The sequence below is a fragment of the Nicotiana tabacum genome, chromosome 19 (genome assembly GCF_000715075.1).
Source record: "Nicotiana tabacum cultivar K326 chromosome 19, ASM71507v2, whole genome shotgun sequence".
Taxonomy (NCBI): domain Eukaryota; kingdom Viridiplantae; phylum Streptophyta; class Magnoliopsida; order Solanales; family Solanaceae; genus Nicotiana; species Nicotiana tabacum.
Genome location: NC_134098.1, coordinates 49,434,452 through 49,506,540, shown reverse-complemented (window position 1 = coordinate 49,506,540; position 72,089 = coordinate 49,434,452). Strand labels below are relative to the sequence as shown.

Genomic DNA, 72,089 nt, shown 5'->3' with positions numbered 1-72,089 from the left:
AAGGCACCATTCTCTTCTCGAGTCATTGATGTAGAATGAGGAAAAGAGGACAAAAAACTTTTTACAGAAACATATGTTGCTTCATGTGTTGCCAGCATTGGCTTCATCGGTGCCAAAATTGTTTCTTGGAGACAATTATTTTGTTTCGAATATGTAAATATCGGTTCATATAATGGAGGAATTAGTAAATTGGTTGTTAAAAGTCCTTTGGACAAGTTCTCCTTCAGGGAAGTAAGACTTAAAATTAGGCTTACTTGAAAATATTCTTGAGACCATGAATATATATGTACAAATGTACATATACTTGTTTGATTAGAGTAAGAGATCCAACTGTTTAACTGTTATAATGGTTTAGTTGGAAAGCCATTTGAAAAGAAAAGTTAAAACCCTAGTGATTTTCTACTCCCGTTTTAGAGATTAAATTTTTCGTGATTTTCTACCCTACTTCGAGATTAAAATTTGCGTGATTTTCTACTCGATCTTTGAGATTAAAGTCCTCGTGATTTTCTACTCCGATTTATTACTCGGTTTGAAGATTAAAAGTTTCACTGTTTATTAAATCTGGTTGTGTCAAATATTACTCGTTTTGAAGATTAAAAACTTCACCGTTTATTAATTCTGGTTGTGTCAGATATTACTCGTTTTGAAGATTAAAAACTTCACCGTTTATTAATTCTGACTATGTCGTGACACAAACAATAGTTCTTGTGGTTGACTCTACAAAGTAAAAGGGGCGGTGAATGTGAATCTCCTTTTTTGAAGAAATATGTTTGGAATATGGTATTATCCATCAAACGACAGCCCCTTAGTCACCGCAATCTAATGGAATTGCAGAAAGAAAGAATAAAATGTTAAAGGAAATGATGAATGCCTTGTTGATAAGTTTTGGTTTACCTTAGAACTTGTGGGGGGGAAAATTATTCTTACAGCTAACCGAATACTCAGTCGAGTTCCCCATAGCAAGACGCAATCCATTCCATATGAAAAATGGAATCGAAGGAAGCCCAACTTAAATATTTTAAAGTGTGGGGGTGCTTAGCTAAAGTGTAAGTTCCTAAACCCAAAATGGTAAAGATCGGACCAGAAATTATTGATTGCGTTTTCATAGGATATGCAATAAATAGTAAGGCATATCATTTTCTGATTCATAAATCAGAAAATTCCGACATTCATATTAATACGGTAATCGAATCAGATAATGCTGAATTCTTTGAGAATATTTATCCGTATAAAAAGGAATGTGAATCGTCTAGTGAAATATCTAAACGATCCCGGAAAGAAGCAAAGAAAAGTACACCTAATGAGGCGAATCCAAGACGTAGCCAACGTCAAAGGACAACTACTTCCATTGGATCAAATTTTCTGACATTTTTGTTGGAAAATGAGCTTCAAACTTTGAAAGAAGTTATGTCTTCCTCGGAAAGAAACGGCCAATAGTGAAATAGAATCCATATTGAACAATCATACTTGGAAATTGGTTGATCTTCCTCCCGGTAACAAACTGTTAGGTTCTTAATGGATTTTTAAAAGGAAAATGAAAGATTATGGCACTATTGACATGTATAAGACAAGACTTATTGTCAAAGGGTATAGACAATAAAAAGATCTTGACTATTTTAACACGTACTCGACGGTTATGAGTATGACGTACATATGAATGTTAGTAGCATTGGCTACAGTGTATGGTTTTGAAATCCATTAAATAGATGTGAAGACAAAATAATATTGTCAAATGGTTTCAAAGTTAATGAGTGTAAACAAATGTATTTACGTTAAGAATACTTTAAATCATATAGTCATTATTTGATTATATGTGGATGATATGTCGATGAAATATTAAAAAATGTGGGGGCTTTTAGCTTATGCATGACAAAAGCCAATGTTAGACGTAATGTCTAAATGATATAATTTTCGAACCCTATCCATCCTTAGTGGACATTGATATGACAGTCGGTGAATTCCCTACTTGTTAAGTCTTAGTGATGACTAGTGATGAAACTACAAATTTGAAAGTTATTTATGTGCCTTTCCAGAAATGATTTGTTCTTTCTTGAACATTTATAATATTTAGCTCTTTTATGAACGGGTGTCACCTGGAAGGTTGTGACTTTTCATGAAAAATGTATTTGTATGTTTGGTATAAACATGACCGTTCATGAACGAATGTATTAATACGTTGGTGTATAATTAGGTGAACCAACTGATGAACATAACCAAAAATCCATTGCAAGTTGGATTTGTTTCATGAATGAAAGTGCTATAATTTGCATATCATATAGACGCATGAATAAATAGCATACAAATGCTTGAAAATGGCGGAGTGATTGCGAAATGTGTTATATATTAAAAGGTTGTGGCCACAACTGATGCCAATTATTCCAGCTGTTGTTATAATATACTATTGCTACATTAAGTGTAGTCAATAATCTGATATGCAATAGAAAGTCGAGACGTATTAGTATACGACATAAGGAAGTTCGCATTGAACTGTCATGACAATAAAATGAGTTTTGGGATATTTAATATATATCCATGACTATGCATTGCACTATAATAAGTATCCTATGAGTATTGAGGGGTATAGTGATGCAAATTGGATAAACGGATCAACCTAAACTAAATCCACAAGTGGATATATTTTTACCATCAGTGCAGGAGCAGTGTCTTGAAAATCGTCCAAACAAACATACATTGCCGCTCTACAATGAAGGCTGAGTTTATAGCCTTAGACAAGGCCGGTGAAGAAGTTGAATGGCTTCGGAATTTCTTGAAGAAATTTCATCTTAGTCCAAAATATTGGCACCCATATGCATACATTGCGATGGTCAAGCGGCAATAGGAAGGGCTGGGAGCATTATGTATAACGAAAATCTTGTCAAAAACGACAAAGATATAAACCGTTAGGCAACTACTCTCTAGGGGAATTATCATAATTAACTATGTGAAGTCAAGCGATAATGTGTCGGATCCATTTACAAAAAGCCTAACTAGAGAGGTAATTGAAAGATCATCGAGGAGAATTGGACTATGGCCGAGAACAAGTCATTGTGGCGGTAACTCTACCTAGAAGACTGGAGATCCAAAGATCTAGGTTCAAGGAGCTCAAACAAAGTCATTAATGACTGTTCAACATTGTCAAATAAAAAATTCTTTTTGGTCCATTCTCGTGATGAGACAATGTTTAGTACCAAGGATAAAACGTTAAGGCTTTTTAATGGGTTTTAAGCTTGATACAGGGTATATCAAATAGTGTATCTACGGGATAACAAGTTTAGGAATCACCTATGTAAGTGTGAAGTGTTAGCCACTTCAAGGAGAGTTCTGTAAGGCCAATTCTCTATGCACTTATGAAACCAGGCGGTGTTCATGGCTGAAACGAACATAACTATGAGAACCAAACACGGTTAAGGGTTGATTGTGTGACTTATGGTTGTCTAGGTATACACCAAAGTTCGACGGTTCAAAGATATCAAATCTACCGATTGACCGAGTATATCCGACACAAGTTCACTACGGAAAGTTCAAAGGGAAACCTACTTATCCAGATGCGATTAATCCTTACTTGCGAATCACACAATTTTTATGCATGTTTTTTTAAATATGGTCATTCCCCATTCATGTGGGGGATTGTTGGGTTTTTTCTAAAGGGTGTGAATGGGAAATGGAAGAGGCACCTCTTGGATTGCACCTCTTCATCTTACCCTTTCATTGTCTATAAATTTAGAGGCTTGGCCTCATTTTTCTGACATGAAAAATCTGAAATCTTCTCCTCTTTTTTCTACATTGTTGCATTATTTTCTAAATAAGTATAAGTGTCAAGTGTGATTTGCTCCGTTTGTTGAGTTCGCTGAAGTTATGTGATTTGTAGTGCCGTTATCACAGAATAGTTATTCTGTTCTATCCTGGGAGGTATTAATCCAAAACCTTGGGCAACAGTGAGGGGATTAAATTCCTTAATGACACACAAGAAACTTGTGGGCTCGGAATTATTTTATGTTTTGTAGAACTAACGTTTATTTTTTGCTTTTCTGATTTTCTGGTTTCGAACACAGACTACTAACAGAATTCACTTTTCCTAGTGTGCTTAAGGCATGTTCTATTGAGAAGGAACTTCTGTTAGGAAAGCAGCTTCATGGGATTGTTGTGGTGACAGGGTTTGAGTTTGATGTTTTCGTCGCAAATACTTTGGCTGTTATGTATGCTAAATGTGGCGAGCTTTTTTGATTCTAGGTTGTTGTTTGAGGAAATTCCCGAGAAAAATGTTATTTCTTGGAATGCTTTGTTTTCTTGTTACACACAAAATGCTTTTTTCAGTGAGGCAATGTGTATGTTTCATGACATGATTGGTAGTGAAGTTATGCCTGGTGAGTATAGTTTATCCAATATACTGAATGCTTCTACTGGTTTAGGAGATATTGTTCAAGGAAAGAAAATTCATGGATTTTGGTAAAGCTTGGTTATGATTCTGATCCTTTCTCGTCTAATGCCACTTGTCGACATGTATGCCAAAGGGGGAGATCTTAAGGATGCAATTACAGTTTTTGAGTGAAATGCGATAGCCTGACATTGTTTCATGGAATGCTATTATAGCTGGTTGTTTTCTTCATGAATGTCACCCGCAGGCTTTAGACATGTTGAATCAACTGAGAGAGGTCTGGAATTTTCCCTAATATGTTCACTTTATCAAGTGCTCTCAAGGCTTGTGCTGCATTGGAGCTTCCAGAATATGGTAAAGGGTTACATTCTCTTTTGATAAAAGAAATATATCATATTGGATCCATTCGTAAGTGTTGGTCTTATTGGTATGTATTGCAAGCGTGATTTGACCAAGGATGCGAGTTTGATCTGATGCCCGAGAAGGATTTAATTGCATTGAATGTTATGATCTCTGGTTACTCACAGAATGAGGAAGACAATGAATGTCTAGACCTTTTTGTTCAGAAGTACAACCAAGGAACTAGATCTGACCAGACAAGTTTACTTGCCATCCTCAACTTTGCTGCTGGCTTGCAGGCTGCTAATGTGAAACGAGTACATGTACTTTCTATGAAGTCAGGATTTCAGTGTTGATGACACATTTGTCATAAACAGTCTTGTTGATTCTTATGGAAAATGTAGCCTGCTGGATGACGCAACTAGAACTTTTGACGAGTGCCCTATATGGGATTTGCCATCTTTTACCTCTCTTATAACCGCTTATGCTCTATATGGCCAAGGTGAAGATGCTATGAAACTCTACCTGAAGTTGCAAGATATGGGATTCAAGCCAGATTCATTTGTTTGCAGTTCTCTCCTAAATGAATGTGCAAATCTATCAGCATATGAATATGGGAAACAAATACATGCTCATGTATTGAAATAGGGGTGCAGGCACCTTATGTCAAGCGGTGTCACCTGACACCGCTTCGTCAAAATTTCTCGTCAATATGTATATATAGATAATAAGAAAAATACAAATATTTGATATAAATATAAAAAATGACACTGCATATCGTTATAGTAATTTATGTTCACTTTTTCAAATGTTGACACCGCTTACAAAAATTCTTGCGTCTGCCACTGTATTGAAATATGGGTTCATGTCAGATGTATTTGCTGGTAATTCCCTAGTGAACATGTATGCCAAATGTGGAAGTATAGAGGATGCTAACCGTGCTTTCACTGAGGTTCCCTAAGAAAGGCATTGTTTCATGGTCATGGACATGCAAAAGAGGCGCTTCATTTATTTGGCGAGATGCTGAATGATGGCGTATCTCCCAATCACATAACATTGGTTAGTGTCCTTTGTGCATGTAACCATGCTGGCTTAGTTGCAGAAGCCAAGAAGTATTTTGACACAATGATAGATTTAATTTGAGATTGAACCAACTCAAGAGCATTATGCCTGCATGATCAATGTCCTTGGGCGGGCAGGAAAACTAGATGACACTATTAATCTCATAAATAAGCTGCCTTTTGAAGCTAATGCATCTGTCTGGGGTGCTCTTTTGGGTGCTGCAAGAATCCATAAGAGGTAAGAGGTAGGGCAATGTGCTGCTGAGATGCTTTTTAATCTTGAACCAGAGAAATCTGGCACTCATGTTCTTCTTGCAAACATTTATGCATCAGTTGGGTTGTGGGAAAATGTTGCAAAAGTAAGAAGACTGATGAAAGACAGTAGAGTGAAAAAGGAACCTGGGATGAGTTGGATTGAGGTCAAAGATAGTGTTTATACATTTATAGTGGGAGACAGAAGCCATTCTAGAAGTGAAGATATATATGCCAAATTGGAGGAGTTGGGACAATTAATGACTAAAGCTGGTTATGTTCCAATGGTAGAGATTGATCTCCATGATGTGGAAAAGAGACAAAAAGAAATTCTTCTCTCCTACCATTGTGAGAAACTAGCTATTGCATTTGGGCTGATTGTTACACCTCCTGGTGCTCTTATTAGAGTGAAGAAGAACCTCCGGATATGTTTGGACTGCCATACAGTTTTCAAGTTCATTTGTAAAATTGTCTCTAGAGAGATCATTATTAGAGTATTAACCTATTACACCATTTTAAGGACGTTTCTTGTTCATGTGGTGATTATTGGTAGCACTTGAAGGATTAACTCTTTCATTTGGCTAGAAGATCCTGCCACTGAGCAAGTTTATACTTTCTAATTCGCCTGGAGCTGATAAGAGGTAGGTTGAAACCTTTAGACCAAAAAAACTTGTTTCTTGTTTCCTTTTTCCCTTATCTTCCCTTTAACAGCTTCTGTGTATGTTCAACTTGTCCCTGTCACTTATGGAATATTTAGCTTTTGGGGGATATCCTGCTAACTGTGTCACTAATTATCTGAATACCTTTTCTCAGTAATATGAACACCTCGTCCTTACTTAAGATTTTGATGGGGGCATATCTCAATTCCTTATTGGCACAAAAACTTACTATATCTTGTGATGATAGCGACAATAACCTGACGAATCATGGTTATCTTGTAAACTGTCCTCCTAGAAAAGTCTAACAGTAACTCTCTTATAATATTTTAAAAAGAAAATACAAAAATAGTTACAATTTTAATTGTAAAATCTTGTGCAGATTCAGTTTCCTTTTTGATGCATCTATTGCAAAAATACCAGAGTGCATAGATATGTGTCACATGTGTGTTTATGTAACACAGAAAGAGACATTCATACTTTTGCATTTATTGCTACTGCTCAACATATGTTCGTATTGGGAAATGGTAACTCAATATGATAAAGGTAAAGAAGCATATCTTGAAAAGTAAAGTCTAACTGTTGCAGATAAGTAATCTGTAATTCTGTATCAGTAGTTGCATTTGGCTTTGCGAAATTGCATCTTATTTTTTATTATCTTTGTCTAACCTGATGTGCAATGTTTTCCTCTTGCTTCCGCTTAAGAAAATAAAATAAATATTGATGTACAAGTTACATGATATTTAAATTTGCAAAGGATGTGCTTGCCAAATTCCATTGTCTTTGTTAGACATGGATGAATTGAAGTTATATGATGGGTTCCATGAATGTATAGAACTTAATGAAAAAGGATGATAGTTTTTGTTTCTTTCTTTGGTAGGCTGATGCTGCAGGTCTCCACAATCTCCAGTATCAAAAATCAATAACTATAGTTCAACAGTTAGATGCCAGAAACGTAAGTTGCATGATCTTGAAGGCAAAAGGAAAGAATTATGGGACAGTGAAGCTTCTTATGATTACTTCTTGGTTACGTTAAATCGGCTCTGGAATCAGCAGGATAGTGAAGCTTCTTATGATTACTTCTTGGTTACGTTAAATCGGCCCTGGAATCAGCTAACTTCTTTATTCATCCTAATAGTGTGGTGTCTGAATGGCCTAAAAAACCTAACTTGTGATTTGCGTCGTTTGATGGTCTTCTAAGTGATCTGATTCTTCTTGGAGCACACAGTGTGGCAGATCAATTTGCTTTGCAAAGCTTGGATCATCTAGATGATTCTCGAGGTTGGCTGTTAGAAGTATATGTGAATTTGGTTTTATGTATTATCCTGAAACTTCAATGGAGAAAAGATAAGCTCTTGTGCATTGTTGTGAGAATAATTTATTGATTTCTAAAATCATTTAGGTTCAATTCTATCATGTCCCACGGAGGAGATATTCCTGTGTAGGCTGTTGAAAACCAATGTTTGGCAGTTCCAATGCCAAATCTATTGTGAATATCAGAGAAGCTCTTGATCTGTGTCAATCTTTATCTTGGAAGATGCTATTGATGCTCAGCGAATTAAAACAGAAATTTTTTCTCTTGTTTTGGAAGGAGAGCCATCAGCACAAGGTAGTAACCTGGAAAGACCTTGATGTGGTCCTACGTTTCTACTCTTTATTCTGTGATTACTTTGCAAGTTTTAGTCATCTTCGGGATTTATTTTTTACTATGTACAGATGTGGTGCTTGAATCAGGTCAAAACTGATTATTTGCCATCATTCAAATTTTCAGATGCCATCATTCTCTTAAGTAAGGTCGATGCTACGATGAAAGAGGAGGCTAATTGTCTCCATCAAGTGATTGATGTTCTTCATTTCAAACACAAAGAATAGGCTGATGCAATTGGAGTTTGTCGTCAAAGCCATTCACTGCTTCAATCTGAGTTAACATGCCTTGAAGGTATTTGCAACATTCCTTTATTTCATGCATTGACACAATTTTTTGAGGTGTGTACGTATATGAGAGCTCTAAAGTACAATCAGTATTCTGACTTATAGTCAACATTGATATCAAATTGTAGAGACGTACTTATGTGGCTGTTGGAATTGGTATATGATGTTTATCTTCAACCATGTATGTTGGCATGGAATTGAAAGCTAAGAGCTCCAAATAGAAAACCCGTATCATCAGTTACCGTCCAGCCAACTTATACAAAGAGCTGTGCCTGCTACAGAGTGGCAACCTGCTTCTGAGTCAAACTCAATGTCCCAGGCAGATGAAGGTTTATGTCAAGAAGGTAAGATGAATGCATATTCGCAATCAATGTCACTACATCTTTGAGTTGCTGCATCCTAGCTTCTAGCTCATTATATTACCGAGTTTAGCTAGGATTTGACTCTATATACTTTTCTCCAGGGGAAACAAAATCTGTCTACCTGAGGAATTTGCCGTCCACCGTACTAATCTAGATTCTTTGCTAGAGTTTAAGAACTTTGGGAAGAATAAGCAGGATGGAGTATTCTTGAAAAAGCGCAAAGTAGTTTTTGTAAAGATATGGCACTTGGGCCTAACTCAACCCCAAAAGCTAGCTAATTAGGGGAGGATTGCCCAAGTCTATATAAGGAGACCACCAGTCCATTCCCCAACCAATGTGGGACTCTAGCCCACTCTAACAGTTTTTTTTTTCCCATTGTCAATATTATATGCTTCAATTGTCTTGCATGCTCTAATATTTCGATTGCAATTGATGGGCAGGATATCAGCATTTGCTATATCTTTGTTGAGTTTGAATACCTCCAGGGTGTCCAAAATGCAATTAAGATATGAACTTTGAAAATTTGAAATCACGATTCATTGATTTGTTGTGTGTTTTCGTGGAGGATTTTGAGTTGCATTTCTAGTTGTTGGTAAAAGCTGCTCTTATTTTTTTCTTTACCTTCTGTCCTGTATGATTCTCAGCAGATTGTTCACTCAATCTTAATTTTGGCTAGCTTTCTAGCATTAAATCGCATGTGTAAGGTCCGCGTTTGAAATATTTCTGATCACATAGATCGATGATCTTTTATTTAATGGTTGTGGAACTTGCTATCAGTAGATAAAACATTTTCTGAAGCAATATGATGCAGTTAGTTGTCTTGAGTAATAGTTGTAATTGGAAGGTGTACTTCCATGAATTATTGCCACAATCTCATATTCAGACATTACTTTGTTATCTCATCCTTTGTATACCTAGTATATGATGCTTTCTCTTTCTTGTTCTTAGACATTACCCATACAGTTAGCTGGAAGGCAAGTCTACATTGAGGAAAGTAGATCAATCAGCAATGGTGTTTCTCGTGGAGGTAGTCTGTACCTTAAAATTAATTTCAATTTCACATTGCGCCTGCGGTACTTATATCTCTTTATGCTTTTCTTAGAGATTTGTTCTACCTTTTGCTTGCTTGAGTAGTTCTTTGGTTGAACCAATTACCATTATCCTTGTATGCGGGATATAATATCTTGGTCATGAGTTAGCCTGTGTACGAAGATTTCCTGTTTCATTTGGATTGATATGACAGTACTTCACCTCCCAAATATGTTTGTTTGGTTATCAACTAACTGGAGGTACTGTGGATTTTCCATTTTATTGGCTTGCGAGTTTTTTTATTGTATAAAAGGGAAATCTTATTAAGATACTAAGTACCAGTACAATGCTTGATCTTTCTAGGGTACATAGTTCCTTTTAAGATCAGTTTCAAAGTTAAGCTTCGCAAAAACAGGAGGTACAACATGAAACGCAAAAAAAAAAAAAAAAAAAAAAAATCGTTGAATTGCATCTTCCTTTCTTCCTTCCTTAGCTACGCAGACTGCTACCTTGTTTGCTTCTGTGTAAATATGCCATACCTGAAATCCTCCTAGCCTAGATAGTAGGAACCTGCAGTCATCAATCAGATTAGTATAACAAGTATTACCTTCTTTTATCATGTCAATCACTTCTCTGGAGTCATGTTTCAGTTTGTAGCCGATGGAATTGATGCCTTAATGCTATTTCTTGACCTTCTCTTAGAGCTCTTAATTTTGCATGTGTATTTGTTATGTTCTTTTTTCTTATGGTTATTTGTTATGTAGGAGATAGATTTGGATTATCCCAAAAGCCAGCTACCATTACTGTTTCTGAATACACCACTCAAACCCCCTCTGCCTTAGAAGCCCCGTCAATATTAAGTTTAATCCAGCCTGTATCTGGAGGTTGCCACCTTATTTGTTTTAAGATTGTAGTCCTTAGAAGTATTATTTCCTATTAAGGCTCAAAAAAAGTCAGGCTCTTGATAAAACGTGGTTTGTGAGTTACTTTAGTACTACTCTACATGTGTTTGCTGGATTTATGAAGAATTCAAACTTATCAAAGAAAAAGAAGAGAAGATTTCAATGATTACGAGCAGAGCACCATCAAAGAATATTTTAGTAACTGCACTATCTGCTGCTTTTTGCATGCATGTTTTGACCCTCTGTTTAACATATTCTTCCACAACTGCCTTGATCAGGAAGGCAAAGAGGTAAAGGAGGATGTTCCAGGATTGAAATTTTCAGAGGGGAAGCAATCAAGGCAATGGTTTTCGTGGCACATCATAATATAAGAGTATGACTTACCAACCTGAAAAACTAAATTTTGGCAGGGGATGATAAGGAATGTGGCTCAGTGTTCTTTCTTTCTGATGGTATGGTCTTCTCATGGAAGGAATTAGATAAATCTCAGTGTTTTTTTATTGGGCACCGAATGCATCCAGAATAAATTTTTGCTCTTTCTCCTATAGTCACAGTTAACGCTAATTTCTTCTTACAATATGGTACTACAATCCAAGATGAAATACTGTTATTTTGATTGTTCAATGCAAGCTTTTCAGAATGTGTTGAGCAAAGCTAAATGGTATGGTGGTGATATCAAGCGGCTTCCTCGTAATCCATGCCCCCCAATTCTCCTGATTGTAATATGGTATTAAACATGTAAGCTTTGCAAGCAATGAAAGTGGCGAGGAAATTGTCAATATAATCGCTTAGCACAATTGGAGTTTGAAGAGTGCTTCTGTTTCACCATTCACAGGGTTAGTCAGTCAACCACGACAGCAGAAGAAATACAGAAGTCCTGTGCATCAGTTTTATTACTACCTTAGAGGCTAAATTACAGGTTCTTCCTAATTGCTCACTAAGCTTCAGCTAATACTGCTGTTAAATATTTGAATGAACAATGATTTTCTTTCAAGTCAAGCAGTTATAGAGGTTGTAGCTACGGTATGCAGCATTGGTGGCGCTTGTATATCATCATTCTCATCTTCTTCATCTTCCATCTCCCAGAGGAAATTAGCATAAGCTGCATGTATGTGGCTGTCAACACATCAAAGATGAAGAGGTCAGTTCTTGAAATAAATAACAACGTTCTTGAATTGTATTTCTATAATACAGTTTATTCTCAGTAGTGTATGAGAAGCGAACCTGTCACTAGAGGCAGCTTGAACTGCTCTTTCAAAATAGCTCGTGGCTCTATCTTCATCGCGGTGAAGCTCCCATATTAGTTTAGCGTACTGTGAAAGAATTTCACCATCACTTGGATCTGCTAAAATAGCTCTTGAGTAGTATTCCTCTGCCCCTTTAAGATCTTTCTTTGTCTGCCCCAACATTAGCAAGAGCAAAGTTAGCTATTGTGGATTCAGATGCCTGTAAAGATGCTAAACAAGAGTAGCTTGAGGAAGGATAAAGACTCACCTGGTATAAAAAGTTGGCATAATTTCTCAAGAATAGGGAATTGCCAGGATTCTCTTCCAACATCCTCTTGTAATGCTCTTCTATGTGGAGCCCCTGGCTATCGCCACCACCTTCCCTATCGAAGGCTACTGGCCGATAACCACCTCCTCCTCCGGCGCCCCAGCCTCCATAGAGGCCACCATCATCAAAACAACCAATATCAGCAACCCCAATTCCTCTTGCTAGGTACATTTCTTCTCTGCCTTCAACAATTTCTAACTTTGAATTTTGACTCACATAACTCATTTCCTCTTTTACACCATTAGTTCCCAAACTGGACTGCCTACTAATGTAATCAAAGTCATCATCTTCATCATCGCTGTCGTCGTCCGAATGAAGCACCCTTGAATTGTGAATGTTGAAAGATGGAATGGTTTCCAAGAATGCTTTGTGGGGTTTACGTGCAAGCATCTTGGGTGGTTTTGAGAGGCTAAACTCATCAACTTCTTCAGTTGAGGCTTTTGCTAATTCTTCCAAGTTCCCTTCAGATTGAGCTCTTCTAAAACCATTAGATGATAATTGTCTGCCATTACTGAGCTCAGAAACTGAAGGAGAGATGGAAGAGTTGGGAGGGTATAAACTCTTGGTGTAATTCTGATATCCACCATGGTTACATGAGAGTTTGGTGTAACTATGGTAAATGGAATTGGGTGTGTGATTAGGGGTTAAATCAGAGTGCTGATGGTGGTGGTGATTGCTTGGACTCTCTGAGAGTAAAGATCTAAGAAGTGGTGTTGATGAACTCCTTAACATCATTTTTCTTTTCTTGTTTGAGTGTAAAACAAAGATTCAACCTTTTTGATGTGATTACAAAGTTCCTGTGGAGAAGAGAAAAGATTTAGGCATAAACTGACAAACCCCAAAAGGAAAAATCAATAGAAGAAGAACAAAGAGAGACGTACCTCAAATGAGCATTCTTGAAAATCTTCTGGACCAATAATCTTGCTGGTGAAGAAATGACTCTTTATATAGAAAGAAAAGATTTTGACATAATAAATGGAAGATATTACAATATTGTTGGAATTGAAGAAAAAAAAGGAGTGGTGGAGAATGAAAGTTTCCAGCTAGCTTGCAAAAATATCAGATTTTGCTTATGCTTAATTATTATTTTAGCTGGAAAAGGTCAAGAGAGGTTGCTTTTTCACATGTGTGTTTGGGGTGATATCCTCCGTTGGTTACCAAAGAAAACAAATGTGATTTTGGCATTCATCTACAGCTTGGAATAACAAAAAATGAAGAGTTGTCCACTTATTTTCTTGGTTAGGACTAGGAAGGTAACAGGGTAAGAATAGTAGTCTGGCATTTTAGCATTTGAATATCCTGGCATTTAGCACGCTTTTCACCTATTTCACGTTACGCGTTGTACTGCTTAATTGATTAGTATGTTACTAACATATATAATCGTATACAAATTCTGCTGCAGGAATTTCTACAACAATTATTCACACGATTTGGCTCCAAGTCTCCATTTCAAATGTAATTTGAGAATATTGTTTTCGAAAACTAATTTTGTTGATACCTGTGAAAGCTAGGGAGAAATTGCCACCGTTGCTTTTTACCCCTTCTTCTTCTCTTTATTTAATTTTTTTGGGAGGGTTGGGGGGGTTGTCGCGGAAAGGGCGAAGTATAATCTTTTTCAATTTAGAAGATCTTATACCACAAACGAATTCTATTTTTCAGTTAAAAATCTCAGTATATAAAAAAGTTAAAATCTCTGTAACTTTGGATTTTAAATAATAATCTTAGTTGATATTTATGGGACTCTTGAGACTCTAGAAAGGGTTTAAAATCTTCATTGATTACAATTCCAAAAATTTAAGATTTCGTATGGATATGTTAGTGTAAGATTTAAGGAAGTATTAGTGTAAAATAAGCTCACACTGCCAATTCATGCTTTTGTAAATGCTGTAATTAAGGAGAACTACATGAATATATAAACTTAGACATCGTAGACAGAATCATTATTATATACATCATATTAGTTTGATGGCCTGACTTGTTAATCGTGATTGTATAAATCCTATTAGTTTGATGACCTGAATTATAATTATCTTGTATTAGTTTTTTTTTATCTTACGGAAACTAGTTCTCTCTCTATTATATATATACACTAAAACTACGATAAATTGATTAAAATTGATTATATATTTAGTAAAGTGACTTTCCTAATCAATTTTCGTTAGCTCAGTGCAAAACAAAGCATGTCGAGTCATGGAGCAGGTTGGTAAATGATTTTAGAGGACGCTTTTAATTGCTTAAATATTTAGGTGAAATGAAAAATGCCAAATATCCTAGTTACAAAAGGTAAATGTCACGACCCAAAATTTCACCACAGGTGTCGTGATGACACCTAATCTCTAAGACTAGGTAAGCCGATTCCAACTATATTTTGAAGCCATTTTTTTTTTGAATTAAATAAGTAATCAAAACTAACAGCGGAATAAATATGAATATATAACCTCCCAAGACTGGTAGTACTGAGTCACGAACTCTAATTGAATACATTGAATGATCACGGGGACCGAATATACAATACTGTTTGATTAAAAATTAACAGTACAATGAAATGAAAAGACTCCAAGGGACTGCAACGACCAAGCAGTTCTACCTTGAATCCTTACGATCCTGCTTTAACTCTGCTCAAGTCCGATATCTCCAATACCTGACTCTGCATAAAAATATGCAGAAGTGTAGTATGAGTACACCATGGTCGGTACCCAGTAAGTATCAAGACTAACCTCGGTGGAGTAGAGACAAGGTACAGTCAAGACACTCACTAGTCTAATAACCTGTGCAATATAATATATAAAATAATAGGAAACGGATAACAATAAGGGCAACATAAAACCACCAGTATTATGCACAGCAAGACAACAAGAACACCATTAATATCGCTCAACAAATAATAAATACAAGTATACCCAATTAAATCAAGATCTTCAAATAAATGCCTTTTACATATAATTTTCTCAAATAATTATCTTTCAAGTATAATTCTTTTAATAAATCTTTTCAAATATAATTTCCTCCAATAAATATCTTTCAATAAATCTTTTCAAATATATTTTCCTCAAATAAATATCTTTCAAATACAATTCTTTCATATAATACTTTCTAAATAAAAATCCTTCCAAATAAATATTTTGAATATAATTCTTTCAATTAAGAAGTCACCATGTGACACCTCATTTCATGATCTTAAAAATACGGTCTCAGCCCATTTTCATATATTGTCATGGCATTTCGTGCCCATAATTAAATCATCATATTTTTTCCGGTACCTCGTGCCCTCATTTCATATCGCAACTGCACGGACAATTCACGTGCCAAATATCATCATCATTTACTCACAACACCTCGTGCCCACATTTCATATCATAACTGCACGGACAATTCACGTGCCAATATCCTCATTATTTACTCAAGGCATCTCGTGCCCATGTTTCTTTTTATAATTCGCTTGGCAATAGTCACAGGCTCCTAATTTCAACATAAATCAGATTGTTATCAATTTACCAACAACAAGACAAATTGCACAAGGTATAAAAATAAACACAGAAAAATCACAATATCACATGAAAATCACCAACACCACAACTCCACATCATCATGACACTAGCCACTCTTATCTCTCCTATAACCACCATTATCCCTCCGCCCTGACAATATCAATAGCCACCCTTATCGCTCCACCTAGACAATATTCCAACAAACACAACCACAATGAAATGCTACCCTTATACTCACATAATATCAACGGTGAAATGCCACCCTTATCTCCTCAAAATAATAACTCACACAACACAACAATTTACACGGAAAATTATCACGACAACATAACAAAATCAATTCATATCACAATTTTTCCAATGGCCACAACCAAAATTCCAAAGATACAACCAAATCAATTAATTTTACAACAAATAACCAAAGGCTCCACACAATGCGTATAACACCCCAAAACAATCAACAGAGATAGAAATTACTCAGCATAAAGCAAAGCCTTCATTAATTCAAATTTAGATAAATATATTAACACTTCCTTTTAAACTTGCTTAATTAATTATTTGCATATGAAAAATTCATATTGAAATTAAATTCCAAGAAATATCAACCCAACAATACTCACAAAATTACATAAATTTTCAAGTAACAATCACATCAAATTGTCATATAAAAATAAATTCCACAATAAGGATTTAGGCATGGCAAACAGATGATTTAATAAATGCCAATAATTATCCAATTTACTATGCAATAATGCCTTAGACTTTAATTTAATAAAATTTGCACATATAACCCCGAGTACGTACTTGTCACCTCGCGTACACGGCTTTTCACATTTCACAAATGGCACATAAGACTCAATGCCTAAGGGGTAATTCCCCCACTCAAGGTTAAGTAAGACACTTACCTTTTTGAAGTTAGGCCGATATTCCAAAATAGCCTCCTTGCTTGAATTGACCTCCGGACAGCTCAAATCTATCCAAATTAATTGCATAACTTCATTAAAATTCATCAAAAATAATTCCGGATAATAATACGTCGACTTAAAAATTTATTCTAAAAATTCAACAAAATTCAACGCGGGGCCTTTCCCTCGGAACCCGACATAATTTTCATGAAATCCGAACACCCATTCCGATACGAGTTCAACCATACTAATTTTATCGAATTCCAATAATAACTCGACCTCCAAATCTTAAATTTTTATTTTTGGAAGATTTTTTAAAAATCTTAATTTTCCTCCATTAAAATCCGAATTAAATGATGGATTCAAAGGCATAATCATAAAAAATAATCAAAACTGGATAAGAATCACTGACCCCAAACACCCACGTAAGAATTTCTCCAAAAATCGCCTTCTACCGAGCTCCCAATTTGATTTTGTGTTATGAACTCAAACCTCCATTTTTGGGACTTTTAACCTTTCGCGAATGCGACACAAGCCTCGTGAACGCGAAGGTTTGTTGTCCCCTCTCTTCGCTAACGCGACACACACCACGCGAACGCGAAGGCCAAACGTCTATGGTCCTTAGCTGCTTCCTTTCTTCTTCGCGAATGTGTAACACTTCTCGCGTTCGCGATGCACACCCTGTCCACCCTTCGCGAATGCGTCCTCATCTTCGCGAACGCGAAGAGCAAATTTTGCCAGCTTCCCAGTTCCTATTAACGAACGCGATCACTCGTACGCGAACGGGAAGAAGACTTGTCCCAACTCTACACAAACGCGAACCAATATTCGCGAACGCGATGAAGAAAATATTACTGCCATCCAAATGCACTACGCGTTCGCGACACTTACCATGCGAACGCGATGAAGGATTGAAGCACCAGAGTTCAGCAGAATACAAAAGTGGAAAATGAAGGGAAAATGGTTTGTAATCAATCCGAAACACGTCCGAGCCCCTCGGGACCTCAACCAAACCTACCAACAAGTCTTAATACATCATACAAATTTAGTCGAATTCTCAAATAATATCAAATCATATCAAAACGACGAATCGCACCTCAAATCAAAATCTATGAATTTCGAACTTTCAAATTCTATATCTTGTGCCGAAACACATCAAATCAATCCGAAATGACTTCAAATTTTGCACACAAGTCATAAATGACTTAACAGAGGTATTCAAATTTTTAGAAATGGATTCTGACCCCGATATCAAAAAGTCAACCCCCGGTCAAACTTACCAAAAATTTATCTTTCGTCATTTCATGCCAAATTCCTTTACAGACCTCCAAATAATTTTTCGGACACGCTCCTAAGTCCAAAATCACCATACGGAGCTATTGACATCATCAAAATTCCATTCCGGATTCGTTTGCTCAAAAGTCAACTCTCCGGTCAACTCTTTCCATTTTAAACTTCTACATAAGGATTGTTCTTTTAATTTAATTCCGAATCTTCAGTAAATCAAACTCGACCACATCCGCAGGTCATAATATATATTGCGAAGCTACTCGAGACCTTAAGTCACTGAACGGGACATTAATTTTTAAAACGACAAGTCGGATCGTCACAATAAAATTGAGTGATCTTTAAGTTACTTTAATAACCAATTTTCTTTAGTTCAGAACCTTCAAATAACCAATTTTTTGAGTACCTGAGTATAATCCAATGTATAGACGATATCTAGAAGGATAAAGCTCCATTATTTCCTTCTGATCCTTGTGTATATCCCAAAGGCTCTGGACTGACTACTCTACCAGCAGATGATGACGTCGCATTATTTTGCCAATTTCTATTTTGCAACTTAAATGTTTATATCCCTTCTTTAATTGGAAGAATTTTGTGACAATATGGACGACAAAACAGCAGCACGTGTGTGGTGGGGTTCTCCTCACAATGGAAAAGAGTGGAAGTGCCCGATTAATCACTATTTAGAGTTGTATTTACTCTTAAATCACAGTTAAAAATGTATTTAATATTCAGCCAGTAATTTAATAATTATTTGCCCGATCGGATGAAAATACACATGTGTTAAACTTATAATAAGTCAAGCTTCGCTCCATAAACCTTCGTTCGTCAACCTATGCTCAGTTTTGTCCCAACCTTCGTCAACCTGCTTTCTCCTCCTATTTCAAACTGGAGAGTTCAGTTTTCTCCTCCTATTTCACCATAAAATCATAGAAAATTATCCACAAAAATAATAAGTTCTAATCAATTTTTTAGCTTTTAATCAATTGTATGCATAAACTTTCAGATATCTCTATATGCTTTTGTGTGTTTGGGTGGATTTTTCCTTGACAGTATATATTCGATTTTTTTTTTGGTGGTAATAATATGTATTCGAAATTTATTTTTGGTATTAGTATTTTTTAATTTGATGATAGAAGAAATTTAAAACTTCATTATGTAATATTAATTTCAAAGTGTGTCTTGAATTAGCACCTTCAATTGATAAAGTTTAGGATATCGTGTCCTTAAATTCACGAGTGTTATGTACATATTAAGTTCAAATTATATTCTGAATTAGCAGCTTCTACTGATAAACTTTAGGACATCGTGTCCTTAACTTCATGACTGTTGTGTAAATATTAAGGACAAATTGTCCTAAATTTACACCTTCTATTGATAAACTTTAGGACATCATGTCCTTAACTTTATATGTGCAGTGTAAATATTTAAGGACAAGGTGTCCTGAATTTGCACCTTCTATTGATAAACTTTAGAACATCTTGTCCTTAACTTCATCTGGGTTGTGTAGATATTAAGGACAAAGTCCTAAATTTGCACCTTCTATTAATAAACTTTAGTACATCATGTCCTTCATGTGTACAGTGTAAATATTAAGGAAAGTGTCCTGAATTTCCCCTTTTCTTGACTTGCATGATATATACAATATGTATTATTGTTGCTTTCAATGGAAAATGAACCCTAGACTATAAGTATCTGGATCATTAAACAAAGCTTGTTCTTGTACCTGAGGCAATTTAATTTGAAGATTTCGTCAACCAGGGCTTTGAAGTTATTGAATTAGATAGAGACAAATTTGAAGCAATGATATGGTGTGATATCAACCTGGGAACAAGCAGGGGAATGCTTGTAACCAAAGATGAAGATCTTCGAACAAGTATAGAGTTACTGAAAAGTCATACACTCTTCAAGGGTTGTCGTTTCATTGATGTTTCGGAAAGAGTTTTTGGCTCTGCAAGCATCTTTGAACAAGTCAACATAGAAACTCAACAAGACAAACAATACAAATGCCAACAGATAATGAAAATAGATGTGGTCGAACCTGAACCAATAATTGAAGAAGTACTTCAAACATTCAATTCTATTCAAATGGAAGAACAAAGCATTACAGATATTAACAACCAACAAGTTTTGGGTATTCAAGTCTTAGAGAGTGCACCAGTAATTGAAGAAGTTGATGAAAAATCCTCCACTCAACTAACTAGATGAAGGTCAAAGTCGAAACAAAAAGAATCTCCAAATACAATATTGAGAAAAAAATGCTTCTTTGGATGAAATAAAAGTGGGATCGATATTTGACAAAAAGAAGAGTATAATTAACTACTTTTTAAATATAGCAATTAAGGGACATTTTGAATTCAAGGTTGTTAGATCAAGTTCAACAATATATTCTTTGAAATGCAATGATGAAAAATATGGGCGGTGTGTGCGTGCTTTCAAAATTAAAGAATCAACACTATTCAAGATAGTAAAGGTTGAGAAAAATTATGATTGCTCAGTTAGCACAATGAAAGCTGATCAAAGGCATGCAACTTCAAAGTTGAATTGATTACATTATTAACAATTTTTGAGACCATAGATTTGAAGTTACAACAACCTTTGTCATGACAGAAATGTAAAAATTTCATGGACTAGACATTGGGTATCACAAGGCGAGGACTTAAACAAAAGAACATGTGATTGTTTTCGTTTTCAATTTGATGAACTACCATGTATACATGCAATTGCAGCTATCGAGAAGAGAAACATCAAGAAGTCCAATCTCTGCTCGGAGTGGTACTTAAAGGAATCTTGGATGAAATCATATGAAAGACAAATATATCCTGTAGGACATACAAATTCTTGAATTGTACCAGAGAGTGTTAAGATACAAATTATTAAACCTCCAGATTTCAAGGTTCCGCCAGGTAGATGGCAGAAGAAAAGGCATATTCCAACTATTGAATCATCAAAAATAACCCTTCAAATGTGGTCGTTGCAGGAGAATTGGTCATAATAGAATATCTTGTATATATTCTCCGACAGTCCACCCATTTTCAAGGAAGCTTAGAGAATTATAAATATATCCACTTATCATTTACTAGTCTTTTAAGTTTTTGCTATAAATTGGATTCGTTTAGATTATTTTTATTTCAGCAAGTAAGCTTTAGCATATGGTTATCTGAAAAATGTCCTGAATTTTTAAAGTACACAATTAATATTTAGGACATAATTATTTGAAATGTCTTGATATGAGTATATTGCTTGATTTCAAGCTTTTGATTTTGTCCCTTTGCTTCGTGTGATCACACTATTTGTCTCGGCTTAAGTTTGAATTAGCAGTCAAGTTATCTGAAAAATATAGGTGTAATTGATTGGCACTGAAGGATATGATTAGGCAATTATTTCTTTTTCATTTTTGAGTTGTTGTACATGTTAAATTCAGCAGTTGTGTTTCAGTGTTTTAGCCAAGGTTTTGCGCATCGAATGCTTTTGGTTTTGTCCCTTTCCTTCGTGTGAACACATTATTTTTGTCAGCATTAGGGTTAATGTAAAGTATTGCAAAATCTACATATACTCTCGAAGCAAATGAAAGCGAAACAAGTAAACTTCAGGACATAATTTTGAAACGTCCTGAAATATTGAAGTATGAATCTAATATTGAGGACAAAATTTTTTGAAATGTCCTTAACTTCTGGAAATTAAGAACATTTTATTAAAGTTTGATTTTAACCTGTACATTGGAGGTATGCCATATTAATTTTAATATTTTATGTCATCAGTTTTTCTAATGTACCTAGATATGTAACTCATGATATACTCAAAACGTGGATGAAGCTCTAAAAATTACATGTACGCTCAAAGCAGATAATAGCGAAACAAGTAAACTTCATGACATAAGTTTTTGAAATGTCCTGAAAGTTTGAAGTACTTGGTGGGATTTTACTGGATTGTTGTTGTTGTGGTCCTGAAAGTTTGAAGTATGAATCTAATATTAAGGACATAATTTTCTAAAATATCCTTAACTTCTACAAATCTCACAGAAACTCAACTAATGAGTTATTCGTTTCAAATCAAGAAAACAGAGTAATTTACTTTGACAATAATTAACCATGAAACTAATAATGCATTCGTCTAGTAAACTAAGATTTTGGTGTACATGCATAATTAACCAGGTTCATATTTTGGTGAATCATCAAAAATAAAGTTGAGTGTGTGTGATTTCAAGAAGTTCAGGACATTTCATAAATAAAGTTGAGTGTCTGTGATCACGATGAAAGCTGATCAAAGGCATGCAACTTCAAAGTTGATAAGTGAAAAGGCATGCAACTTCAAAGTTGATAAGTGGTTACATTATTGACAATCTTCGAGATTCTAAGTTTGAAATTATACCAGCCTTTGTCATGACAGAAATATAAAAACTTCATGAACTAGACATTGGATATCACAAGGCGCGGACTTAAACAAAAGAACGTGTGATTGTTTTCGGTTTCAATTTGATGAACTACCATGTATACATGCAATTGCAGCTATGGAGAAGAGAAATATCAAGAAGTCCAATTTTTGCTAGAAGTGGTACTTAAAGGAATCTTGGATAAAATCATATGAAAGACAAATATATCCTGGAGGACATACGGATTCTTGGATTGTACCGGAGAGTGTTAAGACATAAATTATTAAACCTCCAGATTTCAAGGTTCCGCCAGGTAGATGGCAGAAGAAAAGGCATATTCCAACTACTGAATCATCAAAAATAACCCTTCAAATGTGGTCGTTGCAGGAGAATTGGTCATAATAGAATATCTTGTATATATTCTCCGACAGTCCACCCATTTTCAAGAAAGCTTAGAGAATTATAAATATATCCACTTATCATTTACTAGTCTTTTATATTTTTGCTATAAATTGGATTCGTTTAGATTATTTTTATTTCAGCAAGTAAGCTTTAGCAGATGGTTAACTGAAAAATATCCTGAATTTTTAAAGTACACAATTAATATTCAGGACATAATTATTTGAAATGTCTTGATATGAGTATATTTCATGATTTGGAGCTTTTAGTTTTGTCCCTTTGCTTCGTGTGATCACACTATTTGTCTTAGCATAAGTTTGAATTGGCAGTTAAGTTATCTGAAAACTGTAGATGTAATTGATTGGCAGTTTGGCACTAAAGGATATGATTAGGCAATTATTTCTTTTTTATTTTTGAGTTGTTGTACATGTTGTTAAATTCAGCAGTTTGGTTCGAGTTTTTTAGCCAAGGTTTTGCGCATCACATGCTTTTGGTTTTGTCATTTTCTTTCGTGTGATCACACTATTTGTCTCAGCATTATGGTTAGTGTAAAGCATTAAAATATCTGCATGTACTCTCAACGCAGATAATATCGAAACAAGTAAACTTCAGAACATAATTTTTTGAAATGTCCTGAAAGTTTGAAGTATGAATCTAATATTAAGGAGATAATTTTCTAAAATGTCCTTAGCTTATGAAAATCTCACAGACCCTCAACTAATGAGTTATTTATTTCAAATCAAGAAAGCAGAGTAATGCACTTTGACAATAATTAACCATGAAATCAACAATTTAGTTGTCTAGTAAATTAAGATTTTGGTATGTATGCATAATTAACCTGGTTCATATTTTGGTGAATCATCAAAAATAAAGCTGAGTGTGTGTGATTTTCAGAAGTTCAATATATTTCAGAAATATATGTCCCGAATATTAGTTTCATCCTTCAACAAATCAGGACATTTTAAAACATTATGCCCTGAAGTTCTACGATAATCTAATAGGAAAAAAATCATACTAACATTATAGAAAGATAAAAAAACTTGAATTGGAATTAGTTAACATATCATCTTGTAGATGCACATTTGTATTGATATATATAAATTAAAATTCAGCACTGCTACTGAAATTCAAGACACTGTCCTGAAGTTTTGAACTATGACATTGAACTTCAGGACTCATGGGCCTGAATTCAAGATAAAAACACTTTCTGCAACATTCTAATTGTCATTGACATCCTATTACAATATGGACGTTTAGCTGACTTTCTATACTACTACATTACAGCTATTTCGGACAAAAATTTTTATTTTCACTATCACAATCGTCACCGACTTTCTCTGGTGGCATTTCATAACCAGAATTTCTTTTTCACTCTCTATGTGCCCAAAGGTTTGCTGCAAGTTCTTTTCTGAAGTTTGATATGTCCTCATGTTGGAATTTGTCCACGTCCTTCCCCATCATCTACAACTCAACATATTTAATTAGGAATGCACCGCAATTAGTCTTAAAAAAATTAAGATAGGGAGTAAATTAAATAATATCTTCAATAAATAAATTTAAAGTACATATTAATTATATAGCAAATGATAACACTTACGATCCAGTTTGTGTCGGTGTTTTTTGCACTGAATATCAATTTATTGAATGCATTTCCAAAAGACATGTGATGTTTCAATCCAGCCTCACATGGTTCACTATATATGGAGTCGTACACATTAATTTTTTTCTCATTTAAGTCCAATACCCCTAAAAGAAAATGCGTCACATCATCACTATTTTCTGAAGGTAGTCTGGAAAAAATATTTTATCAATCTCTGGCCAAGCAATTCCATAAATTTATCACCCGTAAATTTTTGATGCCCATATCAGTTTCATCTTTTAGATGCACATGTGTATAAAAGCTTTCATAATAATCTTCATTATCATTACAATGATCATCAACTACATCTTTGCTAATTGATGGAACACTAGGTTCTCTCCCTTTGTTCCTTTCATGTGGTTTCTCAAGAAACTTCAATAACGTATCAACCTTTCACTCTAGGTTTGTATTTAAAGCAATACGAGATAGCATCTAAAATTAAAATTAGTAATATTAGTTGCTTATAAGTTCAGGACAGTTAGTTCTGAACTTAAAGTTAGATGCTCAAAAATGAAGGACATTTAGTCTTGCATTTTATGTTAAAAGCTCAAAAATTCAGGACACTTAGTCCTGAATTTTAAATTAGAAGCTCAAAAATCATGACAGTTAGTCATCAATTCCTAATTAGCAGCTTAGAAATTTAGGACACTTAGTCTAGAATTCAGAATTAACACTAGAAAGTTCATGATATAGTGTAACCAAAAGTAACAAGTTATTTTCATGTTACCTTGATATCCTTTTGAATCCTTTTTTCTGATAAAGTTATTTTCTGATGAATTCTAACACGTTTTGCCTTCAATTCCTTCTTCAACTTCGTCGATAATCTCTGAATCAAAAATCATAAAATAAAAAAGTCTCTTATTCAAAAATAAGCAGATAAAAAACTAATCGTATTCAAAGACAGCAAATTTACATTAACAATTTCATTAAACAAGCCGTTATCAAATTGTGTTGAAGGCATTGAACTTTCATCTCGAGATAATTGCGCATGCACACTATTGGGATCTGCTACTTCTTCAGAATAAACAATCGGTACAATCTCAAGTATCTCAAACACCTATTTTATAATAAAATAAAGTATGTTTAAGGTGACTATCTAACGTGCGTTGCTGGCCGAAAAATGGGGGGGAAGAGGGCGACCTAATAGAAATGCAAACAAGAGCCAAAACATGGACCTAAGAATCCTTCAGACTCTACCAAGAAAAGGGCCAAATAAATCTCCCTTAGCAGTAATGATTGATGAAGCTGGAGAAAGGAAAACACCGATGAAAATGCAAAGGGGTGGGGAACAACAAACGGTGGGTAATCAGAAGTCAATTAAGGCTATGAAAGATGCTTCGAGGGCGGCGGTGGAGTCTGCAGCTAAAGCTGGCACCTCAATTTCACCTAGCCCTAAATCAATTGTAGTAGTAGCGAGTGAGGAAATAAAGACCCCAATTGGAACCTTCAATTTGAAGACACTGGGCCAGGAAAGTTCAAGCAATGGCCAATCTAAGCAGAAACGCTTGAATCAACCTATGATGACAACCAATTTGAGTGAGAACAAAGGGGGAAGCAATTACCCAGAAAAACAAACGGGTGCAGTCAAAGAAAATATCGAACATGTAGAAGGCGCAAGAAGGACAAAAAGCATAGGTTAACTTGTTTACCGAAAACAAACTAGCTGCGAAGGGAATGTGACTGACCTATATCCCACCGGTGATTGTTGATGGGAAGATGATTGTTACATCCCATATTTTCGTACGTGAAAATACGCCATAAGTAAATTGATGGAAGCTCGAAAAATATGATGTTACATCCCGTATTTTCGTACGTTGAAGTTTCGTCGTAAGTTAATCGACCTAAGTTCGGGAATGAGATTATATTGGATTATAAGCATTATGCTATTTCAAACAAGTGATGAGTAAATTCGTGAAGGTGAGAGGGTAAGCAAATCGGAAAAAAATGAATTTTTGTCAAAGTGTGATATTTTGAGATAAAATACGGTCCGAACTATAATATCCGATATTTATGGACTTGTGCCATACAAGGTACCACATGACCATGATAGTGAAGTGTATAAGGTATGTTGAAAGTGAGTAGTACTTTAAGTAATTTGAGATAATTCCTAATTATGTAAATTATTGGGTAATGGGAGATCACCTAATCAATTAAGGAACTGATTGGATAATTAATAATATTTGGGGGAAGATTAGCTAAATAATTAGGACATTTTGATTAGCCTAATCCCCCTCCCCCCAAACGTGGCAGCAAACTTTGCCAATGTGATGACTCTTCAAGTCACTTGGTAAGGTGTCATTTTAATGGATTAGTCATCACCTTAGTGGGGCCCACACCCACTAAGGTATAAGACCTCTCTAACTTAAAAACAAGATGCATATTCATGAGTAATGTAAAGATTTTTCATAGCATTTTCATAATTCAACGAGATCTCATAAGTGTCTTCAAGAATTCAAACGAGAATTATTAGTATTTTAGCAACGTGAGATTTTATAATTTTAAGGAAATACGGTACAATCCTTCTCAAAGATATCACACGGATTTTCTCCTACTTCGATTCGCCGTTATGTGTTTCGTCGCAAAAGATGTGTGTTAGAGGCATTCTCAAGAGAATCGGTCCAGGTATGTTAAGACTATTCGTTCTTTACTTTTGGCATGATCTATACGACACGAACGAAACAAGCAAATACACAACTTTCATAAATGACTTTATTCATAGAAGTATTAGAGGTGCTTATGTTCTTGAAATCCCATGTGTTTTATTATTACAACATATGTTCATGGGTCTCAGAAAATATGCAAATTGAGAAAGTTTACTACATGATATTAATCAAAGACATAATGGTCTTATGACATTCCAAAAGATTTTATTGACGTACTTTTCATGCATTGCATTCATTTATACATATACATTGACCTATGACCAGATGGCATTATATATATATATATGTATGTATATGGGATATGGAAAAAGGTTACGGCGTTATATACGCACCATCACTTGATCAGCTGGTATACGTTGATGATTTGCCCACAGTGGCCAAAACGATATGATGGGATGCCCTCAGAGGCTTGATGATGTTATGAACGCATATATCCATGCATGGTATGACATTTATACGCATATGCATGACATTATAATATTAAATAAGTCACAGAGCTATTCAGATATACATGTCGAGTCTTTTACTCCATGCTTCTCCCATGACTATTGTTTACTGATTTTTATTTCTTACATACTCAGTACATTATTTGTGCTGACGTCCCTTTTGCCTGGGGACGCTGCGTTTCATGCCCGCAGGTCCCGATAGACAGGTCGAGAGTCCTCCAAGTAGGCTATCAGCTCAGCGAAAGATATTGGTGCACTCCATTTGCTCCGAAGTTGCTATTGGACAGTATGATTAGGACGTGTTGATTGGTATGGCGGGGCTTTATCCCGACCTTTATGACATTTATGTATCCTTAGAGGCTTGTAGACAGATGTCATGTACGTAAAAGATTGTATGGCCTTGTTGGCCTATGTTCAGTGTACGAGTGGTCATTTTGGTCTTATAGATCTATATGTCCTATGTATAAGTTTATTCCCTCATGCTTTACTCCGGTTCATTTACCTATGATAGAATGCTACAAAAGATACGTTATGATGGTACTCGGTTGAGTAAGGTATCGGGTGCCCGTCGCGGCCCTTCGGTTTGGGTCGTGACAAAAGTGGTATCAGAGCAGTTCTGTCCCAGGGAGTCTACAAGTCATGTCTAGTAGAGTCTTGTTTATGGGTGTGTTGTGCACCACACTTATAAGCAGGAGGCTACAAGGCATTTAGGATTATCACTCTTTCTTCTTACTCTAGATCGTGTGGTAGAGCTCAGTTGTAAGAACTCAATTTTCTAAACTCTATCTCATTCATAATACGACGATACCTACATCCAAAAAGATGGTTGGTAAGAGATATAACTGTGGAAGAGTTGAGTTAGAGGAACTCGAGTTTGCATCATTCCTATGATGGATAAATGTGAGGTCTTCAGCAGAACATGTGTGTACCTTACGTGTAAGCTTCTTGATAAAGAGCCTTAAGGCAAGAATATCTATCCACCTCTATGGTGAAAGCCAATGAGAGATTCAGAAGATAGATACAAGCTTCAACAAGTAAAAGGAGCAAGATGAGAAGGATACGAGGTACCCAGTTAATGAAGATTATCGGTATTTTCAACTCCGGCAGAAAAATATAAGCATTGTGACTTACCTTCAACAGTAACAGATGTATGTAGAATTTGCCACACCCATCTCAGTTATACTCTATTGGGGGCTAACATGTGTAGTTTAAGAAAAAGGACAGGATATTAGGACCCGACTGGGGTTAGAGTAACCCAAAATGGTAAATGGATTATTTGTGTTAGTTGACATTTCCGAAGGATATTACAAAGGTGCTAATAGATCTCCTTGTGAGACACCCAAATGGTGCACTCTAGAATATTACAATTAGATGTGAATATAAGCATGAAAAAAAAATCAGAAGATAGGCACGAAAAGCCTGGAAGGGATAAATATTATCTTAGTGTGGCTCGCCTCCCTAGTAGAGCGGGAATGTTAAGCAACCCGAAGAGCCACTCGATGGAGCAAAGCGGAGCTAAAAGCAAAAGAATATCTTGTTCGAGTTTTCAGAATAAAGTAATAGACATAAATGTTAGCGGAAAATTAGAAAAGAGTTAATGAAGCATTATGAGTAAGATATGATACATGGATGACAACGGTAGATCAAAAAGATGACAGTATTACAGAGTCTATAGTCAATTGAAGGAAAAGACGAGAGGTGACAAGCCTTGAGACAACAAAAGAGTATAGGACATAAAGTCATATCCTCATTTCAAGAAATAAGTTCGTGACTCCAACACGACTACCGGAAGGAAAAGTTAGACCCCAGAACAATAGAAATCAATATGGGCTGGTGAATAAGATAAACTGAACATCAATTAGGGACTGAGTGATTGGATAATAGTCAGCATCATGAGAATTTCAGATTTCGTTCCGACGATAATAGAGTGGACAACAGAAGAAGATTCATGAGAAATTCAGAGAATGGTCATTCAGGAAGACGCTTCCCTAAAGCAAGCAATGTGAGTAAAGTTAAGCTTAAGGGACTGTATTTGCCAGTTATAATAAGTGTCACCCTCGCGAATAAGGAATTTTATTATCCTTGATACAGAAGGATTTCCGCAAGGCGAGTAAGGGTCATCGATGATTTAAAAAGATGCCAAAGATGAAGAGGTAAAATATCTATAGGTAGATCCTCGTGGCTCCAACTCCTAGTACTCCCCTAAAAGGGGGGAATATAGGAGTGATATGGCATTAAGTCTGAATTAAGTGGTTCTAGTAACTATGGATTAATAAAGGAAGAATGTGATAAGAATGAGAAAGGGATAAGATTGCACTTATTCAAATCCTACAGATATGCTACGATTTCAGAACATTATGCAAACACGACGCAAGGAGATGAGGTAAGGGTTCCTGCCTGAGATGTTATTGATAGATAAGGAGCCAGTGCGGGACGTAAGTTAAGATAAAGGAAATGGCCCATGAAAGATTACGCAGAATATTGATATGAGAATGAGCCAATGAGTAGTTGATTCAGGAAGAACCTAGTTATGGCTAGACAAGAGGATACATACAAATCAATAGATCGTGCAAGATAAACATAGTGAACCCCGACATGGGGAATTCAGTCTCGCAGATATGATATTGTAATGCTTGAGAAATATTCAGATAGGAGTTAGGGTAGTTAAAGGTATCGCATGAATATTATGGAAATAAAAGATAGTCTCACTGGGAAGACAGTCAAAACTTCAGTGTAGGAGCAACCCTACAAGCACAAGGGCGTAGAAATAAGTAACTACGGATAATTATAGGCAAGGAAGAACATCAAAAATTCCGTCAAGTATACGATGTAATAAGCTCGCAACTTCACAAGAGTCAGAAGGTCTTCCCTAAGTATTATAACGAAAGACTAGCTGAGGAAATAAGGAAGAAGGCTTCAACCTAAGCACAGTGACCTAAAGAGGAAATGGTCATGTAAAAACAGTCTCACTACAATATTGTATGCACTTCATGAGAAAGTGGAACCTACCATGGCTAAGGAACGGGAAGAAAAATCAAAAGTAATATTCGAGACCATGTGAGTTGCACAAAAATTTCAGCATGTGTGGGAACTTAGATAAGTTAAGTATACACTCAACAGAGGGGCAGAAAGACCAAGAAAAGTAATAGCTTATGTTTAAAGGAAGCTCATAGGGAACAAAAGGGATTATACACTTAAGACTTCAGAGTGATATCCATGCACCATATATGTTGACATTCATACAGCCGTAGAAGACTCCGATATAAGTTAAAATAAAAAATTGAGCCCAGGGCATAGACAAAGGATTGAATTATTAGAAGATTGAATCATGAATATTCCATAACGTCCATGAATGGCTAAAGTAATAACTAATATCATGAGTCGCAGATCGAAAGATAGCTTAAGCCTACATAAAGGTTGATCAGAGGAAAGAGGAAACTAAAGAGTTACATTAACTAAGTAAATCAGGAGTTTGATTATTGGACCTAGGAAATTATGGACATCGTGATTGAGAACATTGCAGAATCACTCTTAATATCAGAGGTGCAAGAGAGATAGTACAGTAGCCATATTTTGTAACGGCTCTACGATAAAGCCAGTTAGAAGAGTACCAGCCTCATAAGAAGCCAGTGTGAAGCTCTCACCGAATCATGTAAAGAGGTACAAGTATTATAATAAAAGTTCAAGTTGTGGATGTGAATTGTACCTATGTGGAAGGGAGGTCACGAAAGATATAAAAGATGTGATGCGAGACTTTAAGATAAGTAAGGTAAATGTGAACAATGTACGAGATACTCAAATGCAGTAGGCTATGAATAGTCCATATTTCGGATAAAAGGCTAGAAGCGCGGGGATTCAGTATCCAAGAATGCGCGAGGGCCCACTCGCGAACGCGGAGAAGGAAACCAGAAAAAGCACACCATCAGTCTTCAGCCAACATGCCAAGTCCAAAAATAATCAGTTAACCTCCTGAAACTAACCCGAGGCCCCCGGGACCTCAACCAAACACACCGTTAAGTCCCATAACATCATACGAACTTAGTTGAACCCTCAAATCACCTCAAACAACGCTAAAATTACGAATCATACCCCAATTCAAGCCTAATAAACTTTGAAATTTCAAGTTTCTACAAACGACGCCGGAACCTATCAAATCAAGTCCGATTAACCTCAAATTTTGCATACAAGTCATAAATGACATAATGGACCTACTAAAATTTTCAGAATCGGATTTCGATCCCAATATCAAAAAGTCAACCCCCCGGTCAAACTTTCCAAAAATTCGACTTTCGTCATTTCAAGCCTAATTCCACTACGGACCTCCAAATAATTTTTCGAACATGCTCCCAAGTCCAAAATCACCATACGGAGCTATTGAAATCATCAAAATTAAATTTCGAGGTCGTTTACGCATAAGTCAATATCCAGTCAACTTTTTCTAACTTAAATTTTTAATTATGAGACCAAGTGTCTCGTTTCACTCTGAATTCCTTCCGGACCAGAACCAACTAACATGATAAGTCATAAAACAACTGTAAAGCATAAATTGAGTAATAATTGGGGAAACGGGATTATAATACTCAAAACGACCGACCGGATCGTTACAAAAAGTGGACCACCCCGCCATTTTCACTAGAAAAGACCAGTTGAAAAATTGAAATGTGGAATAATCCAAATCAAGAATGCTCAACATCCAAAATACAAAAGGCTCAGCATCATCACTTTGTTTGGTGGGGGTTTTCTCACATTGGAAAATATATACTCCACCATTGTATTTTTTTTTTTAATTCTAAAGTATTTTATTCATCTCCAAAACCAGATTACAGCTGGTTATTAGATTTAACGAAAAGGTGTGCCAGATACACTTTTGAGCATGGCCACATGTATTTTTAATCCCTATAATTCCTTCATAAAGTTGAGATAATTGTCAGTTCAATACTATTACTATTTCCTTCTTCCCATTGTATATGATATATTTTTCTTTTTAATTTATTCCTATAAGAATGATACATTTATGTGTTATCTCCATTTACCCTAAATGATATTACTTGTCGAGACTGTTAATATCACTTGTTTAAAATGATAAGTCATGTGTAACTATTAATCACCACCGCTCATTTAAAAAATACCTTTAGCATTTTGCATATATTTGGTTTATATGTCAAAAAGTTTCTTAAATTTTGGGTTTTATCAAGTACTTCCACATAAAACAATTTAATATATGCCGATTTAAATTTTATATGGTTCATTCTTCTTAACAGAATTTAAGGGTCTGAGTACGACGTGAACAATAGTGACTTATATTTGTTTCTTGCAATTGTCCAATTAGTGGTGTCACTGAAATTAAGCAAAGATAAGGCCTTACAAGCATTGGCTGATATTAACCAATAAGATACTCCGTCGAAAGGGCAAGATTAAAATTACTTGCTGGTTAATAGTAAAATGAAAATAAGAGTAGGGAAAACTCTAGAAGTCCAAAAATAGCATTGGTCCTTACTGAGCTTTCTGCTTTTGCATTTTTTTGATGTCTTTTTGTTTCAGAAGAAAAAATCCTTTCATAGTTTTGGCTATTTTCTTAGGAGTAGAACATTACTGGTTTATAAGCACCCGAGTTTCCCTAGTGCATTCATTTGTATTTCTCTCTGAAAGTCAACTCAAATACAGTTTTGAATTCAATAGATAGGCAGAGGAGGATGGAGTCTATGCTCAATGGTTCATCTTAACCAGTTATTTTTTATAACGAATATAAATATATACGTAATAACTCATTAAATTTTTAACAAATAAGATTCTTAGCCCATAATATTAAAAGTATGAGTTCAGTGCTAAGAACCTTATAAATTGAACTTATCAAGTTTAAATCTTGAATCTGCCTCTATCGATAGATAATTATGGGAGAAGTTTACAACACTGTCAAAAGTACGAACATAGATCAAATGAATGATACAACGGGAATGTTACTTGAAGAATATCCTTCTCCTCCACTTTTTGGAAAGAAAGGTCAGATTCGACCGATTTCGTCGAAATTCTCAGCTTTGACTTCACATGTTTTGCAGAGAACACTTGTGGAATCAACCACCTAGATACACATCATTTTTCTACGTCCGGGCACACCTTTTGGACCACTCTATTCTATTAGCGGCTCAGAATCCATTTCGATCGTTAAGAAATCTAAGAGGATTTAACAGATAGACAAAGTAGGAGAGACAGAATTTTACCTTCTATACGAATCCTTGCGAAATTCAGCATCTTATTGAGAAAGAAATAGCTGAGGCATTTATACTATATACTATAGTACATACTCATGATACCTATCAACGAAGTATTCAACTTTTTGCTGTGTTGAACAGGAAATTATTGTCTCTTTTTTTCTTTTCTTGGCAAAACAAATGTTGTATTTTGAGTCATGGAATATTAACTTCGATGAATTTGTTCTCAATCTTCTGAATAGTCCTTAGAAGTTGAAAATTCAAACTCAACTAGAGCCTATCACTGGTAAAAGCACATAATGGAAGGGAAAGAAGAGAAAAAGTGAAAGTACAAGACGAAAAAACCAATTCTGAACTTCAAATGAGTTAGTGAATGAAGTTGACACAATATATTGAATTGCAGAATGAAGTTGGAACGTGGATATATTAAGCGTTGCGTGTTGGATCAGTTAGTTCCTCAACAAAGTAATTTTTGGTTGCCAAATAAATTTACCAGATAAGAGAATCTAACGCAAAATTCATGACCTCCGAAGCTCACGAGCAAGCTTTCACCAACGTACAAAGGGAAAAGGTCAAACCTAACTACCTAATTCATCTGCCTTTCACCTTTTTTTTTTCGTTTTGGCAATTAACTGTTAGCATTTCACTTTCGTTTTTACAAGGAATGAAAGCTACATTCTTTCCTGTTTTTTCTTTTTTCCACGCCTGAACATAACACTTACCCAGTACGATTAGATTAGAGCTGTTACCCGACAAGTACAAAGGGTAACCGGGTGAAAGCAACTTAGACGCCTCTCCACACCAGCGAGGAACATCCCGCTTCACAGGTATTATGAGCCACCTTTTCATGATAACCATGAATGAAGGCTCTCCTCTGAAAATAAGAATACAGAACTCCAATTGATGCTCGGCCTCCGGGTAGCAGAAAAACCTTGCACTCTGCAAATACAGAAATCATACTACAAAGACAGTGGAGATGGGATAGGGAAAACATAACATTTTGCAACATATTTTCCTGCAACTAGCATGTCAACAAAAAAGTATGGTACATTAACTAGAAAAAAGCCAACAGAAGATAAACAATGGATTTCCAGCATTGCCCATCAGCCTAAGGTGAGACATCACTAGATTGCTCAATTTCCTATCCTGCAGCTCATTCACTCAAAATACAACCATGCGGAAGAACTCAGGGCATTGCAATGTATTCTGGCCGTTGATGGGAAGATACAAACTATATCCAGCAAAAAATTGATGTGGAAGTTTTTGCCATCTCAATAATAACTGCCATAATAAGCTGTAGGAGGAACAGTTGTAGCTTGTGGTGCTGGAGGCAAAGTGGGAGCGGCGGCTGGCTGTGCATAATTCTGCTGAGGGAAGGCCTGGCAGTTATAACAAAGTTCACTTAGCAACAAAAAACAACACACACCAGAGGGCTTCCACCTTGGGTAGCATAAACATATGGCGATATAAAGCAAATATGGAAACAACATACTACACCTCTCTACCCCCATGGAGGGTAGGGGCTAGAGAAGAGGGTGTACGAGGACACATTTTTACTGATTAAAGCAAAGAAAAAAAAAGGTTCAAGTACAAGAAAAATATTACCAACTCCAGAAAGAAAGAAAAACTCCAGTTCAGCATAGCAGCAGCTATGTTACGAAGTACGGAACTTCACAGGAGAGATTAATTTCTGAGCAGATATTCAGTAAATTTCACGCTCTGCTACAATTTTGGTCCACTGGACTAAACTTCCCCAACGCAACACGATACGAAGTACGGAACTTCACAGGAGAGATTAATTTCTGAGCAGATATTCAGTAAATTTCACGCTCTGCTACAATTTTGGTCCACTGGACTAAACTTCCCCAACGCAACACGAAATTTGAGAAGCTTATACAACAACCAAATCTACCTACCAAGACACTAATTGGAATTGATTGACACCTTGTACTTGTGGAACTCATAATAGTAATTCTAAAGATACAACTAATTGAGAGAGAATTTCATTGCAGTGAGCAAAAATAAATTCAGGTATTCTTACCATGGTAAAATATCTAAATGATTGAGATAGTAAAGAATTTATTGAAAGCAATTAAAAAGATGTGTATGATATTCACATGGAGATTCCTTCGCACTATTAAGTCATCCGTTACCAAGGATAATTATGACTAGATATAGTTGGAAGGAATTCCAAATTACATAGTCACTGCAGATTGGAGAGAAATAAGCACAAATGTGACAACTATTCTATTTTTGAGAAAGAATTTCCATTGAGACTTTAATATTGTTGGGGTTGTGGCTTGCCACTACAACAAGGCTTCATTAGCTAACAGTTGACTAGAAACCCATATTGACAACACGAAATAATATCCGCATGCCAAATAAATAGATATCAAATCACCAAATGCAAATATAGCCAAATTCAACAACCACAAGTTTTTGTTTGCATGATATCTTTCTCAAGAACCACCAATCGTCCAACCAATGGACTGATCTAAGGAAAGATCTTCATCAAAAAAGAGAGAGTATGACAAATATACCATAAGAAGTAATCACGTTTTCATCTATCATTATAATCATATGCATTGTTACAATGAACAATTGGTACATACTCCCCACCCTCCCAAAGCCAAGAGTCAGACAGAATGGCTTTCCTAATTTGCTCCCTTGTTGACTCAAACCCCCAATGTCGCAGTTGGAGTTGGAAGGCCCTTTCACTAAAGCACATGTGCTATCTACTGTATTTGGCAGGAATAACAGTGTATTCCCAAAGCACACTAGACCATTGGATGTACCAATTTGGTGATCTTGGATTTGTGTGTTTCTGTGAGGATAAAGGTTCATTGTCACACCATTCCAAACACGAGGGTTAACCGTGAACTAAGTCTGAAATGCAATTTCTCCAACATATATTTAATTGTACAAGAGCTAATGGCAGCAGTACACCAATTTCTAGTCTTACTCTGGATTCTGGAACCAAGTCTAATGCCCTATTAATTTTGACTGATGAAATCAACATAAAAGAGATGAATGGATGGACTACTTCTTAGGTTCAATTGGCAATGTATCATATTGATAGCTACATTCTCAGGATAAAAGAAGGAAATGAAATGATTCAATTTTGAACACTGAAATGCTACAATTTCGTGGATGATACAAGTTTAGCAAGCCTTGTGGCCTCACCACCATTTTCAGACTTAAAACTGGGTAACTTAGAGGGCATCAAATTTTATTCTCACCAACCATTCTTAGCATACAAGGGCATGAATTCTTTTTTTGAGAAGGTTGGACAAGGACAACAATTTTTAACCCAAAAAAAGGTAACCATGAAAACTATAGAACTGGTTAATAAAAGTATCCCTGCTGAAACCATAATGCAAGTTGGTAATGTATGCAAGACAAGCAACGAAAATGCTGATATATAAAAGGCGCTCCGCTTACCTGCGCCGGGTATGTTGAAGGATAAGCACCATAACCGGCACTCGAGGGCACTGGTGCAGGCGCTTGAGGAGGTGCATAGCTGGCGCCGTAACTGCTGTAAGCACCATATGCTGCCTAAAGTTCAACAAACACAAAATAGAAAACTGAGCCACTGATTGCGTATCTGCTTTGAACTGTATATATTCTAGAAAAGTTAATTCCACGAATAATCTTGATAATCTGAAAGAAAATATGGACTGAGCAAAACAAGAAGATTCACACACATGGACATACAACACTCTCAAGCTTTAATGGCCGCAGGGAGAACTGAAATACATGCGTAAAGGAAGACCTCCACGGACCCGAGGGGTGGAGAAAAAGAAAATATGTAACAAGAAACTGAGTGTGTGATAAAGCATTTGCGCACAGAAAAGCTATATGTTCACAGAAAGCTGATTCAGAGGAAAAAGGAAAGGAGCATTCAAATTCCATTTAAATACAAAAATTATTTGTTTAACTCCATGATGAGGTTCCAGTTTAACCTAAATCAACATGTTGGTTAAAGCATGAGCAACACATATATAATGGTTCCACATAGCATTGTTCTGGGAAGCATATCCAGATCCGCACTCTAGGGAGAGATTTGAACCAGAGGGGCAAACCATCTTTAGTGAAACTGTTACCTGTTGCGCATAACCAGGATTCCACTGCTGCGGTTGGGCTTGCGCAGCCTGTGGCCAGGTTTGACCTTGTACACCATAACCTGCAGGCCATTGATTTTGCGCTCCAGGAAATGCACCAGCCACTGAGGGGTTAGATGCTGCAACTGCAGACTTTGCCAGCTTTGTCTTCTCAGAAACTAAATAATCGTCAGCCTGACGTTTCTTTGAATCTGAAGAGGTTCTATGGCGTAAAAAAAGCTTAGCGTGCCGATCATCAGCCTTCTTAATTGATGCTGCATCTCCGAAAAGATCTAGAAACTGCACACTTTCTCAGTCTCAGAACATTTCGGCAAAAGCATCAAAAAATAAACAGCCCAGACAGATGGATCATGGTATACAAATAGCACCAAGCATAATCAGTTAAGACACTCAAAATCTATTTTAAAAAAATTGTGAAGGCTCACAAGAGTCAGAAATAACTCCAAAGAAAACACATCCCTCTGTAAACTCTCCTTGCACCCATAAAACATTCCAACATGTTTACACTTCAGAGTCTTTAAAAAATCAAAAGATGTGAAGGCTCATGAATCAGAAATAACTCCCAGACGTTCCAAAATGTTTACACTTTAAGGTCTATTAAACAAGATTGTGAAAGCTCAAGAATCAGAAATAAATCTCTTTATAGAATCCCTATTGCATCTCCAAGACATTCTGAAGTGTTTACGCTTCAAAGTCAAAAGGAAAATGGTAAAGGCTCAAGAATCAAAATGATTGCCAATAAAACAAATTTCTCTCCGGACACCCCATTGCATCACTAAGAGATTCGGATATTATTCGAATTTAAACCATCATATGATTTGATTAAACTACCATGATATAGTAATCTGGTTATTGAAACAATCAATAATTCAAACACAAAGCGGAACTTTCAAGAAATCAAGTCCATACTCAAATTTAAATCATGTCATGTTTTAAACATCAGAGCAACATGATAAACAAACTCCCCACTGAATTTAATATGTTTTTCTACTTCCTACATTCCAAAAATAGTGGCCTTTTTTTCTTTCTTGGAGGTCCGACAACAGTGTCCTTTTCTAAAAGTAGAATTTGAACAAAAAAAATTCCCCATTTTTACCAGCTGTCTTATCTTCACAGTATAGCAAAACTTGGAAAAGTACCTAAAGATATAAGCCAACTTTAATCCAAGTGCATATTGATATCTGACAGGAATACTAGTTCAGGGATGGGTTACCAGCTTAATAAAGTATGTCCAGCTTGTTCAATTATTTCCGTTCAGTCAGTTTGCATCAAAAAGAGGGAATTCAGGTATCAGGAATATGGTAGTGTGTCATCTTGGAATATACAGACAACAGCCTTGTGCTAAAAGCACGTGATATATATAACTGAAAGCATTTCCAAGCATATCTGGTCAAGATCACAAGTTCAAATAACTTAAGGTTCCCACGAGAACAGCGCAAGCCATATTTGTTCTAACATTGAGGGCATCACAGTCCCAAACCTCTGTCAAGTACCCAAATCTAACAGTTCATACCTCCAAGAAAATGCTTGATAATTCCTCTCTTTCATCAACACTTGCAACGCTAGGGTTCTCGGGAGATGGAACTATGAACTTATCAACCAATGAATCCAACAAATCTATTCTCTTTGGTAGCGACTGAATGGATTCTAAATGGATCAGTGCCTGCATTTATTAAATGAAAACAGCATGTCAATAAGAAAACATCAATTCCTCCACTCATTATGCCTTTGGATGAGAGAGAGAGAGAGAGACAGAGTCGGACCTCCAGAAGTGGTTTTGACAACTGGACATTCTCAACTGCTTGATCAAGAATTTCCCGAGCTTTTTCCACCTTCCCAGAAACCTTTCAACAGAGATTTTGTGACAGTGAGCCAAAGGAGGACAAATACATAAATTTCAATGATGACTCTAATCATGAGGAACTCGAAGCGAAAAAAGATGTTTCCATGTTATCATCACCCAACAATACAGGGGATCAAGTCAAAGTCCTTAATGACTCTCCACACACTTGCACTAATTCTGCTTTCTTTTCCTACTGAAAAGCCTTCCACAAGGGCAGTGAAGAGTGTGTACATATGAACAAATAACTAAAATGATTGAGAATCAAATGATTATGTGGAATATTGTGACAAGCTATGGTCTACATATCTATGTCTCCCTATATATGTTGGTGTATGATTGCAACATAAATTATGATGATGCACGTCCATAAAACAGAGAATCATTCCGAGATTTTCTAAACATTGTTGGGAAGCCCATTCACAGATGAGAATATTAAATTCCAATTTCCATAAACATCTCCGAAGCAAAACAATATCTATAATTGATCACCACAATTGGAAGACGCACACTACAACAAGATGGAAAAGGCAATAGTCAATTACTTGAGTCAAATATGTAAAAGCTGGATAACACAAGACACAAAAGAACTTTACCAAGTACAAAAACCGAGAGTACTGTGCAAGCAATAATGGCAGACTCAGCGAGTGCTCCTTTCCTTTTTCAATGGCGATAGCTTGTTCATATACGGAACAGGCATCCTCAAGGTTCCCCTTCAAAGAACCAAGAAGAAAATGATACATTAGATAAGTTAACACAGATCAAATCTAATCCTGAAACCTTAGTAGGTCATGAAACAATCTTACAAGTCGACGTTCCATGTTCGCATGCTTGATTATTGCTTCTACAAGTCCAGGTGATATTTCAGCATGCACAAGTTGATACGCAGCCTGAGCACCAGGTATATCACCACGTTGCTCCCGCAATCGAGCAGCAAAAAGGTGAATCTCTGGTTGTCTCTGTTAAAGGTCGACAAATGAGAGCGATAATTAAATATAGTAGAATTGAAAGGCAACCTATTCAAGCAACAGCTCTAGACACAATAAATTGATTTCCAACAATACTTCATGGGCATCCTAATGCAACTCGCTTCCACCCTTTCAAGTACAAACTCTTGGCAAAGAAAAACCACACTATTATAACCTCACACGTCATTGAGGGTCATATAATGCATGAAGAGTGAAATATCATTAGAAACCAGCAAGAATTTATCAGTAACGACTTCAGATCTCACTTGAATTCAATACTTTAACACTTCAAAAAACTTTTCAAGAGAATGTCTATTTGTGAAAGAACTATAAGAAATAAAATAAATAGCACTTTAGCTTGTTGAAATTATCTTTAAAAAACCCAGCAGGAACATTGTAACTTGTAAGTTTGTCTAAGTTATCCAAGTGAGGGAATTGCCTACAACCTTGTTGGTCAACTAGAATTACCAGCGCATTAACTTGAATGCCCAGACCCATAATCCCCTCTCCAATGCTAAGAAATCTACTAAAGAGCAATTTCAGTGCTGAGACTACAGGATCACAGACAAACAAGCAAGCTTATCAGCGGATGACCGGCAAAACACTGGCATTAGCATTACCAGCCCCTGGATTTAGATTAATCAGGTGGAGCAATCTACAACCCAGGCTAGAAAATATATTGAAGAGTGATCTCAATGCTAAGTTTGCAAGATGGCAGACAAATAAGCAAGTTTACCAGGGTGCAACAAAGTTCAACCTTCCATGGAAAACTATCTTCCACTTCTGTCCATCATTGCAGTCAATTCATATTACAGCAGCCGTTGGGTTTTCCTCAGAGTTCAACCTTCTATGCCAAGATATTTCTTATATTTAAAATATGGAGGGGGGAATACTGATCCCATTCAATCGAAAAGCCAGTTATCATCTTGACAAGGGAATAGAAATCTCACAAAATCTTTAAATGCTAGACTTTGAGATGAAAAGTTAATAACCAGTAAACAGCTCATCCGGACAAGCAAAGAGTTGAATAATTTTTCAAAATTCAAGATAGTAATTAAGCATACGATTCAAAAACTGGCCCCCTAAACGCAAAGAGAATGTCATGTTGAACAGACCAAATAGTCACAAAGGAGAAATCTAAAAAAAGTTAATGAGATTTTACCTTGACAAAGACTTGAGTGGCACGAGCAAGGGCATTATCAGCAAGATCCAAACTTCCACTTGTTTCCATACACGAAACATACCGAATCCAAAATTCAGGATAATTGGCACAAGCAATCAGACATCTCTCATACAGCTTGACCACCTGACTTGCACAAGTAACAAATGTGTTAACACATACTAATGTTCTACCACAATAAGGAAATTCCACCAAAAGCTGAAAGGACTAAGAAGTACTCCTCTGGTGGAACAGGGCCCCTCTAATACAAAAGGGGGACCCTTCTAGCCTGACATGGTTAGGGAGATAAGAACACACCTGCATGCATAACATTGGAACTTCAAAACAAATATTCCACGATACAACAGATCATGAACCCAGAACGTCGACTCACAAATGAGGGTTTGAAGTACTTAGCCTTATAGAAAGCAAATGGATGGTCCATGCTTTAGTCCAAGTTCAATATCCCGTTTAAAAAGATGCTTCATCCGATGGTTTAGCCAATATAGCATATGAGGCAGCAGATATTACTTTAACTGTAAATAAATGTATAACAAGGCAACTAAAGCTATAAATAAAGAGATATTGAAAATCTACAAATAACCAAACCCAAGTACCTTATTGAAGTCATCTCCTCCTTCTATGAAGTCAAGATAATTGTTCCAATTTTCAAGCTCTGCAACATTAAGAGGCCGCACGTGAAAGTATGGCCTCCTTATAGCTGTTTCAAAACCAATGATCTTAGAATCGAACTCTTTAGCTTTCTTATACATCTCTTCTCTAATGGCGATATACTTCTCCAACTCCTCGGCATCTTTTAAGCTTGCACTTACAGGTTTAGAAGGCTCGGAACTAGAATTAACCTCTCCCTCAATCTGTTCACTGCCAGCTTCTGCTGCAGCTGCAGCTTCTTCAGGAGTTCGTAGCTCTGATAGAGGCCTACTAGCCACCAGCTCCTTAAAACTGTAGATACAATTGCACCAGGAAAGCAACAATAGTCACATCAACTACTTTTCTTGTATCAATATCAAGATGCTTAAACTAGGAACTTGCAAAAACCACATATTTAAACAAGCAAGATATCCACTTAAGTGTACTGCCGACGATTGAGCTTGTTTATATAAAACCAAGTAAAGGTGTATTCTATTCACAAGGCAATCAGAAAAAAATGGTACTGTAAGAGATTGAACTACAAGTTCGACCACTGAATCTGAGAGTCTTGAATGAATAATGAAAATGCAAAATAAGCTTCAAGGAAGATAATCACCCTTCAAAATAGCGATCGAGCTGCTGATTTGGATTCTGCAATATCTGTGTGTATATGGCAGCAACATTTGACCAAGCCTGCTGCGTGTACTCGTACTCCAGGTACTTATCCCAAAGTGGAAAAGACAGGTAGTCTGTTCCAACATACACTAATCCTCTTTCAAATAACCTAACAAAAACAATGTACCATAGGATTAATAATAACACACACATGCCTTTGCATGGGCTCTAGAAAATGCAGTACATGAGAAGAGTTCAAGCTAAAGTACTAATTCACTCAAAGAGCAGACACTCCCACAAATATGCTGCATTTACCTTCCTCAAAACAATCTTACAATGTCCGTGAAAGGAGCAGTGAGAGGGCACCTTAGCCTTACTGGACGAGATCTTCTCAGCAGCAATGCGGTTATTGATGCACCTCATGTGCGACGGTTAATAACAGCAAAATATCATGGAGAACTACATGGACTATACACAGCCCTAAGGACAGGGAAAATAGAATGGGGAGAATAAGGCCATAAAATATAATTGAATCCTGAAGAAAATTCATATGGCTACAGTAGCCATAGAATCACGTGGATTGCACATCAGTTATACAATCCTGAAGTGCAATCCAAACAAACCTTACACCATGTAGATGAATAAGAGCTGTTGCAGACATGCTGAAATCAGGTCAGATAGCATTGAAAGATCATATAGTTTGGCACAAAGAAAAAAATTATAAGCATCTTGCGCCAATGATCTCCGATGCAAAACTAGAACAAATCAGATCATCAATAACATTACCTTCTAATGGTGTCAGGATCTCCATAAGTGCTTATAGCAAAAACACAATAGTGCAACCACATATCTACCGAATATGTCACGCCTTGAACAGCTCGTTCATAGACCTCCACAACTTTGTCAACAGAGCCAAGACGTGTCTCATGATCTGCATATTTCTTCCAATAACCGTAACATAGAGGAAATTCTGCCAAGAATGCATCATAAACCTTCCGAATCTTCAAAATGTTGCCCTACACATTTTCACATTGCATATTGAATCCATCATTGATAAAATTTGTGTCCACAAGATACAGAATATAGACAGCCACAAGCAGATTTTAGCAAAAGAATTGGACCTTGAAAAGTTTGCTTTCAAAAGACAAATACACAATCCACATTATAGATGAGCTTGTTTGCTTAATATAAAGATTAAGAAATTAATGCTGTTCATAAATGATAATACTAAAATGTATTAAAAAAAATTTGAATAACTAGACTAAAATGTATTAAATGATAGGCAGATCATTGAAGAAATGTCATATTATTATCAATTCTATAAATTAATATTAATTTGATTTCATGGAAATAGGAAATTTTTTAATCAAAGCCAAATGGATTAAATCTTTTGTGATCCAAACGAGGAAAGTGCAAAGTGACATGGATAAGAGCATCACCATTCTTGCACTGTTAAATCTCTTGCTAATGAAAAATGATGTTTTGTGACTGTTATACATCACTGACTACAATCCTGGCAACTACCAGATTAAAAAAGTCTAAAATATACTGGTAATTTCAGCTTAAAACATGGACACCACTAAAAGTTTTTCCTAAGTAAGTTAACACATGGCATGGATGGGAAGAGAGAAGAATAGAACACCACCAACTCGATAGTGCTCCATGTCTCAAACAAACAAGAGATTTATCTAACTAAAGAATAACTATAAACATTAAAGATATGAGCTACGCGACAAAGCACCTATCTGACGCAGCTCTTGCAGTGATAATTCGCATAGAGTGTAACAGAATTTAATCCTTTAAAGTAGGTGATTAATTATAGCTTGACAACTATTTGCCAGAAATAACACACAAACCCAAAATTACATGTATGTAATTGAAGAATTTTCTGCCACACTACCCTTCTCTCTAGCACGAAAGTCAGATATATTTTTAGCAAAAAATTGTACCCTGTCAATTCAGCTGCCGGGGAAAAGACAGTACCTTTCCACATAGGTACTTCAACCAGCGGGAGAGAGTAGCAAATTTAAATAAAATGAGAATAATGAGAAACTCTCCTTTCTCAATACAGAAAACTGAAGAAGAGAAAATGAATAATACCAAGATGACAAATTCACTAAACAGATGGTCAGTTAAAGTACCTCTGACATCTTCTCCGTCTCCTCAATAAGGGAAGTCCAGGCATTAAAGTCCAAAGAATTTGTCCTTACTATGCTCCATAATCTTTCCTCTTCAGGAGATAAAGCTGTCAACAGAAAGTATAGCCAGTAAGTTTACTAACCGCTGATGCAACTGACATTCAGGACAAAGGGACAAAAAGGAAATTTAAAATTTAGAAAGATTAAACGAGGAAAGAAAACAAAATTGATTGAGTAGACAACATGTTGCAGGAAAGAGTAAAAGGAAAGCTGACTGGGAAAAGCAGCTGGTTACAATATGAGAAGGCTGCCGAGAAAAACAAATAACTACCAATCACCACAGACATTCACAGAGAGCCAAGCTACGGCAGCATCCTCGTGTAACTTCACATTATATGCAGATTTTCTTTTGTAAAAGAAATAGTAACACCACATATCTACTAAAGAAATTTATATCAGCATCATGTATTTGTATTATGATTCTTGTGACTAATTAAATTGATGACAAGCGTCCCTTAACATCTAATTAAGTACTTATTTAGTTTAATTGCAGAAGTAGCAACAGCCGATGACACAAGGACACTGAACAGCTAAAAACCGTACCTAAGCCGTCTTCTGGCTGATGCATATTGGAATTTCCATGAACATCTGATGCAATCCCATTTTCAGCAATGTCTCTTGCTTCAGTATTGTTGTTGCCATTTGCAGAAGAGTCATAAACAGCAGCTTGGGATGAACCTGCAGCTGCATCTTCTAGAGCTGCAAGATCCTGGCTGGCCTCATATGTCATAGCAGTAGCACTTTCTTGCTGGGTAGACACTGCATCAGTGGTATATAGGTTTCCAGCTTCTACATTAGAAGATGCTAACTCCCCAGCGCCATTTGGACATGGAGTGGCCAAATCCCCAGCATTTCCGGCATCAGAAGAAGTATGGGTGCCAGCATCATCAGGAACTTTTGATGAATAACCAGCAGATTTATAGTCAGTGACTGACGAGGTTTGAGCTACCGCAGTTTCACTATCGCCCATAGTTTAAAACCTGTCTCCATAATAAGCAGAATTGATTAGTACAGCAATAAAGATTAAGAAAGTAAGGAAAATTATACACATTTGTTGCCCAGATATCTTATTATAAACATATCAAAGGAACGAGTAGGATAATAAGTAAACATAGTAAGAGATTTTATATGCAAAACAAGAATAACATACATCACTGAGTGTGTATTGGAGGAAAATGTTATATACTTTCCTCTTCTTTTTTACTCGTTTCTTTGTATATTTTTAAGTGACCTTAAAGATAGCATACACAATATAGAATATAGGCCATCAGACAGGCTCTATCTGATAAGTAAAGATGCTAGTTGTTTATTTATGAAAAACATCCTCGAGGCACAATTTCAACCATCTCTAAATCACTTCCTTTAAAAAAATGAGGGCAAAAGACATAGAACTGAAATATTCATATTCTAGACCTAGTCAAAGCAAAACGTTACTTTGCCCTTCTTATCCTACTATTAGGGCAAGCACTTGACTAATTGGTGGTCCTAACAAGGCTTTGGATAAACAATCTGAAACGCTTAAAGACTGATGCATGTACAGTTGCCACTTGGCACTGAGAAAATATCCACATATGCCATGAAGTTGCACCAATTGCAACTAGTACTCAGCACCACTAAGTTAAAATCCTGAATCCGCCTCTGTGTGCTAGAATTTGAAATGTCAGAATACAAATCTACACTCTAAGCTTGAAAAAAAGTCATAAAACTAAAAATCCTGGCAAATAACAGCTAATGAACTACGTTTTTGGGTGCAAAATCCTACTGGTACAGCAGCGGCAAAACAAAACTCGGTACACAGTTTCGTAAAATTAACGAGCTAAACTGGATTAAGTTACAGCATGAATTAAAAGAAAAGTGTGCATTAATGTTACTTTAAGAAGCTGGAAATGGAACGCACCTGGTGGACTGACGGAAAGACGAAATCGAGGCGTCGACGAAGAGTTTCTAGAGGCGTTTTTGACAAAAGCTGCAGAGGTTTTCTCTGAGTTTTGGGGGTTTTCAGTGCTATGGAGGTAAAAGAGAAGGATTAGGGCAAATAAAATGAAGCGGTTGTTTGTCTATTGGGCGCGGGTGACTTGCCAAGGGTACATGCACTATTTTCGTAGGATCGAAGGGTAAATTGTATATATGTGAAATCAATCACTAATTTTTTTATTTTGTTTTTGGATGTGGCCTTCTTCGGATACCTAATTGCCTTTTTTAAAAAGGTTAAATTGCAAATTTCATCATAATTCAAAGTTAATTTATTGAATTTTAAAATAATAATAATAAAGTCACACTATTGTACTTCCTGAATAAAAATAGCTAAATTATGTGCATTCATAACAAAAATACAAATTCCAAAATGTCAACTTTTTAGAGTAGATGCATATTATGAAAATACTTTGTAATTTCCATGTCAAAAAATTATGGTATTTACAATTTTGAACTACTCATATTTTAAACAACACAATTGAAAAAATAGCAAAATAAAACAAGAAAAAATAACTTTGAACTTCAAATAATCAATTCGAATTTCAGGGTAATCGATTCCAACTTCAGATACATAGTTCAAATTCAGAATACTTAATTCGAATTATGGATGTCGAACTTCAATGTTGACTGAGTAATTAAAAATTTAAGCAAGAAACTCATTACTTAATCATAATTAAGTAGGAAAGATATATATAAAAGATATTCATTTTGTAATTATTAATTTAATATAAATATTATGTACCATTAAGTTTTTACCACAATATAAAATGAAAACATTTAAAGGATTAATGGGCCTAGAAGGATGAAATCCAGTTTGAATAGCTCTGTTAGGCCTGTATGAGTAAGGGGGGGCCCGTAACCTATAAAATGCTGGTGAGTGGTGAGGACTCGAAAACAACAGTTGGCGTCGTCATTCATCGTCCAATCTCTTTCCTACATCCTACGGAAACAGAAAGACACGGAACTATTGATTCCCAGAAACAACATTCTTACTCATTACATGCATAAAGATTCATTCCAGAACAATTGGGTATTCTAAAAAACTGATCTTTCTTTATAGAGATGCCCTCACCAAATCTTGAGAAAACACTTAATTTTGAATAGGTGTGGGAGAGAATTGAGAAGGGGAAAAAAGAGGGTGTGTTGGGCTGCAATATGTTTAGGTGCAAGTGCTTCCGTTGGAGCAGAATTTCAGATCTCTCGTCTCGAGAACCTGACACATTTCTTCTGCCTGCACCCCTCCCACAATGGCCTCAAGGTATGCCAATTGGGAATCCCTGTTGATGTTTCTTTTGCCTGTCAATTGTCATTTTTGGAACTTTGTTGCAAAATAGTCACTTTAAACTTCAATTCAATCAATCAACTGCACCATAATGTTTAATTATTTTCGCGAGCTGCATAAATTCTCTGTATCCAATCTCATAGTTAGACGGTTTTTATGCTGATGATCTATCTATGCAATCTAGTTAAAGGAGTCACTTGGATTTGACAAAATGCTTATAAACCTTCTGGATAACTACACTTTTGATTTAAGATGTGGGGTTTAATCTTCTGTTATGTGACCATTGCTTTCAATAATTTGTATGCCTATTTTGCATTGAAAACAAGGAAAGAAGGACACATCTTTTTGTTCATTAGAAATTACACATCCATACCAGAGGAGCTTTTAGTGGCATGCTGCAATAACGTGATTATTTCTTTGATCTTTTATCTGTTTATCTTAGCATCAACTAACTCAGCATTCTACGAGGTTCTTGTTTACAATGTGGTTTAGTGGTTCACAATGATCAACTTTAAATTGTTCCCGTACTGTTCTCTAAAAGAACAGTATATGCTACTACAGCTGCACGAGGTTGTTGCAACATTTGATTCTCTTGGCACGGTAAAGAAAAGAATGTAGCCTTTATTGTAATTTCCAAGCATGTTATTGAGCGTGCAGCGTGCTTAACTAGTAGTTTCTTCCATGCCATATCTTCACGCTTTATCCTGTTTGCCCCTTCTTAAAAGGGGCCTACAAGGTTTTTAGTACCTAGAGTTGTCAATGAAGTACAGTTAGTTTGGGAAGATGTTGCTGAAGTTCTTTGATTGATCAGCATTCAGCAATAGAGAGATAATGAGCCAGAAAATGAAAAGGCATATACGTTCTACATGGTTTGTTTGATCAATAAAATCTTGTATGTTACTGGTTTCAATAGTTATCCAATTCACCTAGTTTTCTCTATGATTAAGTTCTGTGTATAAAATCAGGATGTTGTTAAAATTAAGAATTACTGAGTCTATTTCTTTCTTTTTCTTGGAGAAGATATTATATGTTCTTGGACGTGCATTAGTTTTCAGAGTCACATGATATAATGCATCTGTTTATGGGTCGTGTAATTAACTTGTACCACAATAGACTGTAAGAATCATGTTAGTGGATTGCATAAGAACCTAGTATATCTTTTTCTGTCTTGACACATAAATTAAGAAAAGAACACTTCTAATGCAATCTGTTTTCTGTCTTAGAATGTTCAGCTACAGGGTTTGCTAGTGGAATAATTAAACTAGGGGAATTGGAGGTTCATAAAATTAGCAAGTTTGAGTTTGTCTGTGGTTGTAATCTGTCACAAGACCGGAAACAGGGTGTTAGCTTTTATAAGCCAAGGGGGGAGTCAGATGGATTTTTTAGCCTTGGCCACTACTGCCAACCTAACAACAAGCCTCTACGAGGGTATGTACTTGTTGCTCGGGAAGTGGCTAAACCTGAGGCAGGGGATCATTGCAATGGAAATCCTTGTTTGCCTGCACTTCAGAATCCCCTAGATTACACGTTAGTCTGGAGTAGTTCTGATGTTGAAAGTGAAGAAAACTTTGATGGATCTGGTTACTTCTGGTTACCGCAACCACCTGAAGGTTATAAAGCCCTGGGGTTCATTGCGACTAATAAGCCTGTTAAACCTGAGTTAGGGGAAGTTAAATGTGTTCGAGCTGACCTCACTGATGAATGTGAAACTCACCGCCTGATACTCAAAACCAGCTCTGTGCTTTCAGAAGTACTGGCAGTTTGGAGCATAAGACCGCGGCATAGAGGAATGCACGGGAAAGGTATTTCAGCTGGTACCTTTTTCTGTAGTTGCTATTGGAGCACGGGGGAAGAGCTAAGCATCGCATGCTTAAAGAGCTTTGATACGAGTTTACAAGCAATGCCAAACCTTGATCAGATTCATGCGATCATTAGGCACTATGGTCCTACTTTATTTTTCCATCCTGACGAGGTCTATCTTCCGTCTTCTCTACAATGGTTCTTCGACAACGGTGCATTGCTCTATACGAGAGGTGATTCAGTTGTTAAGCCTATCGAGCCTGACGGATCCAATTTACCTGGCGGTGGGACAAATGATGGCCAATACTGGATTGATTTGCCAAGCGATGTTCGAAGAGAGATTGTCAAGTTTGGAAATTTACAGAGTGCAAAACTTTATGTTCATGTGAAGCCAGCCTTAGGTGGAACTTTCACGGATATAGCGATGTGGATTTTTTGCCCCTTTAATGGTCCAGCCACTCTGAAGGTAGGCCTAGTGAATGTTCCTCTTAGCAAAATTGGTCAGCATGTAGGTGATTGGGAGCATTTCACTCTTCGAGTGAGCAATTTCACAGGGGAGCTGTGGAGTATCTATTTTTCTCAGCACAGCGGTGGTGAATGGGTGGATGCTTATGATTTGGAGTTTATTGCAGGAAATAAAGCTACTGTTTATTCATCAAAAAATGGTCATGCTAGCTTTCCTCATCCTGGAAATTACATGCAAGGGTCCTCAAAGCTAGGGATTGGAATTAGAAATGATGCTGCCCGTAGTAATCTTTACGTAGATTCAAGTACCCAGTATGAAATTATGGCAGCAGAGTATCTCGGCCATGGAGCTGTCAGTGAGCCATGTTGGTTACAATATATGAGAGAGTGGGGTCCAACCATTATTTACGACTCAAGGAAGGAGCTTGAGAAAATTGTAGAGCGCTTGCCAGTGATGGTCCGAAACTCAGTGCAGAATATTTTTGATAAGTTGCCAGTGGAATTGTTTAAGGAGGAAGGCCCTACTGGGCCAAAGGAGAAGAACAATTGGGTTGGAGACGAAAGATGGTAGCACTTTTCTTTTTCATATGATATGATTATATACTCTTGCCGGCAGATGAGAGTTGGCTTGTTGGAAGTCATGTTGTAACATTGTGTATAGATTCAACTTAATTGATGACTGTCGATTGTCGAAGTGTGAGGTGTTACCTTATGACTCGACTGTTCAAACAAGTTAAGCACACAAGATGTAATGGAAGTAAGAGGTGGAGAAATGGGCTTTGTAGTTGCTTTAGTTTAGCACTTTGTGAGGACTACTTTGAGGATCCCACAAGCTCATAGTCCATAGCAGGAGGAGTTATGTTGATTCTTTGGTTATCTGCACAAGGGGATCAGAATACACTACTGATAAATCAAGAGGGTATTAACCACGCGGTAATCCTTCACCTTAGAGTAATGATTCTTGATCTCTTGTTATGGCCATTTTCATTCTTGCAACTATCGCAATGTGCTGCTTCTCTTTCATTGTGGCATCAGGTTGTTCTTTGCTATATGAGCAAGTTATGCCAATATATAATGTTTGGCATTGACGGTCTCCCATGTGTCCCACTAAGCTGGGGAGGCAGACACTTAGGAGAGTGATGTTTGGTTCGCTGACAAAGTTATGCAGAGTTCACAGTTGAGTTGTGATATGGGGATTAATAATCACTGGATTATTTAGTGCTAATGATTTTTTAGCGGATGTTTAGTTCATTGCATCAAAAACTGGATGTACTGTGTATAATACAAAGTTCACAAATTTACCCTTGTTAGAGTAAATAAAAAATGGAAACATGAAATCGAGGTTATTTTGGTCTTTTAAATGTTATTTTCCCAGTAAAGCAATAAGTTAACCCAAGTTGAATCTTGTGTAAAACAATGTTGAACTCGAGGTATAAAATCATACTGGTATGTCACGGACCCAGAATTCCCACATTCGGCACCGTGATAACGCCTAACATTTCACTTGCTAGGCAAATTAACGTTATATATAGTTATTAATCATTTTTAACAATTCAAATCAAATGAAAACCAATAAGCTGAATAAACTGAAATAGAGTAAATAAATTAATGAAATGCGATATCCAAATACAATCCCAGAATTGGTGTCACGAATACACGAGCGTCTAGAGTACTACAAATAATAGTCTGAATAAAAGTATAATTGTCTTAATCGAAATAAACAGCTAAGGTGATGTAGAAGAGGACTACAAGGTTGCGAACGATGTGCAGTTGTACCTCAAGTCTCCGCCAAGAACTAGATCCGAGCAAATCTATTGAACGCCGCTAGGACCCACACCGAAATCTACACAAAAAGTGCAGAGTGTAGTGTGAGGACAACCGACCCCATATACTCTGTAAGTGTCGCGCCTAACCTCGACGAAGTAGTGACGAGGCTAAGGCGGGCCACTTACAATAACATGTACGCAATATTATTGCGGCCAAACGCACACGCAAGTATATGCGGTCGTCAAGTAATAAAGTGACTAAAAGTCGGATGTCGAACCCACGAGGACTTGGGATTAACTATTAACTAAATTAGACTATCCTAATTATCTGAACAAGAATTAAACCTATAATCATATGACCTTAATCTACTTAAAATGAAAAAAAAAAAATGAACTTTGAACAAAGGTAGAACAATTTTTTATGTTATCAATGTAATGAAAACGATCCAGGGTTATGGGTTATCCAACATTCCTATTGTATTATTCAATTGAATTGACTAACTAATTCATCTAGCTTATTGGTTGACATGGTTAATATTGCTCATAAGAATTTGTCGAGTTCTTACTCGCATATCCAAGCTAATTTAACGCCCATATGTCTATGGAGTTAGAATCAACAAGGACGCAATTATAATTCATGTACATCAACCAAGCAAGACAATTAGGTATATGTCTATCCTAATAGTGAATCCATTCCACGATGCCCAGGTTCGAGAACTTGCTCTACTCAATCCTATAAGCAATCTAGAATTCCCACTTTCGAGTTCAATTCTAGATTCATAGATAGTATTCAATTGGTGATCAAGCAATCAAATAATTAACCGCATGATTGAATAAATAAAGCAATATGATAAATCAAGAAAGTAAAATCAATCCTGAATAACAATAGTCATGAAAGAACCACAACCCTAGAACGTGAAGTTTAGCTCCACATATACATGGTAGCAAAACAACAAATCATACAAAGAAATATAAAAATTACTAAGTTTGGCGGCAGAAAAGATGAAACTCGGCCTCCACGGCGGCTATGTACACCTTTGTCAAAAGTTGTTCTCAAAAGTGCCCCCCCTGCAAAATAGGTTTAGGTTGGCTTTTATATGAGTTGGGGGCGTCTTGGGGTCGAAATAACCGAGGCCCGATCGAAACAGGACATGTTCCCGTTTTGAGCGTCCAGAGCAGCGTAGGCGCTGGCCCTGGCGCTCAACTTTTCAGCATTCTGTTTTGTGCGCCACAGGCAGCACCCTGACGTTGCATGTGGCCCTCAAATGTGCACTTTTGCCTTTTCTTCCTATTTTCGCTCCAATTCACGCACTTTCATCCCAAATCGTATCCAAATGATTCCTACACATATAAATACCATAAATTAGCACAAATCATTATATTATACATCCGAAATCTACGAGACATGAGCACATGCGAGGCAATATACATCAAAATAAGCATACATTAAGCTAAATATCAACACCCCACACTTAACATTGCTCGTATTCGAGTCAACCAATAAATTACTCTTATCTTTGAGCACTCTATACCAATGACCATGGTTTATGGCAACAATTAAACTCTAGCATATGCAATCACATACACTTCGCTTTACTTATGTCATTCTTCAAAAATATTCAAACAAAGACAACATGCTCACAACAATCCTAGCATCAAAAATGCACTCATGGCTTGAACACCCAATATCCTAGAGAAGTCTAATAATGTTACCCATCCCTCATGAAACCATGTGTTCTCACAACAAGAACAAATGACTAAGTTGAATCCGCACATTCGAATCTCATGATCAAATATAATTCAAGGACTCACATCCATCAAAGAAAATCTCTCACTCTCACAAAGAAGTCACATGCATGCAAAAAGGTACCATAGGCTTGGCCTTAATGTAAATCTCTACTAATGTAAGCTCACTTGATCTAAAATCAATTAGGACTTTTTCCAGGTTGTAATGTGGGCTAAGGGACGGGTATGATATATTTAGAAATAGTAGTTCACCCTCCTAAGCTCTTTAACACATCATATAATAAACTTAAAGCGCATATTTCCTCAATTCAACTTCAACTTCACAAATAATATCACCCCTAACAATATTTTCTTTTTCTTTAAGCACTATCGTCGTTTTACACTCCACTGGCAAAAACAAGATATTTATTCATCTACTATTTTTTTCTTTTTCTTTTTTCAGATTTTTCTTCCTTTTTTTCTTCCTTTATGAATTTCCGCTAGTGGTGTATTATTTTACAAAATAAGTGCACTCTTCTTTCTTTCATTGGTTCCACTCAAAAGTCACCCCACGCTTAGTCCCTTCTTACTTCTTTTAGCACTCATTTTACAATTAAAGTGCCTTAAGAGGTAAAGGATCAAAATAATGTCAATTAAGAATAAAAAGGGGCATAAGCTTGTAATATGGGTGCCAAATAAAAGCGTATAGGCTCAAAACGGTTAACTAGGGATAGATTTTATTTGTGATAAGCAATAAAGCTCAAAAAGATCAAAGAAAGCCTAAAATTATTTTTCAAACCGAGTATCACCTAAAATTTCGCTTCAACTCACATACCGGGCAAGTTCTAGACTCAATCACAAAAATTTGGGCTACACAAAAACCTTACCACACATGGCACATGACTCACTAAGGGACGGTCACATTCCGACCCTCAAATTAATACAAGTATTCACGGAGCCACGAGATATTAAACATTAAGCACAAAGCGAACAATAGTCAAATAAATGAGACGTAGGCGCCACAAAACATGATATCCAATTTATAAATACATCAAGATCAATTTCAAAATATAGGGAAGATGCTACACGTGCCAAAGCCTAAATATGGTACTATCAAGCGAGTCAAGGTGCATAGGAATCTCTTCTTTCTTCCTCCATTTATTCCCTAAATTCTAATCTACTCTAAAAATAAAAAAAAAAAATAAAAGAAAAAACTACTACCCGGTTCAAACTACATCCCATGGAAAAGAATCGAGACACAAAGAAAAACCAAAGGGGATTATTACTACTTAAAGAAAGCTAAAAGACATATTTTTGAATTTTTGTTTAGACTTTAATCCCTCAAGAAAACTGTCTAGGATATCCATCGTTAGGAGGAGTCCAGTTTTTCTACCTTTTTCGATTTTTTTTTAATTTTTCTTATTTTTCACATTTTAAAAAAATAAATTAAGCTACTAAAATACTACACAACTACGAAAATAAAAATAAGTAGCTAAAATCAAAATAAAAAGTTAACATTTTCTAACATACTACTACTAATTATCTAGAGAAATTCTCTCACCCCACACTTAAAAGAGTGCAGCCCAATGCACAAATAAAGCAAAATAATAACGAGGGTGGACAAGAAACTCCCTGAAAGGCCAAAGGCCGAAGCAATAGCGGCTTACGGGGTACTCAGACTTCCCTTTGTGTGGGCACCCCACACTTAGTTCTCACCATCTGGTTCGCTTTTGCATACTTCCATTGGCTTTTCTTCCTATACTCATAATCCTACAAAATAAAACAACACTACAAAAATAATAGAAAAATTAAATAAATAAAAATAAAAGAAAGCAGTAAAGTTGGGTTGCCTCCTAACAAGCGCCTAATTTAATGTCGCGGCACGACATGACCCATTTTTTGCCTCCATCTTGAACTTATGAATTGGGCCCCTAATTTGGCTTCAAGATTTCTACTATGCTCTTTTGATGGGGCTACAAAAAAAATCAGGTCAAGTAATAAATATTTCACTCTGTATTTCTCGACCTTTAGATGAGGAATGTAATTTTTGCTTTTTAGTACAACAAATTCAAGAATATAGGCACACGCATCCTCACTCTTTGACTCCTCCATGGACTTAGATGGCTCGATTACTATCTTACTATTTAAAAAATAATGTAGAAAAATGATTGGAATGAACTCTAATGCGCCCTAACTCATGAATTGTACTACAATTTACATCCCCATATACACACACACTCAAGTATCCCAAAATAATATTATCTACTCCCTCATATGGCTATAGTGTACTTTTCTCAATATGGGCATCATCAACAAAAATATGCTCGAGTGATTGGCTCTCCACTTTTAGCTCCTCAATTTGGCGTATAAGCTCCTTTTCAGCTTTACACAACTCATTACTATTTTGTTGAGCGTTAGACGCATCAACCTTTGTATTCAATTGAGCCTCAAAATCGTGAATAGTAGTACCAAATTTATCGATCTCTTGTCCCAATTCAGTTCTTCCTTCTATAAAATATCTCATCTCATTTGTAATTTCCTCACGTTGAGCCTCAAATATTTCTAATCTTTCGGATTGTTCCACCAGCGACATATGGCTCAAAATCTTCATTTTTTCAAAATTCTCTTCTTGTTGGAACTCGCTCTCTTCATAGAACTGCTCTGATACCAAGTTTGTCACGCCCCAAACCTGAAGAGGCGTGGCCGGCACTCGGTACCATACTCGACCCGAGCGTACCACTCTGTAACTGTGAACTCTAGAGGGGTAACCCTTAACCTAGGCCGATGAGGCCATATTCTGAATCATCTGAAAATATCGTCTCTCTCATCTGAGGGAAAAACATACCCAAAAGTTCATATATATATATATATATATATATATATATATATATATATATATATATTCTGAATCATCTGAACATATCGTCTCTCTCATCTGAGGGATAAACATACCCAAAAGTTCAATATATATATATATATATATATATATATATATATATATATATATATATATATGTTCAATACGACGAGGCCGCCATAAACATCTACTGATATACAAACTATACATGACTTGTCTACAAGCCTCTAGAGATAGTTGAACTGTATCATGGTCGGGACAAGGCCTCGACCTACCCATCAAACCTGTATATATAAAACGGACTCCAAGGTCTAGACCTGGTAACTCCGAGGAAGCGGAGCTTACCAACCAAGCTGATATTTGGCTCTGTCTACTGGGAAGGTCTATCCAGCTGTCTATCAGGACCTGCAGGTATGAAATGTAGCGTCCTCGGCAAAGGGACGTCAGTACGAAATAATGTACTGAGTATGTAAGGAAACAAAATAACTGGAAGCTGAAACTAAACTGATGATATAATAACTGAATGTAACTGGAAATCAAAAATAATCTGAAGATATGCTTACCTGTTGATACTGACTCAACTCTCTCTATATAGTAAGTAAAATAGATGTCCGACCTTATAAGGCTCGGTATGTGTAACTGCTCTGCCATAGTAGGCTCGCTCATAGGTGTTTGGCCATACTACGATCTGGATCTCAGCCATTCTGGGCTCGCTCATAGGCGCTCGGCCACAGTAGGCTCGGTATATAACTTACCATCTGATCGGAGGTTGCCCAATAGGGGCCTGCCCACCGATTATAGCTTCGATGGTGGTGAAAATACTGTAATACTGTGTGTATATATATATATATATATATATAGACCCTCTGCTCTCTTGACTGGAAGAAAACAATACTTAACTGAATATAAAGTCCCGATAAAGGAGAATACTGTAACTTCCGAGACTAGGATAATGTGAATAAATTCATGAATACTAAATTCTCTTTATGTCTCATTATCAAACCTATGTAGTTACGGGATCATGACAAAATGAAGGAAGGGCTTAGCCTTAACATACCTTATCATAATCTTTCCAATCATCAAGTTGAACTCGCATCTTCGTACCTTAATCTACAACAACGATAATAATACTATCATTAAGTTACGAAAGGTATAACTATCGCACAACGAACGACAAGCTTATTTTGTATTAAAATGGGCAGCATCTCCCCTATAATCCTTACTTCCTCCAAATTCAAGATAACACCAACAACACAAGAATACAACAATATCAACATGTATACATTGTTTTCCAACCTTATATGCACCACAAAATACTATAAAACAGCCCAACACACCCCAATCTCTTCATACACAAAACGACCATCGTAGTAGTGTCAAACAGCCCGAAAATGTTACGACGAACGACCAGCCCACCACCCTGAATTTATGTGGTGTTTCTCCACACCCTTACTCCTCCAAAACTTCACAAAATAGTAGTAAAATACGCAGCCCAACAGCAATACAAAATAGTCCATTACAAGTGAATAACTCAAACTCACGGCTTCCGATCACCGTCCCGTGAGTTCTAACTATTAGGAAACGAATTTATCAACCTTCCTTGATATTTAAATACTTAATTACAGAAAGTACACGTTTTCTTAACTATGAAGTACCTTCCAAAACTCAAACTACAAAAAGAAAAGAGGCGATATAGCGATACTTACGTCGTAGGGATCGTTTTAATGTTATCGCTTCTTGATTCCATGCCCGGGATGATAATCTTGTTTGAAGCTCTTGCAGAGAGCTTAAGAGTAAAGTTAGGGGTCTTATTTGGTTGTGTGTTCTGAAAAATTGAAGAAACAAACGAGATAAGGATATAAATACCAATTTTGTTTGAAAAGTCAAAATGTGCTACTTGGCACCCTCGCATTAGTCCTTCTTCCAACGCTTATAACCTTTTATTCGGGTGTCGTATGAATGAACGGTTAAGAGTGTTAGAAACTAAATTCCTAGACCTTCAATTTGGTATATAATATATCCCAAAAAGACCTCATATAGGACACGAAATTTATTTCTCAAAAAGCTTTGTTACAAGGCAAATCCTTAATCGGTTTTTCTGCAACTTTAATTCGATTTTTCCCAAACTTCAAATTTTCTATCCAAACGTCATATATAGCCATATTATGACTTTAAAATCATTTAAATTATGATTAACAAGTCTCATATTCATTACGTCACCTTGGGACGCACAGGGTGTAACATTGGCTTTCATTCTTGTGATTGTTGCCCTCATTCTTTTCATATCTTTTTTGAGTTCATCTTGCTGCTCTACTACTTGCCTCGAAATATCCCTAATATATGCATCGCATTCCATATCTTGCACTTCATTGCCCCTGTCAAACTCACAAAATACTATTAGAAAGATCATAATATGGGCTCAGTGAAAGATAAAAAGAATTAGGACAACCATCCCAATGACTACCTTGACCACCACATATATTACAAATATTCCACTTAAAGGATTGCGATTGTGCGCATAACTCACTCCCGGGAATATTCTGACAATTTTTTCACCAGTGGGGGCCTCCGCAATATGGACAGGGATCATCAAAATAAGAATAACCATCATTCGAACAATTTTTATTCCAAGATGCCATGCTAAAATAAATAAAAAATACTAACTAAACTAAAACAAAAAAAACATGAATAGATAAAATAAATAAATAAATATCTAATATATAAAAATAGCTAATTTCTATGTTCCCGGCAATAACGCCAAAAACTTGTTGCGGCCAAACGCACACGCAAGTACACGCGGTCGTCAAGTAATAAAGTGACTAAAAGTCGGATGTCGAACCCACGAGGACTTGTGATTAACTATTAGTTAAATTAAACTATCCTAATTATCAGAACAAGAATTAAATCTAGAATCATATGACCTTAATCTAATTAAAATAAAAAGAAAACAAATAATGAACTTTGAACAAAGGAAGAACAAATTATTATGTTATCAATGTAATGAAAATAATCTAGGGTTATGGGCTATCCAACACTCCTATTGTATTATTCAATTGAATTGACTAACTAATTCATCTAGCTTATTGGTTGACATGGTTAATATTGCTCATAAGAATTTGTCGAGTTCTTACTCGACTATTCAAGCTAATTTAACGTCTATATGTCTATGGAGTTAGAATCAACAAGAACACAATTATAATTCATGTACATCAACCAAGCAAGGTAATTAGGTATATGTCTATCCTAACAGCGAATCCATTCCTCGATGCCTAGGTTCTAGCTCTACTCAATCTTATAAGCAATCTAGAATTTCCACTTTCGAGTTCAATTCTAGATTCGTAGATAGTATTCAATTGGTGATCAATCAATCAAATAATTAAACGCATGATTGAATAAATAAACCAATATGATAAATCAATAAAGCAAAACCAATATCCGAATAACAATAGTCATGAAAGAACCACAATCCTAGAACTTAAAGTTTAGCTCCGCATAGACATGGTAGCAGAACAATAAATCATACAAAGAAACATAACAATTACTAAGTTTGGCGGCATAAAAGATGAAACTCGGCGTCCACGACGGCTCTGTACTCTCCCTTGGTCAAAAGTTGTTCTCAAAAATGTCCCCCTCCCCCCCCCCTCCCCCCAAAATAGGTTTAGGTTGGCTTTTATATGAGTTGGGGGGCGTCTTTGGGTCGAAATAACTGAGTACCGATCGAAATAGGACATGTTCCGTTTTGAGCGTCCAGGGCAACGTGGGGCGCTTGCCCTGGCGCTCAACTTTTCAGCATTCTACTTTGTGCGCCACAAGCAATGCCCCACGCTGCATGTGGCCCTCAACTAGGCCATTTCACCTTTTCTTCCCATTTTCGCTCCAATCCGCGCACTTTCGTCCCAAATCGCATCTGAATAATTCCTACACATAGAAATACCATAAATTAGCACAAATCATTATATTATACATATGAAATCTACGAGACATAAGCACAATGCGAGGCAATATATATCAAAATAAGTGTACATTAAGCTAAATATCAAGTATAATAATAATAACAGGGAAGGAAAACATGAAATGGAAGTAAGGCAGTTAATTTATGAGAATGAACTCAATCCTCGTAATCAGAGAACCCAGAATAACCGATCTCATAATTCCATATAAGAATGTTGAAAATCAACGCAATAGCAACAATACAACGAGTATAACACACACAATCACTTGCGGCGCACAACCCGATCCCACCATCTCATCAGAATCAATATCATAATCCTTCCTTATTCCACCATATCACAATCGTTGCGGCGTGCAATCTGATCTACAACACAATTTCAACAAACGTAACTGATCCAATAGCTTAGTTTACAATAACCTCTACAATCAAAGGATATGAAAGCAAAGCGATAAAGGAACCACGTGCTAATCAAAGGAATGCTACAGATAATGCAAAAACAACAGGACAAATCAAATACGTGACAATTAAGGTGTGCAAGTGAGACAATAAAGGCAAGTAGCAATTAGTCACAGAGTCATGGGATGGACGAACAATTCAATACAAGAATAATTAATGACAAATACCAAATTACGGCATAGAAAGCAATTATGGCATGGAATAAGATAATTCATGAAATAGGCATGGAAACAATTATTTTGACGGTGTATATACACTCGTCACCTCGCATATACGCCATTATACACGTAATTCACATAACATATAGTTTAAGGGTTCCTAATTCCCTTACCTCAAGCAATCAATCAACCACGGCCTTGCCTTTTGAACAAGCCTCCAAACCAACCAAATATAGCAAATTATTGACCAAATGATTCAAAATAAGCTTTAGAAACTACCCACAAATAAAAGAGATTCAATTTAGATCATTTTTTGAGAAAGTCAACAAAAGTCAAGCCCGGACTCGCTTAGTAAAAAATTAAGATTCAGACCAAAACCCGATCACCCATTCACCCCCAAGCCTGGTTATGTGATCTGTTTCAAAATTCGACCTCAATTTGATGCCTAAATTCTATTTTTACAAAAATTCCCAGTTCTATCCAAATCCCTAATTTCTACCATAAAAATCCTAAATTTGATATTGAAATCTCGTGAAATGTAATGGGTAATTGAAAAAAAATAGATTAATGTCACTTACCAATGAATTTAGGAAGAAGAGTCTCTTGGAAAATCGCATCTAGTGTGTTTAGGGTTGAGAAATTGTGAGAAATGAGCTAGGTCCCGCTTTCCCCTCTCTTTTACCCAGCTGCGGATGTCACAATTGCGAAGTCTTGTTCGCAACTTCGAACATCACAAATGCGAGAAAGGGGTCGCAAATGCGAACACTGTCTTAGACTCACAAAGGTCGCAAATGTGACATTTGTTTCGCAATTGCGAACTTCCAACCTTCGTTGCGCACCATTTCTTCGCAAATGCGAAGACTGCTCGAGGACTGCTGAGTCGCAAATGTGACTCTGAGATCGCAATTGCGATCACTGCCTAGTTCGCAAATGCGAACATAGTACTCGCAAATGCGAAACCACCCAAGCCAGCCCATGCTCGCAAATGCAGACCACACTAGAGAAGACATCAACTATCTCCAAAGTCCAAAATCAATCTGTAGTCTATCCGAAACTCACCTGAGCCCCTCGGGCTCTAAACCAAACATGCACACAAGTGTAATGACATCATACGAACTTGCTCGCGCAATCAAATCACCAAAATAACATATAAATCTACGAATCAATCCTCAAAATGAATGAACTTTCAAAGTGAAACTCAAGAACACTAGAATCACGTTTAAGTGTCTCAATCATGTCGCATCAATTCCGAATTGAACCAAATTTTAGAGACAAGTTCCAAATAGCAATACAGAACTATTCCAAGTTTTAACATCAAAAATTTGAACTCGTTTAACTAAGAAGTCAACTTACGTTCAAACTTAGTAATTTCCAACTTTAAAAAAATGCTAATTTTCGGCAAAATGAGTCAAAACAAGTTAGGGACTTTCGAATTATATTCCGGGCATACACCCAAGACCCAAATCACGATACGGACCCACCGGGACCGTCAAAACACTGATCCGGATCCGTTTACATAAAATGTTGACCGTAGTCATCTCAAGTCATTTTAAAGGCAAAATTCACATTCTTCTTCAATTTCTCACATATATACTTTCCGGAATAAGACATAGACTATACGCACAATTCGAGAAACGTTAAACGGAGCTAATCGAGGTCTCGAAATACGAAAATAGAGGCTAAATTTCAAAATGACATATCCGGTCATCACATGGTATTACATATATTGGAAACGAAATTTTAACTAAACAGATGATAAAATAATACTAAATTATACAGATTATTTTGCTAATCCCGGTAAGCAAACCTGTACGGAGTGTGATCAATTTACAGTGGTAGGCCCAATATGTTAGATCGGTTACATGGGCTTATGCAAGTTGATATCTGCTTGTATATTTGAATTGAGCAAAAGTGCAAAGTTACATTAGCTTTAAATATGCTCTAAATGAATAAAACGATCTTTCCAAAATACAAAACAAAAGAACGGATTTAATTCTGCCATATTCTTATTTCTTATTCAGCATTACTAATTACTAGTCCTAAAAGAAGAACAGGAAGTACAACTAAACAAGTTAAAAGTCAAGTGAAATTAGAAGCTAGAGAACAGGTTAGTGTTTGGCTAAGCTTAGGAAAAAAAAATGCTTCTGAGGAGAAGCAGTCTTGGAGAAGCATCAGAAGTAGTTTTGGAGAAGAAAAAAAACATATTTTTTTCTCAAAAGCATTTTTAAAAAAAAATATTTTTGAGAAAAATACACTTATAATCACTTTTTAAAAGTTTGGTCAAACACTAATTATTTCTGAGAAATATTTTTCAAATTAATTAATCATACACAAACTATTTTTCATCAAAAATACTTTTAAAAAATAAATACTTTTCAAATAAGCTAATTTTTGAAGCTGACCAAACATGCTTGTATAAGTTACGTAAGATGGAGCATGTACTTACGCGAAAACTTATGAGTCATGTCTGCTATCAAGAAAGTTAAAAGTACAAATGACCAAATTTATTTGAGAAGCATTTTTTTTTTAGTATTTGAGAGATATATTGGTTGAATTAATGAGAGGAAGTTTGTTAAAATTATAAATTTCTAATACGGTTTTTTTTGTCGCTAAAAGATAGTAATAATTTTATGCTTATGTTTTTTCTTCTAGAAAGAATGGAAATTTGAATAGCAAGCACAAAAACTTTAATTTTTGGTCAAATCTCAAGTCTTCAATGAAGAAAAAGAGTAGTTTTAGCTGTCGAAAAAGCTAGGTCATAAAGGCTATAACTCAAGTGGAATTTCATTTGATGTATGCTTTGAATTGAATGGTTAATTAAGAAGCAAATGTGGTACAAATAGTGACAACACACCAAAGAAAAATAGAAAAATAGAAAAGGAGGCTCATAATCTATTGTCACCATCAAGATTTCCGTAGAGTCTATCTGCAAGTCAAGCAGATGAAAAGGCAAATGGTAGTTCCTCCTCTTTTTTTACTGTCCTCAAGACTTAAGGGGCGTCGAAACGTATAATGATTCTTCTTCTGCCTATCTAATTATTACTTTCTATTGTTAAGTGGCTCCCTACCCTTCACACTTAATACATCTTTTTCTTCCGTCGTATTAATAACAACACAAATGTCATAATGGAAGTAAAAAACCACGTTAACGCCCATAGTATTTTACCAAACGTCAATGAGAGTGTTTGATGATTTAGTTTGAATGACTTTTATGCATCAAACTACTTGGTTTTGACCAATATTGTCCCTTATTTTTTAGGGTAAGTCTATTTTGGTCCCTCAAATATAACCCTGAGCATATTTAGTCCCTTAAGTATGCTAAAGTGGAGCATCTTTAGTCTCACTAACAGAGATTTTTGACCAATATTGTCCCTTATCTTTGAGGGTAGGTCTATTTTGGTCCCTCAAATATAACCCTGAGCATATTTAATCCCTTAAGTATGCTAAAGTGGAGCATCTTTAGTCTCACTGACAGAGATTTTTGACTACTATTGTCCCTTATCTTTGAGGGTAGGTCTATTTTGGTCCTTCAAATATAACCCGGAGCATATTTAGTCCCTTAAGTATGCTAAAGCGGAGTATCTTTAGTCTCACTGACAGAGATTTTTGACCAATATTGTCCCTTATCTTTGAGGGTAGGTCTATTTTGGTCCTTCAAATATAACCCGGAGCATATTTAGTCCCTTAAGTATGCTAAAGCGGAGTATCTTTAGTCTCACTGACAGAGATTTTTGACCAATATTGTCCCTTATCTTTGAGGGTAGGTCTATTTTGGTCCTTCAAATATAACCCGGAGCATATTTAGTCCCTTAAGTATGCTAAAGCGGAGCACCTTTAGTCTCACTGACACAATATATTCAAAAACTAACGGTGTTACCCAACTCTGATTCATGAAGCAAATCTTCTGCTCTAAAGCAAAATGTTTCCTCTCATTTTATTGGATAACGCAAATTATCACTTTAATTCCTCATTTTTAGATAATATCTTCTAAAATTTTGATCTTGAATATATCCCATTCTGTGCCAGTTTTCAATGAGAAAATGACACTGTATAACCGCTGTTAAAATAATAGCCGAAAAAATGTATAAAATTTATAAATTATTTTGTGTATATATATACATTTAAAAATTTCGGTTGATTTTTCCAAAAAGAAAAGTTAAAATTTGAAAAAATAGTCCGCTACCAGATGTAAATAGTTTTTGGCACGAGCTAAAAAAATAATACAACCTGGTTATTCGTTTACTTCAATAATACGCCTAGAAGTGATCTTGACAAATCTATTTTTTTTAAATTTTAACTTTTTTTTTTGGAAAAATCAACCAAAATTTTTAAATGTATATATATACACAAAAAAATTTACAAATTTTATACATTTTTTCGGCTATTATTTTAACAGCGGCTATACAGTGTCATTTTCTCATTGAAAACTGGCACAGAATGGGATATTTTCAAGATCAAAATTTTAGAAGACATTATCTAAAAATGAGGAATTAAAGTGATAATTTGCGTTATCCAATAAAATGAGAGGAAACATTTTGCTTTAGAGCATAAGATTTGATTCATGAATCAGAGTTGGGTAACACCGTTAGTTTTTGAATATATTGTGTCAGTGAGACTAAAGGTGCTCCGCTTTAGCATACTTAAGGGACTAAATATGCTCCGGGTTATATTTGAAGGACCAAAATAGACCTACCCTCAAAGATAAGGGACAATATTGGTCAAAAATCTCTGTCAGTGAGACTAAAGATACTTCACTTTAGCATACTTAAGGGACTAAATATGCTTAGGGTTATATTTGAGGGACCAAAATAGACCTACCCTCAAAGATAAGGGACAATATTGGTCAAAACCTCTCAAACTATTAAATTTACTAAATCTATTTTTAAATATATAAACAAAGTAAATTAAACTGAAAATGGATTATATTTAAAGTTTCAGTATTTCTGATTTTTTGAAATACAACGAAATATTTTTGTTGATGAGACATGAAAAAAGACAATTTTATTCGACATACCATGAATTCATCCCTATAAATGACGCTAGCGTTTGGGATGTAAATTTGATTGAAATTTAAAAAAAATGTTTATGAAGTTGTGTTAAAAAATAGTTTTTGAAAGTTGAAGTTATGTTTGGACATGCACTTTATTTGAAGAAAAATAAAAGTTTTATGAGTGGAAGAAAAAAAATTACCCAAAAACTGCCCTACTAAACCAGTTTTTGGGAACTTGAAAATTTTTGATATTTTTTCTCCAAAACATGATTATAATTCATAAACAAATAATGTTTTTAATTTAAAAAAAAAAATTAAAGACAAAATTTATGGCCAAACAGGAGCGACATTTCTATTACAATCGATTAAATTTATTATTTTTAAAACTCAATGAATAATATGCTTAAACTCATTATTTTTGCAGCTGAACCAGAATCCTGGGTTGTAAATATTGTACTGATTTTTGTATGAAACGAATAATATAATAGTCATATAAAATTTAAAAAAATAAAATTACACCTTTTTCCAAGTTTTCTTAAAAGCTCTACAAGTCTACAAGTCCAAGGCCTTAGACACAATGACTACATCTCCTGAGCTGTCTCACTGGTTGGTACGCTTTAGTCAAACTTTTGATAAATGTTTTGGTTGTTGCTTAGCTTAGTCGCAGGCCTATCTTTTCTGAGGTTGGGTACTGTTTAGCCTATCTCTATATAATTTGGTGCCCACACTTTGTCGGCTTGTCGTTTGGAAGCATAGCCATTTTGTCCCCCACCTCTTTTCTACGCTTTCTCCCTACCTTTCAACATGACACATTTCAGAAGGCTCATCTTTTACGACTCTGGGCTTTGATTTAGGAATATGCATAATTTGGTATATACTTCAATTATCGAATTGAAACAAAAGATTTAATATCTTGTATATGGTACTTCCGTATTCAATATGATATTTGATTTTATTTTATATATTGATATTTAGAAAAATAAAATACTAAAATATTAATATCGGACCAAAATACATATTAGTTGAGACAATACACAAATTTTAGATTCCAACATAATTATAAAAAAGGGATAAAATTTATTCTCATGGCATTGCTTGAGAGTCAATTCAAATTATTACTGTTAGTCAACTATAAATTTTTGTTTAGCATCATTTTTCAGATTCCTATATTTATTTCAGAATTGATGGTAATTCAGTTCAAAAGTTCATACATGATCACGCAGGCTTTACATCTAATTCACTCTGTAGAAAATTAAAAGTTTCAAAAGGTACTTTCTTTGATTTATTGTGTTTGTTTTTGGATTTAGTGTGTTGTTCAAGATTTTTTCACCTCTTAAAGACTAAAAAAAAGTTTACAATGTTTTATTCAAATCGTTAAACCGAAAAAGAAAAATCGAACCACACTAAATTTAATTAGGTATAATATTGCTATAGCATTTTAAGAAACTAAATATCAAAATTATCGAACCAAACTGTCTACCAATCGAACCGAATCGATCGACAAACGCCCATACTTTAAGCCTTTGCCATTTTGTTTGGTGATAAGTTATGTGTCCTGTTATGTTTTGATGATCTAACAAACTTAATGTTAAAACCAGAAGGGGAACCTGCTCCACATCCTCAAAGTGCTCAAGATCAATAAGTCTCAAGTCTGGGACATGTTCCAACACTCATAGTCAAAGAAACAACAGAGAGAATTGATGTCACTGTACCAGTCAAACCCCACAATTATAAAGTCGCTGCAACTCTTTCTCTACACACACGCAATAGTGCAAATAGTACACCAGTCACTTTATGGGGAATGCCTTTGTACCAAACACACTTACATCATTCAAGTGATGTCACTTAGGTAATATTAACATGAAGCAAAGGCAAAACACCACACTTGCACATTCTAGAATTCATCAAGCTTTCTCTAAAGTGTGTTGCCAATTTGCAAGTGACATTCAAGGCGCCAAGAACAAAGAACAACATAGCGAAGGACCAGTTTCCTGCATTGAGTTATTCTATGTCCTTAGTTGTGTTGCACCTTTGTTAAAGTAATTTATTTATAATTCCTACTTAGCTTAGTTAGAAGCGTTGTGTAAAAAACCTTTTGTAAAATCATAAACCTTGTGTTTGTATCTTGGCTAGAGTTAGTCGAGTTGTAAGCTTTGTAATAGAGTTATTACAAGTTAGTGAGGGATTAAGAGGTTAATTCCTAGGTTACAATAGTTTGTAATATGAAGTTTGCTCAATAGTGAAGTTGAAATCCTACGAGTGTAGGTTGTGATTTTTAATCTCGTGAGCTAGGAGTATTTCACGTAAAACTCTATTGTGTTATTTACTTACTGATGTGTGTGTGTGTTCTATGGAACTAATAGATTACCTGGTTCTCTATATAGTTTGGTGAACCCTTAGTTTCTATCATTTGGTTTAAAAGACAAAAAGTTTGATTTACTTTTTTTAATCTTCAATACATAATATTCATTACTCGCAAATGTTGAAGTTACAAAACATCCAAAAATCTTTTTTTTCCATTTCAATTAAATATTATCCAAGCGTTTAAATGACACAACTAATTTAAAATTCTCACTAAATAAGTCCACGAAGGAAGATAAAGTCTTTCTATCAAATTGTTCTTTATTTTAAACAGTAAATTCAGAATTTATAATCAATGGTGAAGGAATTTCAGCCATTTTATATCATTCGATGATTAGAGAGAGGAAGGCCCGAGATTTGGACCAAGTGAGATGCATCAAGGACGGCGATGATAGAGTATTGATGGAAGATGCCCAAATTAAGAGGAGATGTCATACTTATTTTTATAAACTTCTGAATGAAGGAAGGGATCAGGATATTGTTCTAGGTGAACTGGAGCATTCCGGGAGTCACCGTGACTTTGGGGACTGCAGGCCCATCGAGGTTGTGGAGGTCGTGGGAGCTATGCGTAAGATGAGTAGGGGCAGAGCGTCCGGGCCAAAAGAAATTTCGGTTGAATTTTGGAAGTGTGTGAGTAGAGCAAGCTTGAAGTGGCTGGCCGTTCTGTTTAATATTATCTTTAGGACGAAGAAGATGCCAGATGAGTGGAGGTGGAGTACAGTGGTGCCATTGTATAAGAACAAAGGCGATATCCAGAGTTGTAACAACTATAGGGGTATCAAATTAATGAGTCATACCATAAAAATTTGGGAAAGGGTGGTTGAAGCGAGGGTGAGGAGGACGGTGTCAATATAAGACAACCAGTCCGGGTTCATGCCAGGTCGTTCTACTACGGAAGCTACACTATTGGTGGAATAGTATAGGGAAAGGAAGAAGGATTTGCACATGGTGTTTATTGACCTAGAGAAAGCGTATGACAAGGTTCCTAGAGAAGTTCTTCGGCGTTGCTTGGAGGCGAAAAGTGTGTCGGTTGCCTATATTAGGCGATTAAGGATATATATGATGGGGCTAAGACTCAGATTAGGATAGTAGGAGGCGACTCTGAAGATTTTTCGGTTGTTGTGGGGTTACACCAAGGTTCTGTGCTCAGTCCGTTCTTATTTGCCCTGGTGATAGACGCGTTAACACACCATATTCAAGGGGAGGTGCTATGGTGTATGTTATTCGTAGATGACATAGTTCTGATTGATGAGTCGTAAGTCGGCGTTAACGAGAAGCTGGAGGTTTAGACACATACTCTTGAGTCTAAGGGTTTCAAGCTGAGCAAGACGAAGACGGAATACTTGGAGTGTAAGTTCAACGCTGAGCCGAGGGAATTGGGCGTGGTTGTGAGGCTTGGATCATAAGTCGTCCCAAGTATAGGCAGTTTCAAGTACCTTGGGTCGGTTATCCAGGGGGATGGGAGATCGACGAGGATGTCACACACTATATTGGGGTGGGGTGATGAAGTGGAGGTTAGCATCTGGAATTCTGTGTGACAAGAGACTGCCACCGATACTCAAAGGTAAGTTTTATAAAGCGGTGGTTAGACCGCCCATGTTGTATATGGCTGAGTGTTGGCCTGTTAAGAACTCGCATATCCAGAAGATGAAAGTAACAAAAATGAGAATGTTGAGGTAGATGTGCGGGCACACTAGGATGGACAAGATTAGGAATGATGATATTCGGGTGACGGCGGATGTTGCGCCCATTGATGACAAGATGGGAGAAGCGAGACTCAGATGGTTCGGGCATGTACAAAGGAGAAGCTAAGATGCTTCGGTAAAGAGGTATGAGCGGCTGGTTGTAGAGGACATGAGAAGAGGTAGAGGGCGGCCTAAGAAGTATTGGGGAGAGGTGATTAGGCAGGACATGGCGAGGTTTCAGATCTCCGAGGACATGACCCTTGATAGGAATTTGTGGAGGTCAAGGATTAGGGTTGTAGGCTAGGAGGTAGTTGAGTCTTTACTTTCTTCGTACCTTTGTGAGGCTAGTGTGGTAGGGTTTTTGTCGTAAGTGGCAATGTTGTGTCTTACTACTCTTTCGTTTCTCATAGTGCCATATTTATTTACTGGCTATCGCTTTTGCTTTGCATCTATCTTTTTGTTCCCATGTTGTTGTTACTTTTCTTATGATTTATGGGGTGATACTAATATTGTCTCTTTTTGTCTTTTTATGTTTTAGTATTTTTCAGCCGAGAGTCTTTCGGAATTAGCCTCTCTATTCTCTCGGGGTAGGGGTAAGGTCTGCGTACACACTATCCTTCCCAAACCCCACTAGTGGAATTTTACTGGATCGTTGTTGTTGTATATCCTTCGATGATTATTTAGAAATTATTGTTGAAAGAGTCATTAAAATTGTGTTTGTTAAAAGTTATTAATTTTATATGATAGCGTAAAAAAATATCTAATTTTATTATTTACTTTATGTTTTAACGTTACCAACCTCATGTTTAGTACTCTACAAACAATTGCATATGAATGTGGAAAATATTTGAAGTCCATGTAAACAAGTGCCCCTTCAATACTTCATATATAGAAAAATTAGACTAGTGGGTACTTTTTTGCGATAATCAAAGAAATATTGAAATTATCAATATATTATTTCTGGTGAAAGATGAAAAATCAAGAGTAACTCTTCCCCTAATATCAACTCCAAATTGCAGAGAAGATGAAACATAGTGGAGCCAGATATCTGAATTAATCGTGAATTAGGGACAACATTGGAAGATTATTGGGGACGACTTCCGATAGCCGAGCCTTGTCATTCGTGCTTGTCGGCAAATATCAAGAATGCCGAGGACAAAAGCAAATCGACAATATTTAAGCCTGTGCAAGAAACA

The 72,089-nt window shown here is 36.1% G+C and overlaps 3 protein-coding genes, 2 long non-coding RNA genes and 1 pseudogene across 5 annotated transcripts; 3 read left to right on the top strand and 3 right to left on the bottom strand.

Annotated features, from left to right (window-relative positions):
• The window catches only part of LOC142173472 (pentatricopeptide repeat-containing protein At4g14850-like), a 10,893-nt pseudogene extending 4,313 nt beyond the window's left edge, over positions 1 to 6,580 (top strand).
• Positions 6,581 to 8,468: 1,888 nt separating this feature from the next.
• Positions 8,469 to 12,013, top strand: LOC107789603 (uncharacterized). The gene is made up of 4 exons (XR_001648884.2): positions 8,469 to 8,622; positions 8,744 to 8,959; positions 9,926 to 10,004; positions 11,187 to 12,013. It is a non-coding gene; the product is annotated as an uncharacterized LOC107789603 (long non-coding RNA).
• On the bottom strand, positions 11,776 to 13,501 carry LOC107789602 (uncharacterized). The gene is made up of 4 exons (XM_016611439.2): positions 13,344 to 13,501; positions 12,403 to 13,259; positions 12,133 to 12,305; positions 11,776 to 12,024 (listed from the first exon to the last, which is right to left on the bottom strand). Exons 2-4 carry the CDS (start codon positions 13,195 to 13,197, stop codon positions 11,904 to 11,906), a joined length of 1,089 nt encoding a protein of 362 aa, XP_016466925.1. The 5' UTR covers positions 13,198 to 13,259; positions 13,344 to 13,501; the 3' UTR covers positions 11,776 to 11,903.
• Positions 13,502 to 34,852: 21,351 nt separating this feature from the next.
• On the bottom strand, positions 34,853 to 47,522 carry LOC107789600 (pre-mRNA-processing factor 39-1). Its single transcript, XM_016611438.2, has 14 exons — positions 47,320 to 47,522; positions 45,966 to 46,402; positions 45,366 to 45,469; positions 44,011 to 44,240; positions 43,226 to 43,393; positions 42,576 to 42,921; positions 41,962 to 42,105; positions 40,638 to 40,790; positions 40,428 to 40,544; positions 39,755 to 39,835; positions 39,505 to 39,654; positions 37,974 to 38,270; positions 37,312 to 37,425; positions 34,853 to 35,249 (listed from the first exon to the last, which is right to left on the bottom strand). Exons 2-14 carry the CDS (start codon positions 46,390 to 46,392, stop codon positions 35,142 to 35,144), a joined length of 2,439 nt encoding a protein of 812 aa, XP_016466924.1. The 5' UTR covers positions 46,393 to 46,402; positions 47,320 to 47,522; the 3' UTR covers positions 34,853 to 35,141.
• Positions 42,109 to 42,514, bottom strand: LOC142173223 (uncharacterized). Its single transcript, XR_012702673.1, has 2 exons — positions 42,377 to 42,514; positions 42,109 to 42,276 (listed from the first exon to the last, which is right to left on the bottom strand). It is a non-coding gene; the product is annotated as an uncharacterized LOC142173223 (long non-coding RNA).
• A 764-nt stretch (positions 47,523 to 48,286) lies between the features above and the next one.
• LOC107789599 (hypothetical protein At1g04090) lies at positions 48,287 to 52,289 on the top strand. Its single transcript, XM_016611437.2, has 2 exons — positions 48,287 to 48,654; positions 49,902 to 52,289. The coding sequence occupies exons 1-2, from the start codon at positions 48,552 to 48,554 to the stop codon at positions 51,512 to 51,514; spliced, it is 1,716 nt and encodes a 571-aa protein (XP_016466923.1). The 5' UTR covers positions 48,287 to 48,551; the 3' UTR covers positions 51,515 to 52,289.
• The last annotated feature ends 19,800 nt before the right edge of the window (positions 52,290 to 72,089 follow it).

Coding starts and splice junctions, on each gene's coding strand:
- LOC107789602 (XM_016611439.2), bottom strand. CDS start 13,197: ATGATGTTAAGGAGTTCATCAACACCACTTCTTAGATCTTTACTCTCA. Junction 12,306..12,402: donor ATGCCAACTTTTTATACCAG/GTGAGTCTTTAT, acceptor ATGTTGGGGCAG/ACAAAGAAAGATCTTAAAGG. Junction 12,025..12,132: donor CAAGCTGCCTCTAGTGACAG/GTTCGCTTCTCA, acceptor ATGTGTTGACAG/CCACATACATGCAGCTTATG.
- LOC107789600 (XM_016611438.2), bottom strand. CDS start 46,392: ATGGGCGATAGTGAAACTGCGGTAGCTCAAACCTCGTCAGTCACTGAC. Junction 39,836..40,427: donor ACTCTCGGTTTTTGTACTTG/GTAAAGTTCTTT, acceptor CTCTGTTGAAAG/GTTTCTGGGAAGGTGGAAAA. Junction 39,655..39,754: donor TGTCAAAACCACTTCTGGAG/GTCCGACTCTGT, acceptor TAATAAATGCAG/GCACTGATCCATTTAGAATC.
- LOC107789599 (XM_016611437.2), top strand. CDS start 48,552: ATGTTTAGGTGCAAGTGCTTCCGTTGGAGCAGAATTTCAGATCTCTCG. Junction 48,655..49,901: donor CCTCCCACAATGGCCTCAAG/GTATGCCAATTG, acceptor TTTCTGTCTTAG/AATGTTCAGCTACAGGGTTT.